Source organism: Argiope bruennichi, chromosome X1 (genome assembly GCF_947563725.1).
Source record: "Argiope bruennichi chromosome X1, qqArgBrue1.1, whole genome shotgun sequence".
Lineage (NCBI taxonomy): Eukaryota > Metazoa > Arthropoda > Arachnida > Araneae > Araneidae > Argiope > Argiope bruennichi.
Genome location: NC_079162.1, coordinates 127,491,979 through 127,564,067, shown reverse-complemented (window position 1 = coordinate 127,564,067; position 72,089 = coordinate 127,491,979). Strand labels below are relative to the sequence as shown.

Below are 72,089 nucleotides of genomic sequence, written 5' to 3'. Positions count from 1 at the left end.
TCTTATCACACCTATATTTCTCTTTCTCTTTTAAAATATATTTCTGTATTTAATTGGGTTTTTTTCCTTAAAATTTTACTTTACTTATAGAAGTTATTCACATGAAACAATTTTTTTCCCTAAAAATGTTGCTTCATTTGGGACAGTAGTCTTAGTTTCAGAATAGTACGTTGGATTCCTTTAATTCAAAATAACTAATGTCATCTAAAATATTAATTATTTTTTTAATAATTCGGAAAGTTTTTATTTGATTCTGTTTTAGTTCATCACTTTAAAGAAAGAATCAGCTAGAGGCCGAAATCGGGTAACTTTAAATTAATCTCTGAAAATGGTACAAGAATATATGAGCAATATATACTCAGATAAGTCGAATGTAGCTCATAAGGATCTTGGGTTAAAATGAAGAGAAGAATCGTTGTTAAAAAAAATGGGTTTCCGAATTTTATTTCGAACATTACTTCTCATTTAAAAATTATTTACAAAGTTAATTTATAAAAATCTATTTTCTTTTTAGGAAAAATGAGGTGAAGCATTTTAGTTTCAGATATGAGGATTTTTTGCCCTAATATACAAGAAAATATTAGTGAAAAAAAAAAAAAAACTTTACTTTGATTTTTAACACTTCACTGAAAACTGATTTTACAAAAATTATTCACAGTTAAATCTATAAAATACCAATACAGACGCATTGTGCAATCATGGATTTTTTTTTTTTTTTTTTTTTTTTTTTTTTTACTATATAAGCCTGTCATTATCACTGGAAAATGAAAAAAATTGATGGAATAACAATTTTTCACAGAAATAATAACAAAAATGAAACTGTTACTAAAAATAAGCATAGCAAGTAAAAAAAAAAAGAAAAACTAAGAATAGCAATAAAAAAAAATCTATTTTATGCAGTAATGTACAGAACGTACGAACAGGAATGAGAAACGAAATGAGAAAACAACAGATATTCACTAAACAGGAGTAGCGAATAAACAGCGATAATCTAACCATAAAGTTCACCTGTGTTTTTGGGTTTTCTATGCAGCAATGCCCACGTGACATCACTAAGACCAATGAAAATTTACTTCGATTTCGTTCGGGCAGAATGAAATAGGTAAAATCGACGCCACCTACTGGTAGCGTCAACAAAACACGAGTAGCGCAACTTAGCTTTTATTGTGCTTACTTTCGTCTTTGTCAATGGTAGATGCAGAATGTTTCGGTTCTCTTTTCGTCCAGATCTGGTAAGTCACAAAAATAAGTTTCAACTATACAGTTAGTTTCTTATATTAGGAGACATATTATGTTTTTGTTTTTTAGTTGGTTACAAAATTTCAATTATGTCTTGTAATTTTTTACTTCATACCTAGTCGAACGTCAGTGTTGAAAAATGGATTGTTTTCATGTTATATCTGATGCCTATCCTTCAAAAGATTTTCAGGTTTATTGGTTAATAATTTAATATATATGCTTGAAAACTATTTAGTGCTTACTTTGTTAGTATGGAGATTTTACATGAATAATATAATTCTAAGTTTTTATTCCATCACTTAAAAAAAAACATAGTTTTTCACAATATTACGTATTAAACCTAACAATATGCATGTCGTTTTTAATTTTCTTTCTCTCTTAGTTATGGTATGTATTGGTATAATGAATATATATATATATACTATATTCTTGTTTGCTGTGCAATTAAATTTGTGTTCTTACGCCTAAAATGTTTCTTTTATATTGTTTCGTATATTTATGTTCAGCTGCATATCCCTGTTCGAACATTATTTTGGGAATCCATATCGATTGACGTAGTTTTAGAATTACAACTGCTGAGGAAATATAATAGTTAATAGCTTTCTTTTATTTGAACTTTTATAGATTAATGTTGTGACATGTAACTAGAAAAGATATTAGATTTAGGTGGATTATTATTTTTGTTGTTAATAGGGATACTTTGTAGACTATTCCTGAGTAGTTTTGTTGTCTGCTTTTAGATTTTAGTTACTATAAGCCTACATTTTATGAATAAAAGTACAATTAACTTTATTTAAATTCTAATTATTATACAATCTAACCCCATGGCTATAAATTTTTAATAAATGGATTTAATTTGTGCGTACGACATATGTTGCATTAGTAGTCAAAGGCAGAGCCTGACTGAGGCAGGGGCAATTGACCCAGGCCCACGTATCAGAGGCCCCCCCCCCCAAATCGAATAGAAAGTTTATTTTAAATTTCTTTCTTTAATGAACTTTTTAAAACAAAATATGAGTACAGTGTAAAATCCGTCATTTTTATGTTAGCTTCTTCATTAATCTAACGTATGAACACAGAAAAATCTATATTTCATAAATCCATGGCTTTCTAGTCCAGGATTCATCCCACAATATTCATAATAGTATCACCATAATTTGAAACTTTCATAGATTTTGTGCAGTCTGTTTGAAATGAATTTGAGAAATATGAAACTGAAGCGTTAGAAATTTTGCCAGAAATTGAGGTAAAAAGAAAAAAAATTATACCTCGAAGTAGGTTGTTAGATGATGGAAATGCACCTGAAGTAAATCTTGAGCCACATGATCAATATGTTATTATCTGTTACTACATGTTATGTGATACATTAATGTTAAACTTAACCAATTGTAAAATTCCATATGTAAAATTACGAAATAAATGTTCATGTTTGATAAACACAAAATCAAACTTTCAAAAAACTGAAGCGAAGGAATTGGTAAGGCATTATCCTTCTGATTTAGATTATGAGTTCCCTGATGAACTGCAACATTTCTATTCCTTAATAGATAAGCAGGCAACTAACTGCATTAGATATGATAAAAAAGTTTATCATCTTGATTTTCTAATATTGGGACAACACTAAATTTTTTTTATCATCAATTTCAAACTGAACTGTGGAAAGACCTTTTTCTTTGCTGAAGAGATTAAAATCTCCCTTAAGATCATGTATTCTTCACAACAAGGTGTCTCAACTTTCTATGTTATGTTTAAATTCTGATATAACCAAAAAAATATTGATTATGATGATGTAATTGATAGTTTTATAGAAAGTAAAATTAGAAAGAAACCACTGAAAAAGAAATAGGAAGAAATCTATTATAATACAATTTAAGTATCAATTTATAAATAAATAGTGAGTATTATAAGCTCTATTTTTACATAATATTGATTTATCATGCAAAATTGTCTCGTAACAATATTGTATGTAATTGCAAAATTTAATTTATATTACTGTACTATTTATAATCTCTTTCTGTTGCATTGAATTTCTAATTATGTATGTTTTTCTTTATTTATTGTTATTATTTTGAGAGAATAGTAAATCTTGGTTAAAACTGAGTTAGTAATAAACATGTTTAAAATTTTGTAGATTTAAAAATAAGTATAATCATTCATTATTTAGTGTTATGATATGAAAAAATGATCAAAAGTACAAATACATATTTACACAAATGGTACTTTTTAGTCTCATTTTTCATAAAATGTTCTGTAACAGTAAAGAATACTTTAATTTGATGTATCTATGAAGTAAGATGTAGAAATGTTTTAATTGTTTGAAAAAAAATATTTTTTTTTACTTTACTGAAGACTATAATATTAATGTATTTTTTTTTTTTTGTTTAATTTTAAAAGAAAATTATTTTCTAATCCCATTACTGATTGTTTTATGCATCTTTAATGCAGTTAATAGAAAGAAAATAATAAATTAGTTAAAATAACATTGCTTTTCAAAGACAAAAAATAACAAAAGTATGGGGCATTCCCCTCCCACTTTTTAAGTTTTGCATGCAATAATTAATTGACTGTTAGAATAAATATTTGTTCATAATAAAATGAGACTGATAAAATAATTATCTTTCTTAAATAATGAAGTTTATTTTGTGTGTATGTAATAAATGCAAGAAATAATTAAATACTCCTACATATGAAAATAACTGTTGAGAAATTTGCATATTTTTCATTTAAAAATGTACTAGTATTTAGTTTGAGATTTAACAGTTTCTCTTGTAGACAGATGCTTAAGATAGTTGTAGAAAGCATTCTAATATAAATCTTGCCTTAGCATTTTGTCAGATTGCATTTTAAATTCAATGCCTAAATGTGGTACTTCAAGACTAGGAGTGTTTTTAGTTTTAAGGTTAAATAGCATTTTGAATTAATTAACGAAAAATACCATAGACAAGTTCTATGCACGGTTCTGCATTACTGAAGTAGTGAAGTAGGGGGGGGGTCAAAGAAGTTTTTGCCCCGGGTCCCAAATTAGACTAAGTGGGGCCCTAGTCAGAGGTACTTCTTCAGAAGTTACCGACCTATGTTTTATTCTAAAATGAATGGGCTTTCTCTATAATCATTCTGTAGAAGTATTTTCAGTAATGGAATTAGAGTTAAAAATAAATGTTGGTAATTCAAAATTAAAGCTATATTTTGGATTTAGAATGTTTTCTGATATTTTACATTTTCTGCAGTTCCAATTTAAAAATACTTATATCTGGCCAGTTTTTTTCCGACGTTAAAATCCCATTTCCAAAACCGATATCGTGTTCTTATATCATAAAAGCACACAAATTTAAGATATTGTGAGAAAATTTATATGTGTTGCATTAATTTTCTTTAGACAATTGCAGTTATATTCATTTTAAAAGTATTCATGCAATTGGAATTTCTTTGTAAAAAGAAGAATCTATGTAAAATATTGCATGCATAGGGGCTATTTTAGAATGTACTAAGTGTTCAAAAATTAAATGTTCAAAAGCAGTTGCAGTATTGGCAATTTGAATCTTAAGCATTTTTTTTATTATAAAAAGAAACATACTGTAGCATTTATGGGGTGTAGTTGATATATATTTTTTAAATTGCTAATTACTTATCAATAAAATGTCTAATAGGCTTTTAGTTAAGTGAATTCCTGTAGACATCAATCTAAATATTTTTATTCGATGCTTCATGTTAGGATGTTCTTGTTAGTGTTAGGATGTTATTTAAAGTAATATCCCTGTATTTTATATTAATAAATATTTATTCTATACCTCATAACTGAATATGTACAATAGCTTCCATGTTAATACAGAGTATATTAGAAGTCCTATGCTCAGCAGCCATTCAAATTGTTAGTTTCAGTATTCCGAGACTACCATTTTTTAATGATTCTATCTCGCTAAGGGATGACAGTCGGAAGGATGAGTATATTTCGGGAATTCGTCATTCTTTAACCTTGATTTCTGACCTATTTGAAACTTTTTTAAACTTTAATTAAAAAAAAAAATGTTCGCTTATTTCCTGATCCCATTCCACTTTTCTATTTAATTAATTCAACTGAAGCTTTGTAAAAAAGCTTAGGTTGACGGTTCCCACACTCCAATTGAAGGGATAAAAAAACTGTCTAGCCAAGCATATTCTTTTAAAAGGTCCCTATATTTCCCTTACATGGGTCGACACGTGTGGAGAAATTCCTATCAGAATCTCGCGGTATATAAGCACAGGGAAAAATGTTTTCCTTTTCAGCTTTTCCTCGTTACGTTCTGTGTTCGTGTGCGCGTCGCCGCTGCTTGTACACAAATTATGCCTCCCGAGAGTCAATAAAGCGAAATTAAAAATTTCAGTGTCTTCTCTCTGTCTTCGGCCACGATTCTGCTTCAACAATTATATGCTTACATATATATATTAAATAAATAAAGGGAAATTTTTATATTTTTGCATATTTATGTTATGATTAATTGGGCATAAATTTTGCGAATTCAGTATAGTTTAATTTCCAAATGAAATTTATATTCAGAAATGCACAGAAACTTTGATCGCAAGTCTAGAAAAATGATCTTTTTAGTGACCCCATTATATGCGTTAAGGAATTTTGAACCAAAACATTCAAACGAAATTACTTGTTAGAAAATCTGGTTTTGTTTACAATTTATTCACAATTTACTCAATTTAGAATGCAAATGGTTTTCACATTTAATCTCTTAAAGATATTTTTTGGATCTTTTCCTCCTTTCATCAAGTATGGTCTGTATGCTTACTCTAATTTATTGCATGCACTGCATTATTTTATATGTTTGATAAATTAATTGTTACATCGTGAAAGAACAACAGTTTGTAAACTATGTGCTTTTTTGTCATGCACTTTAATGCAGCATTAATCTAAATTGGCTGTCAGATTCTCGTAATTGATTGAAAAGATTCTTGTAATAAAATATACATTTTGTATTGCATACAAAATCCGTAACATTTTTTTTTTTTTTTTTTTTTTTACAGATTCCATTAAGACTTTGCAGAAGATTTGCTTGAAAATAATACCCCATTCCGCCTATGAATTTGTTTTAAAAAAATGGAAGTACCTATTAATAACTGGGAGTTTAAAAAACCTGGCGTGCCATCACTTTTGCACATCTGTTCGGTAAAAATAGCTATACCATTGTTCAAAAGCTTTGATATTGAAATTTGGCAAACCATCTTGAAAGAAATGAAGCATGCTGCAGTTCCTGTTAGGCCTGAAATTCTCGAGGTTAACAATGCAAAGGAAAAGTTACTTCTCATTCCTGCACATTTAAGACTCGGAATATTAGAGACAATTATGAGCATGGATTTGGAAGTTGCGGAATATTGTTTGATAAATCCTTTTGTGGAATTAAAGGATGTATTTAAAACCATTGATTTTAAAACTGATGGGACAATTAAGATAATTCAACCTGTTAATGATTTTTATATGTGTGAAGATGATATTAATTGCGAACCGATGTGTGATTTAGGTAGCTATATCGGGAACTTATGCGTATACAGTATGTTAGGAGAGAAGAAATATTCAGAGTTTATGGCCAGCTATGGAGATGGCAACTGGAATGGCAACCTACCATTTGATGAATCCGATATCCTTTGAAGAACCCGATTCCCTTTTTTTGGTTAGAAGGATGTGCTGTAAACATCTGGTTCCATGGATAGATGAGGTTTCAAAATATCTTGATCTTCCTGAACAATTTTTTGAAATTCCGATTCCAAGATTCAGTGTTTTCTTTCCTTTCTTACAGCCAAAGACAGGCAGAAGTACTTTCTCTTTAATGAAGACTACATCTGATGATTTCCTATTCTGTCTGTATAGAGTAACTAAAGAAGAAGCGCAAATATTGAAAATGGATACTGCGAAACTCCTCTATTTGGATTGGCCGCTGCAAAGTTTCTTTCTTCAAATTGTAGAAAAATTATGGAATTTTATTGATTATTTTCTTTTTAAAGCAGTACTAGAGATTATCTACTCGTACAGTGCGGCGAGGAAGGATTTTGATTACGAGGCACTTTGTATGGACGTTTGGGAAAGAAGGAAGCCCTGATAACTTGAAGGAAGAGGCAAAGACGTGCCCAGTTTTCTACTACAGAATTCAATTGTTTTTAAATTCAATTATTAGAAAGAGAAAACATGATTCCGATAAACCGATAGATCCGAAAAAGAAAATCATCCGCTTACTGACCAGAAGTGGATGCGGATGCTTCAGTAAACCACTTTTGTGCCGCCATGTTCACCTTTCTTTTAAATCTACCATAACCTACACATGATAATAAATTGTAACATTACTTTGTAAACGTATTACTGAAATCAATTATTTCTATCAACATCGGAGTTTGTATTAAATATTGGTTTGTCCAAGAGAATGTTTGTGGTACTTGCTTTTTAACAAATGAAATATATTAAACATTTGAGTACATATTTATATATTTTAATTATGGGAATTTATAAAATTACACTGTTCTTCACATCAGTTTAGTAATGCTGTGTTTTACTGTCTCATTCACTATTTTATGGTCAAAATTAATTATGTATATCGCAAAGAATTTTTTGCATGATTTTTGATATAAATTATGCTACATGATTCTCATATCCTTTGGGAAGAAATGGTCTGCTTCTTCTAACCGATAAAATATTTTCTTTATGTATTTTAATAAAAATTGTATGGATAAAGTTGGATTTAATTTAATTCAATAAAACATAATTCTATATGTATGAGTTTTATTCTAAAATAATATTTCTTCATTTTTTTATTGCTAGGGGGGTTGATATAATTATGTTGATGAATTTTAAATAGTTTTTGTACCATAGTTTTTAAAATTTTGAAGGAATTTATGAATTTTTTTTTTAATATTTCAAATGAGATATATGATTACAAGCTCAATTAATTACTGGTTTCATGTAAACATAATATTTAAAAAAATGAAATTTTAAAACATTAGAAAGATTCATATAGTATTAAGAGATTTTCACACTGGATCAGAGATAGAGGTTTCACTCTCATAAGTGCTTCAGGCAACTCATTTAAAGGGACTGCGGTGACCTGAGGTAAGATCTCAGTTTTGTGACCTGAAAGTTTCAGTTTTGAAATCCAGTTCCAAAGAATTACTTGAAAACAGGTGTAATGTTTGTAAATCCATTGGGCAAGTGACATAATATGTGACAACTTTTCTTTTTCATATACACTTAGAAGTTACTGAAAAACAAACAAAAAAAACTATTTTTATAATAATTAGAAGAAACAGACCTCCATTTCCTTTGAATTGTCCCAAACTAAAAATAAGGAAGTTTATTCGTATTCACGAATGATTCTATGCTTCTCAAATACATACCCAAAAGAAATAAATTCATACTATAAGCACATTACATTTTTTTTAAAGTTGACCTTTGGAATCTAAAAAAAACTCAAGCAATATTGATTAATATTCTACAAAAGATTCTGTGTTATACTTGCAGAATAATAACTAACATGTAGCTAGTCGGTTTTCAAATATTCATGGCATTTCAGCGGTGAATGCGTACATACTATTCCAGACAACAAATTCCTAATTGGGAACCAATTTTAGAGAGAAGTTTGCAACGTTTTGTAGAAGTTCTAGATATGACATTAATACAAAACCATATTTGTAGAAAATATGTGCTCCTACATTGAGGAATTGCAATTAAATTTGTGAAAAGTGTGCAAGGATTGTTAAAATTCTAATGCTGAATCTTGGTAAGCACAAGCAGAGAAACGGGTCACTTGTATCTGTATGTCAGACAATAAATTTAAAAATGTTTGCATGAAATATGGTAAATTCATATGTAAATTGCACCTGGATCATGTATGTACAAATTGCGCTTCTGTAGTTGTTCATTGAGAAACATTTTTCTAAATTGGAAATGGTTATGAATAGTTAACTTCGTCCTATAATAATAAAAACATATAAAATTTTTAATATATTTTGATTACTGTTACTTTTATTAATGAAGATATTTGATAAATGTAGGACTCGGGAATTGCTACTATTTTAGAACACACATTTAATTACATTTAGGACGGACAATTACATTAACATAAAAGAATTGAATATTAAATAGATTTCGTCGAATACGTCGCAGGATTAATTCACATGTTACGTCGCGTTTTTCGTTCAGACCCGTCTCGTCTCAGACGTCTTGACTTTCGTTGAGACCCGTCTCGTCTGGCTCCGTCTAACAAGCATCAACACCTGTTGGCCAGCAGATGGCGCTCGTCACTACATAAATTAAACAAAATTTATCTACTTTGAATAATTTCACAGTTTCTCAAGCAAACAAACCATTCAATAAAACTTAAGTACGGTAGACTAAACACCACCACGCTGCTTTCACAGATTAAATGTTGCTATTCCTGCCAGAAAAATGTATTCTATTCTTTCGAGCAGTTACAAAAGTCTCGCGCATTCTCAATAACTGCAATTCAGGAATGTCATGGAAAAAGAACAACTGTCTCGCAAATCGAAACTGGAATGATCTAAAAAGAAAAAAAAGAATAGAAAGGGGGTGAGTTTCCGCATTACACAATCGCGAGTGGTATTGTTTCCTATTTTGGAAGCTATGACTGATCTTTTATTTTTGCTGTATTTAGAGATTAGTTATTTCTATATGGGAGAAAATAACTGAAATTAAAACTTCTCTGCATTTTCTCGGTTTTTCTAGAAGATTTTTAAATTCCCCGTGTTTTCTCGGTTTTCCTTGTTCTCCCGGTGACGTGGAAGCCCTGTTTATGGAATTTATCGGTAAAAACTACATAATTTCTACAGACAAAATCCTTCAGTCAAACATAATTCTTTCTAATTATTTGAATATGTACGTCATTGTTCAGTATATTGTTATACAAAATGGTACTAACTAAAGAGGTTTTAAAAATGCCACAACAAACATTTATAGAAAATTGTCAATCGGGATGAATCTACAAAGAAAGGATTTTTACCTTTTCAATTTTTTTTTTTGTTTTTTTTTTGTTTAAAATTTTAGATATTGATTGTGCAATTGTCCATATAACTATTGTAACAATCCATGGACTCTGCGAATGTTGTATGGATACCAGTTATTTAAGTTGAAATATCATTTACACTCCCGGTTTTGAGCCCTGAACCGACTTTTCATATTCCAGCATGAGGGTAATTTAAATAATAAGTCAAAATGTCAATTTCTATATCGTTTATAGAATGTTTTATCTTCCCCTCTGCTCCTTTGGAAAGTAAGAATCCTGTAGTTTGCTAGGAATAAACTTTTCTATAAGTACACTTCCTAGAAAGATGCAGGGTATTTAGGAAATATGGTTTGGTTTCTTCTACAAATAGACTTGCATTCGATTACATACAGCATTTCAAATCGTCTATACTTACCGAAATATGTTAATCTTTTGGAAATCTTAATATTACGCATTTTATGTGAACAAAGAATCTTATTTTCTTGCTCGGTATTTTACTTCTTCTATATCTTAAAAGTCAATTTCTCAAATTTCCGGTTCTCTTCTTTATAAAACTGATGTTGCGACTGTCGGCTGTCAAGCTGAACATTACATATGACGAGAAAATTTCCTTGAAGTAATGATCATTGGAGGATCTACTACGTACTAGGCAATTATTTACATATGATAGTTTTTCTGTACTGAATAAATTTGCATTTCTAAAATAAATGTTTTCATCTAAATTTGCAACTGGTTTTTCTAAATTTAAATGTAACGTTATCTCTAAAAAATTTGTTGATGGAAACATGAGACTTAGTTTGTGTATAGAGGATAGACATTTTTTTTAGTACCCTGCCTTCAATTAACCTTCATCCCAGTGATTGGATCAAAGTGGATATTACGTTCGTCTCAGAACACGGCCCTTTTCCTGCCTACGTCAAAAGATCTAATCTATCCGAGAATGATCATTTGTGATGGGATTGGCACGGCATTTCTTTCTTACAAAATGCATTCTCATAGTCACAAAAAATAACCATCACCAAGCCTTGAACAAGAATGGCTGAAAAGTGTTGCCAGAAACTTCCTCTCCTGGCAAAAACTCCATAGGATAATTGAAATTATCAATGAAAATATAGATCCTTTCTTGCTTTCAACATCAAATGTCATATATACAAGGGGGGAGGGGAAAGCACCACAGTTCCTTCACATTCATAAATATTTCTCAAATAGAGATTTTCTTTGTAACCTTAAACCAAATTATTTTATATTAAATTTGTTTAACTGCATTCTCATCTACTGTGTTATGATAAAAAGTGCAATAATCACAGAATTCATGTTTTTTTAAAAAAATACATTAGATATTTCTGCATATTATTACTCCAGATAGTTTTTCTGCAATATTTCAGAGTAGAAAATCTTTGTAGACGGTTTCATATTATTATCATTTCTTATACATGTTATTAAGTTCTGTGCATATTTATTTTTGTTTTTTCTTCTTGGAATATTCCGGTATTTAATAAAATTCCTTTAAAATGCCCGTCAAACCGTTCAATGGCCAGTAATGAGAGGCGTTGTGTTTTGTGTGCAGATGAAAATATGAGAAAAATGTTATTAACTGACATTTTTGCACTAAAGGGGGCATATAATTTTTTTTTTTTTTTTACTCTCCACAAAAGCGAAAATGTTTTCATGCAATTTTCGGTGTTATTTAACAAAACTTCATATTTCAAAGTATATGCCTGGATTTCCAGTTTAGGGAAATAAAAGTTTATTCCATTTTTTAGATACCCTGCATATTTTCTATATATGTAATATTGAAAAACGTTTATTTGTTTGAACCTTATTCAATTCCATACTCCTTAAATAATTCGGATGAATTTTGGCACATATGTTCCTTAATTCTAGAAGAATTAACTGCAACAGTAAAAGGGTTTTACAGCTTACAGGGATGAAATAGACGTTGAAAGATAATCCGTTTTTCTACCATAACTTTTGAACGAATCACCACACCAAAAAAATATATTTATATTATCTTAAAATTAAAAAAAGAAAGAAAAATTAATTTAATAGTGACATCAATTAGATTGCCCTGTCAGTTTCTCTGATTTTTACAGTTTTCAAATTTAATTTAAACAAAATTTCTGTGGTAATATCAAAATATTAAAACCAATTCACTCTTTAATTACATATATCATTCTAGCATTTTTGCCAATGTTAATATGAATGCCAATGTTATTACCAATGTTTTGCCAATGTTACTTTCTAAAGAGATTTTATTTTTACTTTTAATACCTGTGTATATCCATTTTACTAAATAATTTTGAAATCTCATCGCTGCACAAAAAGCTACAAACTGCGCCAAATGATTTTTAAAAAGTAGATGTTTATTATTAATAAAATCATCAATAAAAAAATTGACAAGTATTTCCTAAACAAAATCATAAGAAATTTGAGTGGTTATATCTTATTCCATAAATTAACCACCTAACCTTCAATGTTACGGTCAATGAGGAGCAGATGTTTAAATTTTTAAAATCAAGTCATCCATAGATGTTATGATTCGATGCTAAAAGACAGAATCTATAAACAAGAAAAGTAGGTCAAGCTATTCAAGGAGAAAATTCTGCAAATTTTGATTTCAAGTAATGCGGCTACAAATGTACGAAGCAGAAGGTGTCATGTAATTAGATTTTGAAGAAAACGTAATATCCTGTACCCAAGATATTTTCATTTACCGAGTTAGTTTAATTAGATGAATATCCGATTTTGAAACTCATCCAACATGATGTCTGTTTTGATAGTCCTTTAAATGTTCAACTGTAGTCAAGGGCGACAATTGAGCCGCACTCCTCTGGAAATTTCCACACCACATCAGGAGATCATTTAACAAAATCTAATTAAAAAAACACATTCTTGATGTGTTTTCTACCATTTTTCTCAAGAGGAATGAAATATTTATTACAAAGTAGCACAAATCATAAAAAAATATCGTATAATATTGATGAAATCATGTATTAACGTTTTATGTAAAGTGATTCAAGTCTGAAAATTTTCACATATCTAAAATATTTTTTATCACGATTTTATTTTGTTTTCAGTTTTTTATTGTTGTTGTTTTAAATAATATTTTCTCCCTATCTATCCAGTTTTCTTCCTTCCGTTTTTTTGCTAAACAATTCAAAACTTTTTATTTTCTCTTATTCCACACAAAACCGTTTGCATTTTGTTGATTTGATTTAAAAATTTTCCTAATATGTTTTCATAATAAATTCTTATTCAATTTGTTACCACTTTTTTTCCCATGAAGGATGAAAATGTTTACAGGCGCTCTACGGGCCAGACCGTTTGCTCTAGATATATTTTGGAATGCGGAAACGTGCACTTCAAACCGACTTTTAAAGATTTGAATTTGAATTTTAAGCTGACACAATATAATGAATCAGGCACAAAATATAATGAATAGAACGGCGTAAGATTTCCATAATAGTATAAGTTATATGATTATCAAAATTTAAAGCGGAATGATTTACTAAATTACATAAAATATTTAATTGAAATTTTTAGCTCACATTAATCCTGGTGAATTAGCTATTCGCCAAATGCGGCTAATTATACAGAGAACCTCAAGATTCCGCTTAAGTGATTAACGACGTTTTCCTTTTTTTTTTTTTTTTTTGACAATTTATTGCGGAGGGGGTGGGTTGCTTTAAAAATAAACAAGATCTAATATTTTTAGAGTCACAATTTTGCTGCTTTTAGTTTCATGTCCATAATTTGTAACATAAAAAGGATCATGAGAATTTAGTGGAGCTTATTTAGGTTGATATCAGCTACTTTAAAAGATAGTCCTATATCTTTATTAAGTGCTCGAATTTCAAGTTTGCTATAGGTATTTGTTGTTTCATTTTGTGCTATTCTGTTTGGCATTGATTTTCTGAATAAATTTATTTATTTTCCCGTCTCAGGGAATATAATAACAGTGTCTACGTGATTATGTAATCATGATTTCTTTGAGCGGAGCCCTCTGTGAATTTGACAAACTAGCCACTCTTAAGTTATATGCTATTTTTCATGTATGAACAGATATTCATTTTCAAAAATATTGTCGCCTACATAAACCTATGTTAACTAAAGTCGAAGGTAACACTCGCTAATCTCAACTCGGGACTTTATTCTCAGAACTAAAACTTACATCTGTTTCTATCCACAAGATGAAATGACTCGAATCTTCCAGATTTAGAAAGATGCAGAAATTATAAAAACATCCTAGAACAAACAGAAAGTAAAACAATGACTAAACAATTTTTATGCAACTTGCCTGTAGTCAGATACGAACTATCTCTGTCAGTTCATAGCATTCTACCACTGAGCCATTCAGCCCGCGCCGAGTTAGAACAAGTTTCGTTACAATATTTTAACATAATAATGTTTATAGGCGGGAAATTGTGTTACCAGACCATTTGACTAGCTCTGCCAGTTGGCACGTAGTTACTTCTTAAGTAATTAGAACTAAGAAAGGACTTCTCAAAAAATAAATTGGATATTTAATGAAATAAAATTAACTAAAATTTTATAATTTTATTCATTAACTCCGGAACATATTATTTCACAAAACTATTCTATACTACTTTAAAACTAAATAATACTATAAAACCCCATAAATTTTTAATATGATGAAAAAAATTTATTAAAAAATGTAGCAAAACTCAAAATCTACAAGTAAATTTTGCGTTTTCTTAGTGTTAGAACTGCATACCAAATTTGACTCATCTTTCTGTTTCCATTTTTTGGTGATCTTATATATAGACAGAGAGACAGACATAATTTCGAAAGAGATAGATTTTTTGAGGGAAGATTTGATGAGGTATAAAATAAGAAGATTCCTTAAATTTTTAGAAAGTTTTAAAGAAACTGCAATTGTCAAAAAATTCGACTTTAGGTGAGTTAAATTTTTTGACAGATGCAATTTTTTCCAGATTTGGTATCCGAGAAAATAATAATTATATCATTTTCCTCTTTCTTTTCAGTTTCCTTCGAAAAATAAGAAATTTATAAAATAACTTTTTCTTTCTCAACGTATTCAACGAGAAGAAAAAAAAATTGTTTTTTGCCGTTAGAAACTAACTACAAATAAATTGAAAGCATTTATACATATAATAACTGCTAGTGTAGTTTTGACTTTTCTAATCAGATGTTAGGACATGTTCTCTATAAAAATGAGATTAAATTGATATTCTTTTTTCCTTTTCAGTATAAAATTATAAAAATATTAACCTTTTGATAATTTTTTGAAAGAAACTCCGACCTACTCTATCAAAACGCTAATGTATTCATTGAAATACATTAGCGAAAACACTAATGTATTCATTGAAATACATTAGCGTTTTTTATAGAAAGTGTAGTATTTCCCTCTTAATGCAAATGCCTTTTTATTAGGTTGTAGATCAGAAGAAAGTACAAAAAAATTTCTTACTAAATAAAACTTAAGTGCATGTTTAGGTAAATATGCATTCGGATTTTTTTTAGGAAACACATAGTAAAAAATTGATTGTAAGAAAAAAATCTTTTATAAAATTTTTTTTCTATATAGTGTTTACATAGCATTTAAAAATAAATTTCTGCCTCTTTTTATTAGTATTAAATGTTACAATAACATCTTTAAAATTACGGAAAAGGGATATTCTAATTCTTTTCATTTTGAAACTTCTTTATTGAAATAAAAATAACTTAATACTATAATATACATTATTTATTTAAGAGGTAAAGAGGCAATGCTTGAATATTATTATTTCGGTGTAAAGTATGCTTCCAAATACTTTATTAAAGTGAACGAATCCATCCATACTATTCTATGTGTAAAATATCTCCAATAATTACTATGGATGTGATATGAGAGAACACTTTAATTGCGAATATTTACATAAAAAAATTCGAAAGCATATTTACATCGGGAAAATGAAATCTGAATTGATGTGGAGGTGAGTTGCAACCGATATGACGCTTACGTAATCTCCCACCTTACAATTTTATGGAGTACCTGAAAATTGCAACAAAAGTTAATTGAGTAATCTATTGGGAATTTTAATATGTCTGCCAGCTTTAGTGACAACATCAAGAGCTACTTTGGTTATATAATCATCATCTTCATTGGAATCGTGACCTGAAACAACTGGAGTTGCAGGAAATTGAGCGTTTGTATCGTTATCCTTTTGCTGAGCAATTAATGGTAATTTTTTAGAACTTCTGATTTCCAAGGAATAAAGACTCTGGAATGGTCTTAATTTTTCCCCTTGTGCTGTTCTTACTCTGGCGACTCTTGGATGTCCATCTGCTCTAGAGAGGTCTTCAGTTACAATTCCTAAGGACTAGTGAATGCGCTTTCCATCAGTTTCTAGGAGAAATATGTCTCCAACATTCAAATATTCATCTCGGTTGTGACGACCTTTATGCACTAACATTGCTAAGTATTCCTTGTGAAATTTCGTTCTTAAATCATGCCGTAGTTTTTGAATAAAACGTAATCTTCTATTTAGGCTTTTACTGTCCATTTCGTCTAAATCAGTTGGAATCTACTAGGAATGCCTTGCAAGAAACAAGCAGGTTTCAATGGCCTTACACCTTCTGAATTATCTTTCAATATATGTGAGAGGCCTGGAATTTATTGTAGCTTCACAGTCACATATAAGAGTTTCCAATTCTTCATAATCAGTACTCTTTCGGTCCAAATTTTCTTTTAGCATGCGGATCATCCGCTTCCACCATCCACCCCATCATGCAGCAGTCGGCGGGTTGAAATTCCATTTAATTTTCTTGATAGTGGAAAACGACATGATCTTTTCCCAATGTAGACTTTTCAAGGCATTATCATTATAGATTATGTTAACTCGACCTCTCCTAGCAAAAAATCTTAAATCTATCATAAAGGCATATGTGGACAAGGAATTGACTAACTCAAGATAAACAGCCCTATAAATAGCACAGGTAAAAAGGACAATCTATGTCTTTTCTCCAAAACGCAAAAACAACAAATGCTGCAGAAACTTTTATTCTACTTTTAGGAAGCACTGCTAAAGGTGGCTCAGTAGGTTTGGCTTTAAATCTTTTACAAGTAATACAATAAGAGCTTATTTGTTTTGATATTTTATTGACATAAATGATCCAGTAATTTTCCCTGAAATTGGAAATGAGAGTTCGAAGTCCGGCCTGCAGCACCTCACAATGCTTCTGATGTATTAATCGACGAATAATTTCATGGTTATTAGGCACTTAAAATTCTCATCGTCTCCCAGTATGAGCTTAGTTCTAACTTTAATAATGTCAAAATCATCTTTGAAAGTTTGCATATTTTCTTATGCTTTCATTTTGCTTCATGCAAAATTTTCCTTTTGAATTAGCTTTAGCAAACATTTTCAGCTGATTGGACTTCTTCATAGGTTAGTTCGAATTCCTTACATTTTTCCTTAAGGCGACAGTTTTTAATGAAACATGGTATCCAAGCCAGCATTCTTAAAATCTTCGTATGTTTCAAGAAGTATAGTAAATTGTCAGTAAAGTTAACTGATTCATGCTCCACACTACTAACTATTGTTTTCCTTTACTCCGATTTAACTAAATTTTTATCAATAATTTTTTTCTCATTCAAAGGCCAGAATTCTTGTGACTTTGATACCCATTCTGGACCTTCCCACCACTTGCTCTTCAATAAAATCTTTGCATCACAACCTCTTGAAGGAAGGTCTGCTGGATTCATATGACCTGGCACGAAATGCCAGTTATCAGAATTGGTATATTTTCTTATTTCAGTTATCCTATTTCATACAAATGTATTCCAAGAACTATCCCGTTTAATCCAAGTTAAGACAACAGTCCAGTCAGTCAAAAAGTATACATCATAAAATTTTACCTCAAGACCATCTGTCACCTAGCAATATAATCGGGATAATATAAGAGCTCCCAACAGTTCTAATCGAGGAATTGTAATTTAATTATTGGTGACACTCGATTTACTTGCTACTAATTGAACTGAAACTTTCCCGTTATATTCAGCACGTTTAAAAATACATGAGGCATAAGAGACTTCACTGGCGTCACTGAAACAGTGAAGACTTATCTGACAATCTTTAAAAGGTTAGTTAGTGACAATAGTTAGTAGTGTGGAGCATGAATCAGTTAACTTTACTGACAATTTACTATACTTCTTAGAATTTTGCAATCTTTTAGCAGATTTACATATTTGTACCAGGCTAAAAATTGATTACATATATCTGGTGGAAGCACATCATCCCAATTAATTTTTCTTTTCCATGTTTTTTTGTAGAATGATCTTTAGAATTAGAGTAATTGGACTCGTAAATCCTATTGGGTTGTAAATTCGTTGAGCAATAGATAATAATGTTCGTTTAGTTATATTTTCTTCTGAAATTTTAATGGCACTGTTACAAGAATTTTCATCATTTTCAATATCCAAGGAAAGTCCTAGTATTGGAATATATCTCTTTTGTGTTTCTTCTACAATTTTTTCAGAAGTAACCCAACCTCGTAAATCAAATTTGGCTGCAGACATCAGTTCTTTAGCTTCAGAAATAAATTTGGCTGCCTCTTCTCCAGTTTCTAATCTAGTTATGCAGTTATCTACGTAAAAAGATTTTTGAAGTTGACGAGCTGTTTCCTTCCTAACATCTGGAAAATTCTCTAGATGATGAGCTGTCGTTGCCTCAAGTAAAAATGAGCTAGGAGAAGCACCAAATACCACTCGGCAATGTCTCAGGTTGATCAATTCTTCTCGTCTTGAAAAATCTTTCCACCATAAAAATTTAAAATAATCTCTATCCCTTGGATTCAGGCTGAATTGTGAGAAGGCCTTTTTAATATCTGATGTTATTCCAATAGCATTTTTACGACATCGTCTTAACAATTTTGGTACTAATTCTAATAAATTTGGACCCTTTTTTAAACAATTATTCAAGCAATTTCCTTTAGAGTCTTTTGCTGAAGCATTGAAAACTGGTCGAATCTTTGTAGTTGTATCTCCAGTCTTTATTACAAGATGAGGAGGTAAATAGTGTCCTTTATTCTTATATTCATCTACAATTTCGATAATTCTCTCTCGAATTCATTCATTAAACACATCATCATATTTGCTTAAATGTCCTGATTGAATAAGAATTTTTGTAATTGACATCAAGTGCTTAGTGGCTAATTCTTTGTTGCTTTCTAACTCTGGATATCCACTTTTCCACGGCAAACATACTTCATATACCTTGTCTTCATTTCTCTTAATAGTTTTACGGAAAAATTCAACTGTTTCTTCATCGGCTACCTGCCTTGATTTAATTTCTATAGGATCTCGTATCCCGATGGCATCTAGTCTCCATAATTCCGTCAAATCTAAATTGGTAGCATAAATAATATTCTCCAAAGATTTTGACTGTTTCGTTTGTTTACCTTGAAGTGTCCAATCGAGTTTTGTTTTTATTGTTACTAAATTTTTATCAATGTATTCAATTGATACCGTCAGCAATGCACCAAGATAATCTGCTCCTATTAATAAATCTATTCCAGGAGTGTCTTCCCCTGTATCACCTAATTCTATATTTTTCTCTTCAAAATGGGGAAAATTTCAGGATTACTTACACGAGGAATAACACCACATATTTCCTTTTCATCTAAAACGGAAATGTTGTGCCTGAAATTTGATCACAAGCTTTAGAATGTAATGTTAAAAAAATTATGGGACTTTTGGTTAGTTTCACTGCCCCCCAAAAGTCCATGACTTAGCATTTCTTGATCTACTGGTTCCAATTCCAGTTTATCCACAATATCCTTTTTTACGAAAGATGACAAGAGAATCTTAGCATCTAATTCAGGTGATGGATTTTGTTTTGTTTGATTTATATTTGGACACATAATACTATGATGTTTTTGCTTGCATATAATACACTTCAAATAGGTCCTACAAATCTTCGAATTATGACCTGGTTTCAAACAAATAAAGCACGCACCTTTCTTCTTTAATATTTTTCTTTTCTGTTCCAGTGACATATCAAGAGCTTTTAAGCATTTTGTTGTATTATGAAAGGACTTGTTACAAAATATGCATTGCTTGTCATTTTTATCAGCTCTTTTCTTTTCACTAGATACAATGCAAGCTGCCGTAGGAATTTTATCATTCGGTTTAATTCTTTGGACACTTGATCCTTCGCAAAACCGGATTGAGCAAGATGTAATCTCTCATCACTTTCGACTTCCGATCGAAGAAATTCTAACAAGTTTCCCAAAATATTCGGCTTGACTTCATTTTCAAATCTGCTACGTGTTTCTTCCCACTCTTTTATAAGAACTTCTGGAAGAGCTGACTCTACTAATGGATACAGCATTGCTTCGTACTTTTCAGATGTCACTCCTATTGTCTCCAGTGCTCGTAACTGGGTTTCTAATTTATCATAAAGAGCACATAAAGTGAAATTTTCTCAATTTCTTGCTTGAATTAAAACAAGATTCAAAAGTTCTCGAACATAAATTTGGATCAACAACTCATCTTTAGCAAAACGCGATTTCAATTGTTCAATAACTTTATTATGATTCGTGTTCGACGGCGGAAAAGTTTCTACTAAATCTCTTGCCGATGAACCAATTTCCGTCGCTTGCAAAAGATACTGAAATTTATTATCCGACCATCATCGTGAATTTGTTTTAATTGTCTCCAGAATCGGAGCCATTTCTTTATATCACCGTCAAAACGTTTTAATTCGAAATTGGGAAGGTGAAAAGTTCGTTTTGTTTCATTTAATACACCGGAAGTATCGCTATTTTCTTCTTTCGTAGCCAGTAACAAAATCAACTTTCGTTTTCATAGCAATCCACTGATCGCGATAATTTTTCGTTATGTCAAAGTCATTAAAAAATTCTTCAATATTTTCCACTTCGAGCCATATTAGTAGTATATAAATGTATAACTCTGCATCACTTTGCAAAGTGATACAGACTTATACATAATTTTTGACGAGAGAGCTCTTATGAATCGCAAGACGAGAGAAGAAAGGCATCGTTGAGCTGTCAAAGAGAGAAAGTGAAAGTAAATCCGGTTAGGCGAAGAACTCAAGTGTTGCGTAGGAGGGAAAAAAAAATCGTTCCTTCGCTGAGAGTTAACGAAAACCACTTACTCGATTCAACTTATAAGTATAACGGATGGATGAAAAAGAGTTTTTGCATACTTCAAACCAAGGCTAACTAGTCTGAAAATAACGTCATTGTCACTATGTCAATTGCGTTAAAGTGATTCAAGGCGAAGAAAAACCAAAAACATATCTTTGAAGGCGTTATAAAAGTGCGTTGAAATGTAACTCAAGATTAAATTTAAATAATTCGTAAATATGTAATGAGGGGAAAGTTCAACAGTGCATTAGGTAGAAAATCGTTCCCGTTGGTTAAAAAGTGTTTCACAATTTAACTGCGTTAGCTAGAGGTTCGATAGTCTAGGAGGTAAGGAACGCGCAAAATATTCCTAGACTATCGAATCTTTTTTTTTGGAAATTGGGGATACGAGTTCGAATCTAGTTAGTAAAAATATAAGCGCTGATATAGGGGGAGAGGAGGGGTTTTTGTGTTTATAAAAGTAAGCGCTCGACTTCTCTGCGATTAAAATGGAAGAGATTGATCGATTCTGCGGAACGCATTTAACGCACCTCGCTGCTATAGCTCCGATTAACGAAGAATTGTTTTTAGAAATATCTCAATCTTTATTCTGCGATGAAATGACTAATATAAAAATAGGATTTCTACTCTCATTCTCGCAACGGCTAATAAATAGAGATCCGAGCAGGAAAACATTTATTCACGAGCAAGTCTTTAACGTGTTATGTAAAAAATTCTCTTTATGAAGATGTCTACTTATGAAAAATACAAATCTTTGCAAGTAGTTATCTTGTTGCTCGTTATCGTAATAGAATTCATTTTACTTATAAGTTATATATGCGTGCACTCACCAGCAGATACGAGTGAAAAAGTTAACATCACAAACACCTCTTGCTTTCTGTCCGAGCATCTCGGTCGAAAAATATTTCTCCACGTCTGCTATAAAAATGATAAGAAGGTGTTCGACATAAGATATTTCCGATCGGAAGCGATTCACCTGAGCGAATCAAGATATCTCAGGCCTCAGATTATAGGAGTTCAATTAACAGAGTTAGAATTTAAGAAAGTATGTGAAGCATGCTGAAGTTAAGACATCCTTCAACATGCTGCATCGTCGGTCCCAGCCAATCGGGAAAATCCTCTTTGGTTCGTCAGATGTTACACAACAATGTGTACGATTACCAACCACAAAAAATTAAGTGGTGTTACTACTACAGCCCTCCGTCATTCATAAATGAAGCTTCTGAGAACGTCGAGTTCGTAAATGGTCTACCTGAGAATTATGAGGATGTGGATTTGCTCGTTATTGATGATTTAATGCTATTTTTGGATGAAAAAGTCGCGCAGCTCTTTACAGTCATTTCGCATCATTGCAGAGTGAGTTGTATACTCATTCTTCAGAATCTTTATTTTCAAAACAAATACCTAAGGACCATAAGTTTGAACACGCACTACATGATTCTGTTTAAAAATGCTAGAGATATGAATCAAATAAATTGTTTAGGTCGACAGTTGTATCCATCAAAATCCAAATTTTTTCTCGAGGCTTATAAAAGCGCGACTGCCGATCCTTTTTCTTACTTGTTGGTTGACATACATCCTCTTACGAGCGAGGAATATAGACTACGCGATAGTTTGTTTCCAGATAGTAGTGGTATTTACTGGATTTACAGACCAAAATGAAAAATAAACTGAGCGGTCATTATTCATTTGTGGATTTGCTTTCAAAAGCATCTCCGAAACAAAGACAATCACTGCTAAAGACGGCCTCAGCTTCACAAATTCTAGCATTATGCGAAATTTGCTTGAACGTATTAATGGGTAACGTCCCCGTGAACAAGAAAAAATTGTGCAAGTATAAAACCTGTTTACGAAAGCTTGCAAATAAAAATACAAAAATAAATCAAAAGAAAAAAATCCTCATTAATCAAGGTGGTGGATTTTTACCTCTCATTTTACATGCGATTGCGTCTGCAGTCGCTGGAATGGTCGGTCGTGCAATTGGTAACAGGATTTGAAAAATCAATTATTTGAATTCAAGAATTGGCACCCCGAAGCGGCGGAGAGGAAGATGAAAACCTTTATAAACAGAAACTCTCAATCGCTCTCGTCACAAATAAAGTTATCATGGCTAAAAAAATGGCATTGGTTCCTCCTGACTTATTAGCTGCCTATCGTCGCCCCAAAGCACTCGAATTGGATTTGGAACAAAACATATATAACCGAATTTTATAACAAATCAGTGTCCGGGTTGTTTAAAAAACGAGGTATAAACCATTACAGCTCTTACAGCGAATACAAAGCAAGCGTTGTTGAAAGATTTAATCGAACTCTGAAAAATAAATTATTTCGCATTTTTACTCACAGAGGCTCTTATAAATACACCGACGTTCTAGATGCCGTATTAAACGCTTACAATAACAGTGTACATCGCAGTACTGGGTTTGCTCCCGCTCAAGTGAGAGAAGAGCACGAATCGTTAATTTTCCACAAATTATACGGTTTACAAAAAAAAGGTCAATTCAAATTTAATGTTGGTGATCAAGTTAGAATTTCCAAAGCTGCCAAAACATTCCGTAGAGGATTTTTGCCTAATTGGTCTGAAGAGATCTTTACAGTAAGGAAAAGATTTCCCTCAAACCCAACAACTTACATTTTAGAAGACCTGAAACAGGAAATTCTGCGGGGGCGGTTTTATGAGCAGGAATTGCAGAAAATAACAAAGACCTCTAACGACTTTTGGAGAATCGAAAAAATTTTGAAAAGCAGAGGCGTTGGGAAAAAGAAGGAGCATTTCGTTAAATGGAAAGGATTTGACAATCGTTTTAATTCTTGGATAAAAGCAGAATGGATGACGTAAAAGAGTTCTACATCACTTTACCAAGTGATTCGAGCATGAATTATTTTCCCTCGAATAAGCAATCCTCATATAGAACCAAATTATCGGCTCCCCTAGTCTTACTAGGCGATTGGGAAGTGGCATTATCGGAGGTATGCATTCCTCGCAATTGGTTTAATATCGGTGACCACAACAATTTCTATACTGTTATGTACGAAAAAGAAGATGTTGTAGTTACAGACAAGTTTGAACAGCAAATAAAAGTCATATATAAATCAGAGAACGTTGATGGATTTTGGTTAGCTTTGAATAGAAAAATCGTAGACGTTGTAGGTGAATCCAAAATAAATTTTGAATACGATTCGCGTGCTGCGACAGTCACAGCCCACATTCGCGAAGGTGTGGAACTGCAGATCTTGAAAGAATCTAAATTGTTGTATATGCTACATATGCCTAACGAAGACACCATTCTGAGCTCTTCGTCGAATTATCGATTCCGTCTCTCTCAGCAATCTCCTGTAGATATAGAGCTGAAAATTATCGATTCTACACCTAGAAGCATCCTCGAAGTAGATATTGAAATGTCTGCAATGTTTGGAAAGATGACAATAAACAAGCCTAGAGTTTTGTTTGAAATCTTAAATAGACATCTAGCAGCGAGAAATCTGGACGAACTCATAAAGTTTGAATACGATAGCCACGCATTTGAGGTTTCTATAATTTTATCGAAATATGTCGAAGTGCATATAGAAAAATCTACAGGGTCTTCGCTGCTACGTAAATTGAATCTCCAAGAGAATAATACTGTCATCGATCAGACTCAGAAATTGAAAGTCGATTATTTAGCTCATGTGAACGCCCGCGATTCTTTTAAAGTGGTAATCAAAGAATACCCATCGTTTGTGAATTCTGTCAAGCATTCGAAAGATCTGGTTATTAATCCAGGGATATACAAAGCACCTTCGGATTTATTTAGCTCGTTTAAATATGTGAAACTATCGCTTTCAGAAAACTCGAAAACTAAGCTTCACGTGCCTGAGTATTACGAAGTAAAATTTGCGAAACCTTTAGCGGAAATGTTAGGTTTTAATGAGACTTTGTTTAAAAGCGGGAACTATGAATCCAAGTATTCGCTTGATTTAAGCGCAGGAATAACGGAAATATTTATTTATAGTGATCTAGTGCAATCGCATCATGTTGGAGACTCCTTCGCTCCGCTGCTACGAATCATCCCTTGCATGAACGAGAAAGAAGACCAAATAGTTAAATATTACGATCGACCTCTGTACTTTCCTGTGCGAAAAACGTACATAGAAACAGTGCTTATTGAACTGAAAACGAGCTTTGCTACCGACATAACATTGAGCGGGGATAAAACGTATGTTATACTTTCGTTCAGACGCAAACCTATAAATTAGCAGATTTTTCCCCCAGAGTTTTCATATGCTCGCAAGACTAGAGAAAATGCAGTTGGACAGTAGAAGCTGTGAGGCTTATTACCGCCTCCAACAAACAGGGGGAAATGTTTATTTCACGGGAGTTCCCTATCAGCGCGGTTATGGGTTTTTTGGTGATTTGAGGCGTTTCATTACCCCACTCGCAATGAGAGCGGGAAAATATCTAGGCAGTCAGTTATTAAGAACGGGAAAGAATGTTCTGAGTGACGTGTCAGAGGGCGCCTCGTTCAGAGATTCTGCTCAACGTCGATTAAGAGAAACCTCAGGACGAATTAAAGATGATATCTTTCAAAAACTTCAACATGGAAGGGGTATAAAAAGAAAACGCTCGCCGAGAAAAACACACTCGGAGAAGAAAAAGCGACCTAGGAAAAAACGGAACGAAGCGAAAGACATTTTCTCATGATGGCTATTTGTCTGAAAACTGAGTTAGATTTGTTCAGCGAAAATGCTGTTCAGCTTGCAATCGATGGAAGTGCCTTCGTAGAAATTCAACCAGTCGCATCACTAACGGACAATTCACCTCTAGAATTTTTCATCAGCGGAAATGGAGATCAATATCTCGACTTAGCACATAGTATCTTGCATTTAAAAATTAAAGTTGTTAAGAAGAATGGCACAAATCTTCAGAATACGGATCACATAGCTCCCATAAATTATATCTTAAACACTCTCTTTTCAGAGTTAAGCGTTTTTTTAAATGATCGCCAAGTCATGAATCAGGTCAACTATGCATATCGGGCTTATATAGACAGTTTGTTATTTTCGTCAAAAACTGCTCAGGAGACTATGTTAACTTCTGCGTTATTTTACAAGGATACGGCAGGTCACTTCGATACGATGGGAGCAAATTCGGCTAATTTAGGATTTAGAGAGCGACAGAAATTATCAACAGAATCGAAAGTACTAGATCTAATTGGGCCTCTCCACATGGATATAGCTAGCCAGGCGCGTTTACTACTGAATGGCGTGGATGTGAGAATTCGATTACTCAGACACAAATCAGAATTTGCTTTGATGTCTTCTAGTGCCGATTGTAAAATTATCATTCAGTCTGCGAGTCTTTTTATTCGAAAAGTAAATGTCGCACCCTCTATAATCATAGCTCAAGAAAAAGCGCTCGAGCATGGTTCGATGAAACTGCCAATAAGGCGAGCAGATGTACGAACATTTTCCTTAGCGAAAGGGCTGCAAAGTTTAACGATTCCGAATGCGTTTATCGGACCGCTTCCATCACGAGTCATTTTGGGATTCGTGGCGAATGATGCTTTAAACGGAAATCTAGCTAAAAATCCTTTCAAATTTTCGCATTATGATTTGAGTTATTTAAGTATTTCGGATGGAAACAAAATGTACCCCGCAAAACCTTATACTCCAGATTTTGATTCCGACTCTTACGCTCGCAGCTATTTGAGCCTTTTCACCGATTTAAATCGCTATCATAATTTTCAAAACATTAACATAAACTATGAAGAATTTAAATATGGTTATGCCTTACACGCAATCGATTTAACGCCTGATTTCGCATCTAACGAATCTCATACGAGCGTTATTAAAAACGGAAATATATCGATTGAAATCAAATTCGGCACGGCGCTCACAGAGACAGTGAGTTTGGTGGTTTATTCAGAATTTCGAAACACCATAGAAATTGATCGATCACGCAGCGTATTTATTGACTATTAGAAATGGATACGATAACGATTTGCCGTCTCGCCTGTAGCGATTCTATGATAAAACGAAAATTCGGAGGTGTTTACGCATGCGATTCGCTACCACTCGTAAAAGGCGATTTTGTTTCGTTTGTTATTAACTTAGACGATAGAGCTCGACCAGGAAGTCATTGGGTTTGCGCATATTTCCGAGATGGAATAGTTTATTATTTCGATAGTTATGGCCTTCCACCTATTAAAAAAGATATTGTTGAATTCTTAAAACAAAACGCAAGCACTATACTTTTCAACAGAATATGTTTCCAAGATGTTGATACGTTTACTTGCGGACATTTCTGTTTATATTTTTTGTATAAATTTGCTAGACAGCTATCGCTGTATCCTCTAAGTCTTCAAGATAAACAGAGAAACGAAATCATCGTGAAACGTTTCGTACAACAAAAACTAAAGCTACATCCTTGTTGTCATTTATCGCATTATTCGCAAGCATGCAAGCCTATGAGCTTCATGTTGCAACATGAATAAGAAAGAATAAAATGTTTCAAAAAAATCTATTGAAAGCCTTTGCTTGAAATTCAATGACGTCGAAACATACTGAAAAAAAAATAGAATGTTGCTCTATAAAAGAAACTTGAAACGAGTGCTCTTTTAGTGTGTTAATAGACACAAAAGTATTAAGAAGTCTATCAGTATGGGGAGCAAAGATTTCGATTGGGTTGAGTTTTCAAAAAATACTCCTCTCACAGAGGAGATTATGAGATCGCTGCAAGATCGTTTGGATTTTTCTGTTATTTCTCAATATCAAACGCTTTCTGAAGACTTCATGGAAGAGTTCAGAGGCAGACTTGACTTTGACAAGCTATGCAGATACCAGAAATTATCAGAATCTTTTATCAGACGATGTTTAGAAAGAGGAGACCCAATAAATCTAGCACTAATTTCAGAATTTCAGTCTCTGTCTCCAAGCTTTATGCTGGAATTTCAGAGAGATTTGGATTGGAAGCGAATTTCTCAGTTTCAAGTTTTGAGCGAAGGATTTCTCATTGATCATAATCAGCTTTTGGATATGAGTTTAGTATCTAGATACCAAAATCTCAGCGAAAACACTATTCAACTCCTAAGCGATATATTGGATTGGGATGTGCTCTTGAAATACAAATCCATTCCTGGTTCATTGCTTTCCCAGCACATTGACAAAATTACGCAATGCGATTCTTTGGATCTGTCGCAATTACACGAAGGAGTGATTAACCATGTCTTTAAGAGAATGGTTCTAATGTATCTGAAGAAAATATGTTCCAAAGTTTAAAAAAAAAAAAAGAAAAAAAGAAAAGAAATGGAGGGGGTGATGGGAGGGGAATATTAGACCCATGAAGTACATATCGCGACATGATTAAAGACATATATATACAGACTCAAATTGCCCCGTATGTTCAGAAGAGCTGCAACCATGGAGAAATACGGATATGTAATTTGCGACGCTTGCTCTATGCAGGAATATTTGTATATTCATCCTGCTTTATTCAATTCGTTTATTGATGCTGTGCAACATGTTGTTTTACGCCAGTCTCTAGATCATTCGAAGAAAGTTGTCTATTTCAAAGTATTGAATAATTCTGAGATTGTTCAATACATTCACGGAGACAATGCCTCGGATCGATTTGGATTTTGTTTGTTACATAGAACAGATCCAGATGAAAAATTCAAAATACATTCTACATGCAAAAATCTTTATGATTCGATCTTCGATTGTTTATTGACTGCAAGAGAGAGTGAATTTGACGAAATTGGCGGCTGTTCAAGATTTCAATTTGGATATTTTAAACTGCTGAGTGACGATGAAGTTATTCACCTGTTGCATATATTGTAAAAATACATCGCTGTGTTAACGTTTTCTACTTTGTGAAAAAAATTGTATAGATAAATATTTCTGTGAATGTGTATTGAAAGATAATGACTTGCTCATCCTCCTACAATGTGAAAAAAGAGTTGATTTTGTATATGTATTTCTTCCATAACAGTAGAAAATGTATGAAAAATGAATGAAATGTTATATGAAAATGAAAAGATTCTGTATATGTAACTAACTACATTTGTAAAACGCTTTTTATGAAACAATAAAGGCTAATGTGAAATTTTCAAAAACTGTTTTCATATCTTTTTTTTTTTTCCTATCTCAACATTAGAAAAGATTTTTGTTACAAATAACATTCGATAAAGAAACCTTTAATAAGATGGTTTTCTGTTTATAACGAAATAAAAAGGATTTTACAAAGAAAAGGTTTGGATCTCGTCAAACGTGTTATTTCTAAGTTTATATATTTACCCTCACTTCAACTTATTTTGTGTGGGAAAATAAAAAAAACCCGAATCCTATATTTTCTTGCTAAGAGTGTTTTCTTGTTGACCATCCTTTAAATTTATGTAAAAAAATTAATTAAAATACTATACGCGTGGGAGGAACGCGTGGGAGAAATTCTTTTTAGCACATGCTAACAGCATGTCCTTTCGTTAACGCAGCTATGTTTAGACTAGTCAAGGCTGTTAAAAAAGAATTTTACGTAAGTAGTTGTAATAGATACATCGTATTTAATATTATTCTTGGAACTTCAGGGTTGTACAAAGTTTTAAACAGTATATAAGCGCAGCTCTTACCACTCAGTTTTATACGTATTTTTCCAATCACAGATTGAGCTTCACAACATGGAAAGTGGTAAGTGCTTGCATTTCATATTTTGTAGTTAAGATTTTCCCCTCTAGTCTCAAACAAAATATAAAATCCCCAAGTTAGTAATAAAATGTAGTGTGTCCTTTTTAGATCGAGCCTCCAAGTTCTCAGCCTTCAGAGATGAAGACGAGGAAGAACGTAAATCCCCTAAAAAGAGAAAGTTTGATCTTAACCTCTCAGATGAAATTGAAAACCCTAAAAGCATAATCCCACCATATTCAATCTACTTAGGCAAAGGACTCGGCATCGAGATAAAGGAATTTAGAAAAGCTTACTACATAACATATGTAAAATATAATGATAAGGGGGATATCAAAAATAGATTCAACATAGCAGTTGACCAAATTCAAACTTTTATTTTAGGATTGCAAAAAATGGCGGAATATGTTAAGCAGCATTAATAATTTAGAGGAGGAGAAAGGATTGACTAAAAATGATAACTTTTTCTGAAATAAATACTGGGTTTCGGGGTTTTAACCGTACTTTAAGAGCTGAAATAAATTATAGAAGTATAGATTCTCTGTATACTGACATTAAATTACCTATATTTCGAATTTTAAATACCTCACCAGTTTTACGCTTACGTTTGGTGCTATGTGTTCATATTGTCTTCGCAAAAATTTTGCAAGACCACTTAGAAGCAGAAGAGCTAACTCAAAATTTCTACTTTTGCAGTAATGCATTGCGCATACTATCATATACGCAAATTTATCCTGCTATTGATAAAGGGTTTCGTAAAATAATCAATTCTGTTGAAAATTTTGTTAGAAATGGTAGCGGATGGTCAATCAAAAAAATTAATTACATTGATTTACATATTGGCAATTATTTAGAACTGAGAGGGGGTTGCAAGAATGCCTCATTACCAGCATCGCTGTTCAATAAAAAATGCCTCCTAAAAATCAATTGCGATGACGATAAATGTTTTTTATATTCTATTTTAGCAAGTTTGTATCCTCAGAAAACTAATGCAAACAGAGCAATCAAGTATAAAAGATATTTTAAGTACTTAAATTGTAAAAATTTAAAATTTCCCGTTAAATTATCTGCTATAGAAGGTTTTGAGAAAATTAATAAATTGCGAATTAATGTTTACTCTTATGATGAAAGTTTAATTTATCCTTTATATATCAGCTTAAATAATTATCGAGAAATAGATTTATTTTTATTTGAAAATCATTACTATTTAATTAAAAACTTCAACAGATTGCTTAAACTCAAACATAATATCAAACATTTTTGTAAGTTGTGCTTATCGGGATTTGTTCGAGCTGAAACTTTAGCTAGACATCAAGAGCTTTGTGTCAATAATAAACCGCAACGTGTATCTATTCCAAAAGATTTAACTCTAAAATTTAAAAATTTAAGGAGAAGCGTGAAGCATCGTTTTGCTATTTTTGCCGATTTTGAATGTTTATTGAAAAAAGTTTCAACAGCAGCTCCAAATCCTTCATCATCACATTCCTATGCTGTTGAAACTCATGAGCCAATTTCTTACGCTATGATAGTAATAAATGAAAGAGATGAGATTATTTTTCACGAATACTATGCAGGCCCGGGGCCGGTAGAACATTTTTTGTTGAAAGCAAAAGAAATTAGTTTCGATTTAATTAAAGAATTAAAGCGAGTGAGCAAAATAGAAATTAACGATGAAAGTTAATACGATCCTTCTCGCTGCGTAATTTGCAAAAAACATTTTCAGCGGGGGGATATCAAAGTAAGGCACCATGAACATCATCAGAATTTTACAACAGGACTAGCACATCAAGTGTGCAACATTCTTTATAGAAAAACGTATTTTATTCCGATAATTATTCATAATTCTAAGAACTATGATTCTCATCTTTTATTAAAAAACTTACCTTTTAAATTTGCAGAAGATATAAATATCATTCCGGTAAATCTCGAAAAAATCACTATGTTCACTCTTGACGATCTCAAATTTTTGGATAGTTATCAATTTTTAGATGCGTCTCTTGATACGTTAATAAACAATCTGATTGTATCCGAGCATAGTTTTGAAATTTTTAACAGTTTCTTTAAGAATGAAAAAAACCGATATCTGTTAAAACGTAAAGGCGTTTTTCCCTATTCGTATATGGATTCTATTGAAAAATTGGCCGTTAAAGGATTACCACCTCGGGAAGCATTTTTCAATGTTTTGACTCAAAGTCACATTACAGAAGCGGATTATTCTCACGCAAAGCTCGTATACCGAGCATTTAACTGCCAAACATTCGGTGACTACTTAAAGCTTTACCAAAATTCTGATGTTATAATGCTTGCAGAAGTATTCTGCTCATTTCGAAATACATCACTGAAATGGTATGGATTGGATCCGGTTCATTATATTTCAGTGAGCGAATTAACATTCGATGCGGGTCTAAAACTTTGCAAAATAGAGTTGAAACTATTAGGAAACATCAACGATTACATTTGGTTCGAAAGCCAAATGCGCGGCGGCATATGTCTAGTAGGGAAACGATTTGCAAAAGCAAACAATCCTTTATTACCAAACAGTTTCGATAGTTCAAAACCGATAAGCTATATCCTTGCATTAGATGCTGTTAATTTATACGGCTATGCAATGAGTAAACCATTGCCTTATGGAGAATTTTATTGGTTAACTGCAGATGAAGTACAGAGTTTTAATTTAGATGACATCTCTCCCGATTCTGATATAGGCTATGTATTAGAAGTAGATTTGGAAATACCTTCATCACAGCATGAGAGACAAAATGATTGGCCTATGGCTCCCGAACATCTTACGATCACTTATGAGATGTTATCTCCATATTCCAAGCAATTGTGCTCTAAATTTAATTTGAAAAATACTTTGCCAAGTAAAAAATTAACTCCGAATTTTTTCCCCAAAAGGAATTACATAACTTATCATTTAAATCTAAAATTTTATCTCGAACAGGGATTGGTATTGAAAAAGATTCACAGAATTTTGGCTTTTGCCCAGAAACCATGGTTGAGAGAATATATCGATTTTAATAATTCAAAAAGAATAGAATGTAAAACAGAAAGTGAAAAATTGTTTTTTAAAAAATTGAATAATTCTTTCTATGGGAAATGCTTACAAAATGTAAGAAAAAGAATAAATTTAAAGGGTGCGCTTACTCCTGAATCGAATCAAAAATATCTATCAAGCTCAGCTTTAGAATATTTTGAACCAATAAACGAAAATTTAACTTTGTTTAAAATGCGCAAACTTAATTTAATATTAGACAAACCAATTTATATAGGGTTTGTAATTTTAGAGATTTCCAAACTCAAAATGTATGAGCTGTATTATTCAAATTTTAAAAAATTTTATGATAAAAACTGTGAATTATTATATACAGACACAGATTCGCTCTATTTACACATACACACAAACAATGTATATGAAGATATAAAAAATCATTTCTCTCATATATCAGACACTAGCAATTTTCCTCAGAATCACCTGTTATATAGCGGTATTAATAGGGGAAAACTAGGAACGCTAAAACACGAAACATGCGAACCTATTAGTGAATTTATTGGATTAAAGCCTAAGATGTATAGCTTTCTGTTTGGTGATAACGAATGCAAAAAAAACAGCTAAAGGAGTTCGCAAAAGTTCGCTAGCCCTTTTAACTCACGAAACTTACAAAAATGTATTGAAAGATGAGTTAGTTATTCGAAAAAATCAATATTCCATAATTTCTAAAAAACATTCGCTTACAACAATGGCCCAAAACAAAACAGCTCTCTCGTCTTACTACGATAAAATGTACGTTTGCGATGATGGAATAACTACGCGAGCTTATGGGCATATAGAAACGTTAAATATCCCTTCTCCTCCCTAGATTATATTCTTTTTTTGGTTTTCCATTTTCTTTGGTCAGCTGCTTTTTAAATCGCAATTTTTACTGAGAAAAGCTCTAGCTTTTTGTGATTGCTTTAATCAAAATGCTTTTTTCATTAAAAAAATTGATAAAAAAAAAAAACCAAAAAAAAAAAAAAAACCAAAAAAAAAAAACCAAAAAAAAACTGCAAGTATTAAAATGCTTATCATTAGTGGAATTATTAATGCTTCTCATCATCATCATTAGCAAAATTTTACGAATGAAAAAAGAATCGAATCAACAGAGAACTGAATCCAAAACAACAGATGAGGCGAACTTTGAAACTGCATTGTCATGATGAGCTGTATTGAACAAGAGCTGTGCTACCACATTATCGAATAGAGAAGAATTCAAAACGCAAAACATCCAATTATGCGAATTATTAGTGAGAAAATTGAAATTGCTATCATTTTCATCATCGTCATGCTTTCGAAGTATATTTGCTTAGGTGGTGTTTTCCATTTATATGCTGCTTTCTATCGTATTCCGCCATTTTTTTCCCAGGTAGCAGCAAACCTGAGGAAGCCACGTTTCATTTCTACATTTTGGGAATTGTTGCGTTCAACTTCCTAAAACACTGCCGTGTAGAATAATGGAAGCTGCTACACGTTAATTTAACTGAGCTTCCAAGTCCTCACGTCGCGAATACTTACTAATTACTAACATCTAACACTGTTTCAGTTGTCCTCTCAGCAGCTAAAACAGTTCAAAATTTAATTTTTAGATTTTCATTAGGAATGGGTGAGGTGCTGCTTCAGTTGATTTCACATCAGCTGAACGCAGTTCAAAATTTTAAACTTTTAATATCTATATTATTCGGCAAATGTGAGAACGGGGAATAGGACTTAAGCAATCTATGATTGTTTGGGTGAAAACCTCGTGAAAAAATACGAGTGGGGATATCTGGCTGCGGCCTCTTGGGTTCCCACATGGAAAGCCAGATCCCAAATAACGCATCGCTATTAACGCTTTAACCCCGCTTTACAGATCGTTGATATTTTTTCTCCTTGGGAGTCAATGCGAACAACATTCGATTGAAATGTAACTTTACCTGTCATCAACTATCGATAGCGGCAGTCGCTTCGCTTTGCATTCCCCCCACTATGTATACACTGGTCTTGCGATTCATAAGAGCTCTCTCGTCAAAAATTATGTATAAGTCTGTATCACTTTGCAAAGTGATGCAGAGTTATACATTTATATACTACTCATATTTCTCTACATTTTTTCATCTAATTCAAATAACATTTCAGCTTTATCACTTAAAATATTAAATACCGGTATCAATTCAATTTTACTTACCCATTCCATTTTCACAGCATTTTCAACAATTTCGTTAATAATCACCTGAGTTGTGTTCTCTCCCGTTTTAGATAATCCTAAGTCCTGTCGCGGACGCCAATTTGTAAAATATCTTCACTAATTACTATGGGTGTGATATGAGAGAACACTTTTAATTGCGAATATTTACATTAAAAAAGTTTCAAAAGCTTATTTACATCGAGAAAATGAAATCTGAATTAATGTGGAGTTGAATTGCAACTGGTACGACACTTACACTATGTTCGCAGAAAAAGTGATATAACTGTTTTTATTTGCCAACTAAATAATATATTCCAGTAACAATGCTTTTAACTGAAGGAAAAAAATCAATCGTCATATTTTCTAAAAATATCTTATCTTTAAAGTCAAACATCTAAAACTAAAGAACACAAAATTTAACTTTGTATATTTAATTATCAAATATTCCAACAGCGAATAATTTTTATTAAAAAAATAGATTTACAAGTTCTTTTAAATAACTTTTTTTATAATTTGGCATTTTCTGCAAACATTATTTTTAACAACTATATTCTGAAAATGGATTTTTATCAATCTGTATCTTAGTGAACGTATCTCCGCTCCGGTTTCAACAAAACGCTTTTCAGTCAAAACACTCTGAAATTCTTTACTTAGAAACGATAATTTGAAAGAGAAAATGCTTTAATCCCAATGGAATCGAACACACGCTATGCAATCCTCATCAATTTCAATTATGACGGGTCCGCTGCCGTTCTCTTACCGAGTTATATTGCAACCATAGAGCTGAGCTCTATGATTGCAACTCTCCAATTCTCCTGTGCAAGCTCCAATTCTGGGTGGTTTGAATCGAGAATAGAAAGTTCCACACACTCGTTCGCGAACGAGAATAGCTTTATCCACAGAGAAGTTCGCGAACGAGAATAGCTTTATCCACAGAGTAGTTCGCGAACGAGAATAGCTTTATCCACAGAGTAGTTCGCGAACGAGAATAGCTTTATACAAACAGTAGTTCGCGAACAAGAATACCTGAATCCAGACAGAAATTCTTGAAGGAAAATTACTGGATCCACAGAGTTGTTCGAGAACGAATGATATATTCAGAAATTGGTTCAGTTCGTAAATTATGATGATCTGTTCGTATGGATCCGTTCTTTCGCGAACGACTAATCTCTAATCTGTAGTAAACTTTTCTATAGTATTCGTGTTTGCAGGCATGATGCAATTTTGTAAATAAAGTAACAGTCAGAAATTATCAAATTACCGCATGTGTGATTACAAGCAGAGTTTAATAAATAAAGCAAGTTACATTTATCTATTTTAATTTATTTTTCAATTCTTAAAATAGTAATTTGAATTTTATAACTTTCGGTAAGTAATTCATCTTAGCACGTGCAGAAGCCTTCCTGAAATTTTAAATAAATCCCAAATATTGTACTGAATTTTTTTTATGGTATTGTAAATTTTGTTTAAATCCTTATATTTATGCCTTTTTTTTATAGAATGAATGAATAAGATTATTATGTTTCTAATAGCTTATATATTTACTGAAAGTACTCAGAATTTTGCTTACTTATTTATAATAAATTTAAGAAAAGGTATTCATTGATTAATTTTAATTTATAAAAAAATGCTCGAGTTTTTTTTTTTTTTTTTTGCTTTGTGAAAAACGTATACAAAATTTTATTGATTTTTTTCCCCCCAAAGGTGAAATACAGAAAATTTTTTTTTTTTTTTTTGTAAAAAAATTAGTACTCATTTTAAAAAGTCTTGTAAAATTTTCCCTTTCTTCTATTTGTGAATAGATTGTTTAACATCAAAATCAGCTTCCCGTTCATTTTTGAACCATAGTTTTCAATCTGAACTAGAAAGACATAAATTCACATTTTAAGAGATTGTTTTTTAAAATTCACTTGTTTCAGAGAAATGTATTTTTGCAAAATTTTAAATGCTACTGCTTTTTAAAAATAATTCTGCTTAATGTGAAATTTATGCCCATTTCTTTTTCATGAATAAGATTAAACAGGCTTATAGAAAATCTGCTGTTTGTTTATCTAACTGCTTTCTTGTACCATTTAATTCCCTCTTGATATTACATAATAAATAACTAATGTCTAATTATTATTTAAATTTATTTTAATCCTTAGATTTGCAAGAAATTTATGGTCAACAATTAGTCTATAAAGAAATTTGATTTTATATTCCTCTTTTAAAAATTTTATTTTGAGTTAATAGATAAGCATTAAAACTTTTTTTATAGCATTTATCTTATGAATGAAGCGTATTTTATATATTAAAAATAAATATTTTGTATAAATTTCTTTACCAGAAACAAATAAATGAGAATAAATTAAGTAGTGCTGATTTACATGGTGTATGCTCTAATTGTGTCTCAATGTTCAATATCCAAACTATTCAATTTAGGTGTATAGTTCCAGTTTAAAAAATCCTTGAAATGATGCAAAGGATTATATTTTATGTTTTATTTATTAATTTTTTTTTAGCAGAGTTATAAAGTTTAAATCTGTTGGTATGACCTAAAATTTTCTAAAACAACAGAATTTGAAACCTTATCACAACCCATTTTAGTAGCAAATGAATGGAATTTCTCTTGGAATGTTAGTATCAAGATCATTTTACTAAATATGACTAATAGGACCAGGAGGGTTGTATGAATTTAATGGCCTAGAATTTAGTCCATAATTTTTTCAGCATTATATTTATTAACTGAAATTACATAAAATGTAATTGTTTCCATCATTTAAATCATTTTGAATTTAACATTTTTCATAAAATAGTTGTAGTTCATGTGCAACTCAACCACTGTAAAAAGTAGTAAACAGGACAGTATTGGGTTGCTGTAAGATGGTTTCGTTGGCTTACCATATTGGGGACAAACTCAGGGGCACACTAAACTACACTTCAACCTATATAACTCAACCTTTGCTTTGTAATTATTGTTTAGTTGCTTTTAAATAATTAAACAATAATTGTTGCTTAATTGCCTTTTAAATGCAATGTAATATACAATTTTATTCATTTTGATGAAAAATTTTGATTTGTAAAAGTATTTCAGTTATCTCGTCAGGTGTATGTTAAAAAGCTTTAACTGCAAACATTTTTTTAACTACCCTAGGTTGGATAGATAGAAGAGCTCTCCATTATTTGTTTATCCAACTAAATTTTTCAGTTTGATACCTTCTGCTTTCTTTCTCCTTTTTTTATTGTATAAAACCTTTCATTTTTTTACTTTTAAGTTACTGGTACAAGAATTTTCTTAGCTGATTCTTTCTGCATTCTTTCCTAAAATGTAATTTCCATTTCTCATATTAACCATTTTGTTGGTTTTGTAAAGTTTATATTGATATATATTTGCTTTAATGACTGTTTTCAGTATAGTAAATATACGGTAATCTTTATGGATGGATCAGAGATAGCCAGTCATGTTGCTTTAGGAATTATTATGAATAATATCTCTTGTAACGTACTCACCAAATATTTTATTCTGTGTGGACAGCTGAAGCGACTATTGTTTTATACATATTTAAGTGTATTTCTGCATTTTACCGTCGTTTGTTCACTGACAACATAAGTGTTTTTCAACAATTACAGGTTTTGTTTGTTCCTACTACTAACTGATTATACAAACCTCTGGAACAATTATCATCACTATCTATCTATCTTCTAGATAATATTCTGGTAGTTTTAAAGTCCTGTTGGATTCCAAGGATATAATCTTGCAGACTGGGCTACAAAATTGGCCTCTCTTTTGGTTTTTCAGGCCATATTAAATGATATATCAATTCAAAATAGCCAGAGATCTTAGAGATGCAAATCAACAAAAAGCTACATTCTATTAAATCATTTGTAAATATGTGGCCAATTTTATCGAATCAATGCATGGATCTAAAATTAACTTATCTCCTCGTTATCTACACTAGATACACAGACATTTGTTGTTTGGATAGTGGTTTCCCACTTTTATTAATTTTGGTGTGGTCAGATGTACTGTCCATATTTTTACCCACTGCCCTGAATTTTACTTCTAATTGTTTTGACTTACTTTCACTTACCTATTTTAAATCTATAGAATTTTTGAATGGAAAAACTTCATTCTAAACTTTTTCAATTTCTGAAATACATTAGCCTTTTCATTTTTCCTCTAAATCCTTTTTAATTACCTAACTTACTGAATTTTTGACTCTTTAATTATATAATCAAAAATATAATACTTCAGCTACAAAGAACTGATCTATTAAAAATTAGTAAAACTTATTCAACAGTTTCAAATGAAACAGTACAAGTTCTTTGTGGGTGACTTCCTTTAAATATTAATATACAGGCTAAATACGGTATATCTAAACAACTCAGAAAACAAAAACAAATGTAGAAATGTAAAACAAATACAATTTTGAATACATAAAAAAATAATTGGCCAATAATTAATCCAATAATCCAAATAATTGGCTGGTACTTTCATGAGGATATCAATCAACTGATAGGAAGTCTACTCTTCTCAGATGGTTCTAAAATTAGTGAGGCAGTTGGGAGTGCTTTTATTCATTACTTAAGCAAAATTTACTCAAAAATCTTCTGAGAAATCCACAATATTCACAGCTAAACTAGTTGTAATAAAAGAAGCAATTTTTTTATGTAACTGTAAACAAGATGCCAAAATTATCGATTCCAGATTTTCTTTAACAGCAATAGCATCTACACGAGAAAGAGGCCTATTATTTATGAATTAAAAATGCATATAACCTATTACAATAATTAAATCACATTCTTCTGGATTGGAGCACATTATGAGTATATAGGAAAAGAAGGGGCGATTATTCACCAAAATAGCATTAATGAAAGAACAAATTGATTACATAAAAATCCAAATTAAAAAATAGCAACAATAAAACAATAATTGTGGCAATACAAACAAAATAAGATGTTAAAACAAATGGCCACTGGATGGTTTTTTAATGAAGTTAAAACAGCAGGATTTTTATATCATTCACATCTATGCCAACCATGGAATTTTTCGAAAACATCTGGCACAATTTTTCAGTAAACCAGTAACATATACCTGTGAACACATAGAAAATACAATTATGATATACTTTTTTGTAATGTCCCATCTGGCAAAGTAAGATAATCTTGTGGCCAGAAACCTGGTTAATTTAAATATAAAAATATCTTTATGCTCATTCCTCTCTTTTGGAAACTCGCTAAAGAAATCTTTTACCTAGCCATGACAATTGAACTCAACTAAGTGTATCAACCTCACTAATTCCTCCTCTGACTTATTTTTTTTACTTCTTTTTAATTTTTATCTAATTTTTTTATTTAATGTAAAATTATTATTGTTTTTACTAGCTTTATTAATTTTTAAAATTATTTTTTTTCTTCTGTTTCATATGTATTTCTATTTCTTAACTTTGTTTACGTACTTTATATCTTATTCTTATTTGTTTTTACCTTCTTATTTTTATTTTTTTTAAACTTTACTTATTATTTTTATTTCTTTTTCATTTTTATTTCTTACTCTGTTGATATTTATGTACATGGTTTCTTATTTCATGTTTCTTGTACTGCATAATTTTTTTACTATACACATTGTGTTTTTATACCTTTATGCTGAAAGATTTGTATCGAGTTATCTTCCCTCTCTATGGCTCAGGTCAAGTCAGAGTTTCTTGATTGCATTTATTTCTTTATTTATACTATAGATTTAAAACTGTTTTTATACTTGAACTTTTAATATGTCTTGTGAAAGGTGCAGCTTATTCTAAATTGGATCTTGTGCCAAGAAATCATATAAATACCCATTTAATACAAAAAATTTATTCTGAAAAGGTTACCTGTATTTATTTTTGCTAAGTATATCTTTGGAGCTTTGCCTCCAAAGAAAAAAGAAAAAGGGATGTAAAAACACCATCTGTACTTCAGTTTTCTATAAAGAAAGTCATCAACAGTTTTCACTTTAAATTGTTTTCATGCTTATTTAATCATATTTGCACTAGATATTAGGCTTTGTCCCAGTTAGTAGAGTAATGTATGCTTTCAAATGTAATACTGAATAGCATCTATTAAAAAAGAACTTATATTTTGTATCAAGATCATAGTAAAAAAAATGTTTTTGATTTTAATTAATTTAAAATTATTGGTTTTGTTTATGCTTCTAGTTGCCTTATTACCTTATAAGAAATCTTGTGTGTGTATATATATATATATATATATATATATAATGTAAATTCTTAGCAATTCCCAGACTGATATATTTTAGGGGGTCCATAATTATGTCAGTAATAAATGACCTATATCAAACTCTAAATAAACAAAAGATATTTTTATATGTTTTTATTAGAAAATTTTCTGCATGATATTAATGAATTTTTAGATGATATATTATTCAAAAGATATGAAGTAAAATTATATACGGAAATACTGCAGAAAGTATTTTGCATGTTACTTAAAATAATACTGGGGTTTTAAAGTTGCTTTATATAAATATATCTTTTACTTACAATAATTTAGTCACATAAAATAGAGTAGTAACACTGAGTTTTTTTCTTTCAAAATTTCAACATGAATGCTTTTTATTATTCATCATAACTGGTGTAATTAAGGCAACAGTTACTTCATCACTACAGTGTAAATTGAATAAGGTAATGGATAAGGCAATACTTGATCCTTCTAATAAGCAACTTCTTAGAACAAAGCTGGAAAAAATTCATGGCACATTCAGTATTCTCTTTGAATATTCTTGGATATCATTTTCTCTTTTTGTTGTATAGTTATCTAATGTTTTTAAATTGGTTATATTATAGATAATGTATTATTGTTACTGAGCAGACAGTTTAGTAAATGGTTGTGAACTGTTAGTATAGTTTGACAATTCTAAAATTAAATTCAGATGGTTCTGTATTTAGGTGTCCCTAGTTTTGTTTGTAGCACTGTTGAATTGAAAGACTAAAATAATCTGCTTACATGCATACATATTTATAAAGTTATATTTTCTTTTTCATTGCAATTCTGAGAAAAATGTGTACACCTCATCTAAGAACAGTCATAACAAACTGTAACCCTGACATTTCAGTGATTTATATTTATTTTTAAGTATATTTAAAATATACCTGTATAATATATTTTAAAGCTATGATTGTTTTTCCTTTTTTAATGGCTTTATTTTTCAGAATAAATAATAGACTTCTTACAATGGAAACTCCACAATCATCTTTTGAATGTGACTGTCAGGAAGATTCAATTTCAGTTGCAAGTGCCAGTGATAAATTTGACAAGTGCTGTAGTCTACAACAAAATCTGTCATCTGAAATTTGCAAGCAAGCTTCTGTGATTCCTAATAGTGAGTTTTTTCCTTGGAACATTTATTAACTTATTATTATTAAAATTTGCCACTAAATTTGTGAAATTATACATTTCAGATTCTGAAGGTGAAACTAGTTAATCCGTATTTTAATCGATTTTTAAAAATTCTTGTTGGTAATGTCAGAATGTTTTATGTCTTTCCTTGTTTGTAGATTTTGAAGCAGGCGTAAATTAAATGGATTAATGATTTTCATTGCCTATACCAAGTAATAAGATACTGAATTTTTAAGGGGAGTTTAAATACAAATGCAGATACTGTTTGTTTTCAGATAGGGAAATTTCCTGTACTTATATACCAGCCAGCTTTAATTTCACCAAAATAGGGATGAGATGAAAGATAGTAGATAATGTTTATTCTTTGCTAAGTAATATACAAAAAAAGCATTACACAAGTTTGAAACTAAAACATATTAGCATGACTAATACAGAAACTAAAAATCAAAATTGGAAAAGAATATTTAAAATGGAGATGCACCTAAAAAAGAACTCTAAAAAAGCACCTTTCTTATACACTGCTGACTTTCTTTTTGCTGAGTAAAATCATCCAAAAGAGGACAAAACAAACAGAAGTATGAATATTACTGATAATGGGAAGAATAATCTAATTCTGATATCTAAAATTCCCAAAATGCTTTTTTATACATTGAATTAAAGTATAAAGAAAAGGTGGATTCAAAAAGCTGAATTATGCGTTTTTTATATACCTGTTTCTCGTTGAATTTATTAATGTAGCTTAATAAATTATTTATAAATTAAATAGCTAAATTGCAGCTCTTGTGGTAAATCCATATACAGTAGACTCCCGATTATCCGCGGTGTGGATTATCCGCGCCTGCCGCACAAAGTTTTTTTTTTTTTTGACTGATTTTTTCAAAAAGCTGCAGTTTTACAGTTATACTTTTGTAATTACATAATACATTACAGTATTAAAACAGTACATATATATTAATTTTTCTGTGTATCCTTGACGCCTCTCGTAAGTACAAAGCACTTTTCTGTTTTCATTAACAAAATGCAATTTAGGTTAGTTTTGAGTGATATACTAAAATATTAAGCGTTAGTTAAACATCCTGCTGTTTATTTTACGTTTTATTGTACATAAAACGATTTTTTTCAAAGTTGGAATGACTGTTTTCTTTTTTTGCTATACCCGTCTTTAGTTTTTTTCGGATTATCCGCGGCGGCCGCGCCACCCAATTCCGCGGATAATCGGGAGTGTACTGTACGTATATCCACCTGATTACCCATATTAAAAATTCAAGTAAATGACCCCTACTTGTTACTGCAACCACAATTTGAGTTTAAAAATCTAGTGCTACTTAAAATTTAGTTGTACATTTAAATGCATAGCTTTGCATTATAAATATTGCAATGTAAAATGTTCCTTTTATTCATCATGAATGCATTAAAAAAATGAAGACCATTTATATAATGAATGAACATGTATATAAATGAAGACCAAATGTATATTGTTAAATTATGCTGTGAAAGGTTTACCGAGACTGTTGAAGGAGATTTATGTAAAAGTCACATGTGGCACTAAATGTTTGAAATAAATTATAGCTGATGAATGACTGAAATCAAAATCTGTAATATAACTAAATTTTAAGGATTCATTGACTAACTGGATTATAATTCATTAATTTTAAGGATTCATTGGACCTTGTTCTAATGAATGTAGAATTCTTCTCTTCGACATTAGAACATTTTCTTAATTAAGGCTGGTTCTACGAATTTTCTCACCTTCAGCAAACGTCTGTTTTTAGGCTCTTACCTGCTCTGTAGCAATGGCTTACCACAATTTTGTCTTTCCATAGAAAGAAATTATCAGTTAAATTAAAAGAATTGGAATTAAAGTAATATTAAATATGTTCTTAATAAATAATCATAAATCATTTAGTATTTATTTTTTATATCAAAGTTTATAAAATCATTAGGAAAAATATAAAAGAAAATTTTTGTTAAATTAATTATTGTTGCAAAACTTGATACAATAGAATTGTTATATAGTGTAGAACAATGAGAACTAATAGTTGTTGTCATTGTCGACAATATTTATAAAAAATTATCAAGAAAACTTTTAATTTCAAAACGATTTTATTAAATACGTATATTTTTGAAGAATATAAAATTAAATGGTGATACAAATGGGACTCAATATGTTGCAGAAATTTTTTGAAAAAATCTAGTAATATGATTCATGAATGTGAGTTTTTTCCCATTACTTACAAAAGCTATTGAGTGCTTAGAAAGTGCTTAAATTTGAAAACCATTTTTTAGCACCTTAAAAGTGCTTAATTTTCAGAAAAAAATTCTTAAAAAGTACTTACTTTTCTCGTGAAGACGAAGAAAGCTTTTCTTTTGTTTTGTTCCTCCATAAGTTGAATATGATAATCCGAAATCATGGTCGTAAAGGCTTGTTTATCGGATGTTTCAAAAAAGAAAACCAACAAAAGGGAAGAATACGAAGTATTTCAGGGGTTCCAGCACGTTTTAAGATAACGCTTAATGATTTTTTTTCAACAATATGCATTGCCATTTATAAAAATACTGGAATAGTTATCTGGAAGGGGCAGTACAAAATGCGTACTATGCGAATCGAAAAACATTCCAATTTCATTTTTTTAAGAATTTAAATTATGCTTGGTAAGTTTATATTTAAACTTTTATATGTTGTTAAAACAGAATATGCGATAATGTCCGATAGAGGAAAATATGAAAATAGCAGGATGAATTTGATGCGATATATCGAACTTGGGAAAAGCTACTTTAAAAACACTAACATATTCGATCATCATTCTCATTAATATGCCGTTTTTGAGCGATTACTTGAATGACCTACTACAAATATTCAACTGTACTATATTGAGTTGAAATTAATTGTGTAAGTAAATCGCGTAAAATCTAGTATGTTGAAATTTTAACTTGAAGCCTTACATTTTCAATGATCGTGATATCTTTCTCGCTATTTTTTGGATGTCCCCATCCATTTGAAATTTGTATTTGTTAGACTAATCTTGCCAAATTTTTTCTAATTAGGAAAAAAAAAAAAAAAAAATGCTGGGTCTAATATTAAAATATTTTTAAAGGAATAATAAAAAAATTTTTTTACAATTTTTTTCAGGATTTAGATTTTATCATTTTATAACTTATTTTTTTCTTTTTATAACTTTTACAGAAATTTTTTCCTCAATAAAATCTCTTTTTATATATAAAGTCGTGTCCTGAGCAACACCCAGCATAAAGCCATTGAAGTTAGGAGCATGAAATTCGGAAAGTTATTTTTTTGCTTTAGAGGCATGCTAAGAACGGATGTCTCAAACTTTTAATTCGAAGTTTAGTTAAAAAATCGAATTTCAATGTGTTTTCATCATAAGAGCAAAGCATATTATCGTCTAAAAATTATTTTAACACTGTTTTCAAAGTTAAAAAAGAATAGCTTTTAAATATTAATTTTGTTTAATTGAATGTAATTTTTTTTTTAAAAAAAATAATTTCTGAGAAATTAATTTTGGACACAGTTTGTAACAACGGTTTTTATTATGAAATTCAAAATGATATTGCTTTTTCGAATCGTTGAATCCCATTATTCTGCAGCTGTTAAAATTATTGTAAAGAAAAAAAAAATTCTTTGCTTTTCTTGAAATTTAAAAACTTTTAAGCATATTCATTGAATAACATATTTCATGTGATAAGTTTTGTTAAATTTTGAATCAATGCGATATATTGTCTCACGCTGGCTTCAAGAAAGACTTTTTTAAAAAGGGTTTCAATTGGCCTTTTTACTTTCTCGTATACAAAATTTAGAGAAAATATTGCAATCGTCAAAAAAGTCGTACTCGAGATTTTAATGAATCTCCGCGTTTCATATCTCTTTGCAATTCTAAAACATATTTTCGGAAAATGTTTACTGTGACAAAGATAACACAAAAACACTTTGAGCTAAATGGATGAAATTTGGTATATGATCTTCACACCACCAAACTTGTAGGTTTCGGTCAACTTTTTAGCAACACCCTTTTAGAGGAAACCTGTTTGTCTGTCCGACTGTTCGAATATAAATTAGCATGATAACTACAAAAAGCGCTAAATTGATAAAATTTGGTACACAGATTTAATATTTATTGTATAAACATCTGTCAAAATTTGAACCAAATCCAACAAGGGGTTCACCGCTTATCGATCTGTACTTTCAGAAATATGTAAATGCGATAATGTTGCGGCTTAAATATATCAAATTTAGGATGTGATTTTGTGAATAGAAGTGTAGTTTTGAGTCAATTTTTTGTTTTAATCGATTGGGAAGAATGCAGCTAAAACCCAAATTCGCTTTTTGGATACTTTCGACCGCATACCAGGGATGCTTATTTAGAACATGATATTGCTCTGTTATCAATTTCACAGCAATTTTGCTAGTCGTATGATGAGAGCCATAGGAATGCTTTATAAGATTGCAAATAAAATTACTTAATATAATGAGTCAACGCAGGGAGAAATTTACTTTTTCCATTCCGCCATGTTGGATCTTAATTGGATCATACTCATACAAAGGCGCTTAATTTTGGTGGCTAAGGTGCTTAAAAAGTGCTTAAATGTACTTAATTTTTCAGTAGTTTCTTACTACGCACCCTGTGTAAATCCAATTAAACATTCTTCTGATTATTCTCAAAATTTTGAATTAATTTTATTCTGAAAAATCTTTTGTTGCTTAGTTCCTCCACAAATTCCTTAAAGTCAACGGGTACGCTCTAGTGGATGTATGGTGACAAAATCGACAGGCCTCAATAAAAAAAAATAAAGACGGCTATTAGCACGAAGGTGCGGTTACACACCAAACGACAAGACGACCAAACATACTCGAGACGTACACAAGAAATACATAGCAGCACTTGCAACAAACAGCAGCCCACAAGTAGTAAACATCCACAACAGCACACAAAACGGCTTGGCAGAACTCAGCAGGAAGAGAGAATTCACGCAGCTAGTCAATAAACACCCTTCCGCCTCGAAATGCCTACTATTTTCCACTGTCTTCTCGGTTTAGCTGTACTCAACTGCCGACTCGCTACAATACGACTGGCTACTGAACACACGATTGATGCTGCTTCAATATTCGTCTCCAAGACTCGGCTCAAGTCTCAATTCACTAACATTTGCGCTTCACTCAACGCTTGCGCCTTCTTTGGATTATCCAACTAATTCCTCGCTGATTTAATTCTGACTAACTATGCGACTCTCACTATACGATAGACTTCGGCTCGGATAGGCGGCCATTTATAGTTCCCGGAGCAGAGCACAGAAGGTTCTCGAACAGTCAACATAATTCACCTTCTATTGGTCATATTGCCGAAATTCCTGAAGATTTCTGTATCATCCATTTTGTCTCCAAGCCGCCAAATGATCGCAAAACCGGGGATCATTGATCCGGCATCCGATCAGCATCCAATACAGCTGACTTTAAAACTTGTCTTTTCCTGTGTTGGAAAGCCACATTACAGATTTGTAACACTTTTTTCTCTACTTGCCACTGAAACGAATGGTGATAGTAAATTCTCAAGGTTATTGTAAAATTTCTAAAAATTTGTTTTAGCTTATTTTTGTAAATTTTGGCAAAGTATTTCTTCTGGAGAGTTTCAGATTTAAGTATTTAAAATCTTTGATTTATTTTATTCCTTTATGAGGTTCGTCCCGTCTTAAATCTTGTTTTTCTTTATACATTTTTTTTTAAAAATTTCTTTTGTAATTTTGTTTTGATTCCTCTTTAGATTGTGCTTCGTTCATTTGCAATCATATTAATACAGAAATTTTATTTGTAAATGTAAGATTAAATTTAAGACACATTTCCCACCCTTTATAAGAAAAATTTAGAAAGAAAAAAAAACTTTTTTGAACAATATTGAAAAAGATTGTATGATATTAATATAAGCTGTGTTGTTGATAGGACTTAAATGAAAAGTGCAAGTTAAATAAAATGCTCTAGGGTTTAAATACAAAATACATTTGAATTCTACTTTCAACATCTTTTTCATTAGAACTATTATCACAATCTTGATTGCAGAGATCATCAAAATTCAAAATTAATTTTAGTAAATTTGCTAATAATATATGATTTAATCATTTCCTATTAGAGTGAGGATAACGCCCCACCCGCACAAAAAATTATTTACCTTAACAGGAGCATCATCAACAATAACATAATAAATACAGATAATTATTCATAAAGGCTTACATCAGTGGTAAGTCTTAGATTGTAGATGGACTTTTTAATGCTCTTATAGTATTTTGAAAATTCTAATTTTTAAATCTTTCAATATGGAATTGGAATAATTAAGTCAAATTTAGCAAACTGTTCGAATTTCAATTACTGGGTTGAAATAATTTTTCACTAGCCCTGAAAAGATAAACATTGAATAGCTAGGTATTTTATTATTTCATTAATATGGAAAATAATATGCAGTGCAATTTATTTTTTTTTTGGAATAAAGTTTTACCTTGTCAATTTTATTTTCTTAATGCCACATTCAAATTTAAATTGCACTATTTTTTAAAAAGTTTAAATATGAATGTTCACATTTAATAGATTGGAGAAATTTTCTGATGCTATAATTTGGAATTATTAATAATGTTTCATTTAGGGTTTCAAGTTTTCTATAAAAATTTTACAAAAAAAAAAAAAAGCGATGCATGACAATAAAATGATTTAGAGTAGGTCTATATAATTGATATACTAATATATACAACTATATAATTGGTTTTTGTCATTGACTAATTGGTTAAATAAAATGAGTATAATTTATTGAAACAATAAAAAAAAAATTTTAAATAAAAATTTGTAAAACAGTTTCTTTTAAGGAAATAAAAATCAATAATTTATACAGATTTTTTCTTTCTAATATCAATTTACATTATTTATGTATTAAATGAATACACCTCAATTCAAAGATCAGAAGCATTAAGCTACTTTAACTGTGTCAATTTTTTTTCTTTCTAATGTCAGTTTTCATTATTTATATATTATAAGAGTCAACCTCAATGAGAGATCAAAAGCATCAAACCATTTTAATTATGTTTCATTGGTTACTTGTAATTTACCTACAATTTGATTTTATTACAAACGGAAAAACCGAGGTGTTTCTCATAGTGGTGTTAAAATTGGAGCTTTTTGTTTCGATGTAAAAATGGTCTGCCCTTCCTCTTTGATTTTGACCTGAAAGTTATTTTGCTTCACATCTGTTCTCACCCTGATTATAAGTTTTCTTGATTGGTCATTTGGTGGTCACTGACATCAACTGATCTTGATGATTTCACTGAGAGCACTGAACTCAGCCATTGGGTCTGCTGTCACAATATCCATATAAACGAAATGGAAAGTACCCCACTAGTCCCAAGACTATTCTATTCTGCACTTCTCAGCTTTCTTAATAGTTTTTTTAGTGGTCTGTTGGTGTCCTCTACGATCTCAATCCCCAGGACCTCACTGTTATCTTCTATCTGGTAAGAAATTGTCCAGATCATTTTGTAGTCACTGATATCAGCCAAATTTAATCGGATGCGAGTTATTGGGTTGGGGCGTCACAGCATCTACATCGGCTATAGAAAATTTGGGCCCTCTAAAGTGTCTTATTTCTGAAAATTAGAAGGATCATCCTATCTGTCTTATATTTAACTTTTTTTCCCTTAGAGTTTTATTTACTTCCTTCAGTGTATTTGGTATACTTTCAAATTTAATTCTATTCGATTCCCCTCTAAAATGGTGGTGCCTGAAACATACATGTATGCTGCCTTAGGCTTCCCTGTTCTCATTGAATACTTATGTGAATGTGAGAAACTTTCTGTAAGGCTAAGATGTTCTAGTTTCTTAAAAATTTCCAGCTGTTGAGAAATCATAAATTTTAATTTCATTTATAAAAAATTCGCAAATTTTCATTTTTTAAAAAAATTTTTGCAAAGAATTTTTGTAGAATTCTGGAATAAAAAGTTTTTTTCATTTCGATTTTTGAATTAAAATTTTTAAAAAAATCATAAATTGAGGAAAAAATTGTTAGCTTCTAGCTTATGAAGGTCATCTTGTATACCTTTCAGGGGAAAAAGAATCTTTAAACATAGGCTAGCTCATTTTATCAACCAGGTTTCTTTGTTTAAATAAACGAATCGATCAACTGTTATTTGTAAATTCGAATTTCTTAGTTTGAGAAGTACTTTTCTTATAAGACCAACAAGTTAAAAAAGCTTTTCAGTTTTACTCTTAAAATTTTAGAAGTTGAGTAGAAAAATACTGCAGTGCTGTTGAACAGATTGCTTCAAATAGATTTCTTTCTTGATTTTTTTTCTCTTTTTTTTGATAAATGCAAGATTTTTGGGATGAGTTTTGATGGCATTTGAAGTATTTAGATACAGCATTTAAGGTTTTTTAAATAATACGAATATAAAAGACACACCTTAAGCTTCTATTTGATTTTTGAGAAATCTTTCTGTGATATATTTTTTTCTGTGTATTTTGGTTAATTATTTACAAAATAATCATATATAGTTTTTTTCAATTTGCTTAGTTTTGTTAATTTAGATTTGTTTGAATAAATTTCTATGAAAGTTAGTTATAGAAGATTGGTTTTGTTTGTTTTTCTGTAATTTGTGAATTAAAATGTTATAGGATTATAGTTCTTGTTTTAGTGCTATTTATAGATTTTTTAAAAATTTGTTTCCATTGATAATTGACAAGTGCCTCACTGAAAAAAAAAAAAAAACCCTAGATTTGGATCTTAGCCTAAATATAGCCCTTAATAAAATCTTTAACTTGGATTTATTTTATTAATTTTTTTCATTTTTATTCCTATATTTACTATTTTTATACAGGCTTTTTCTGCAGTGAATAACTCATGTGTAATCTTTTGTTTTTTAGACAGTACCATGTTTTTCCTATCACATTGTTTTACTTTAATTTGGGTTATTTTAATGTTTTCATTTCTTTTTTTAAAACTTTTTCTTTAATTATTTATTGCTTTTCTTATAAAAATTTAAAAGTAAGCACATTATGAATATAGCAATGTTCACTATATTTGTCACCTTCAACTAAAAAGTGTTTGAGTGCTGCTGGTTATTCAGGAACTGATTACTGCACATTTAAACCAAAATTTTGTGTAATCTTAAAATAATTGTTTCTAACTGATTATTGATTTTCTTTTTATTATTCATAAAGGAGGGAACTAATTAATCACACATTTAAACCAAAAATTTGTGTAAAAAATGTTTCTAAATGTTTATGTATTTTTTTACTATGCAAGCAGCTATTTTTAAATTAAAATTCACTCTGACTTAAGTTTTTTTGTGGCAGTATCCAGCTTAGTATGCTGATTAAAATTCTCTAAAATAAATCTAATTCAAATACATATGAATTTTCACCATTTCAACAAAATTATTGAAGAATTGTGAGCTATTGATATTTGAGCTTTCTAATTTTAAATGAATATTGTCATGTTTTCAAATATCTAGCTATATTAATCAAGTACAATAATTCATGCTTTGCCGTACGTATTTAACAAATTTAAACACTATGCAAACAAAAACTGTCCTTTTTTTTAAAAAAAATTAAGATAAGATTATATAATTCAATTACTATTACAGCTTGGTAGTTCTGAAATTATGCCACAAAATTCAGTAGTATTCAGAAAACTATGACTTCTACTACTTTTTGGGTTTGGCTTGACAAATAAATGAGCCATTAAGAAAATATTGGAAAAGAAAATAAAGTAGGGTTTACTACTTTACTTTCTTTAATACTTTTATTTTAATTTTTCATTTTACCTTAAAATATAGTTAATCTTTATAAAAAAATTTTAGTATTAAAAGTAGCAAAGAGGTAGAATTTCAGGAAAGAAATTTGAGATAGTTTACATTTGAATAAAATTATTTTTATGTAAAGCATATAAGAGAAAAAAAAAATAAAAAAAAACTGAGATTGTAGAAAGTTTTGTAAATTTTTGATTTATAAAAATAAAATAATTTTTAAATGATGAAAAAACAAAGGATTTTTAAAGCTTCTTCAATCAAATAGAAATGAATGTGGTTTTACAAGTATATTTAAATAACATGTGAATGAAATAACATAATAAATCTATGAATGAATTTAATACTGGCTTTAGATTTTGAGATTCTGTCGCCTTTAAAAATTAAAGAGGAAGTTGAAAATATTTTTTTTAAATTTTAGTTACAATTATTTCTAATAAAAAAAGGTAATTAAAATAAACATCATATTCATAGTTTTTGTAACTTACTTTAATATTCATTAAATAAAAAATTCGTTGATAAAGGAGTTTTTAAAAACATCTACTTAATTACCATTTTTCAACTACCTAAAAATTTTCTGATGAAGCATTTTTTATTTAATATTAACTATATAAATTTTTCAGGTTACAGTAGACTCCCGAGTATCCAGCCTAATGTGGCCCAAAGGCAGGCCGTATAACAGAAATGCCGATTATTCCGAAGTTCTATGAACTCTTTGCCCACCAATTCTAGAAGACAAAGATTTTATACCAAATCACGCTGTTATAATGCGCATTTTCTCCTTATTGAGTACTAAACCTTCCATTTATTTCAAGTCACATATAATGTGAACACGGCCGCGGCCCTGTAACGTGTCGGGTTAAAATAGAAGGCTCTGTACTGGTAATTTATATATATTTATATACTGCACTGCACACTTCCAGAATTTATTTGAGAAAACTAAAAGTGTTCACATTTTAACATAAATTCTGTAATGCCTTGTCTAACTTAAATGCTGGAAATATAAAGAATGTTACCAATGCAATGCAACGCCTTGGCTTCCTCATTTAATTATGATGAAAGAAAACTAGGCCGGATAGTCGTGAACCAGATACTCGGGAGTGTTCTGTATTTAACTGTTAACTAACCATAAAATTTAACTGTTAAGAGTTAAGAGTTTTAAAAAAATCTAAATGCAAAAAGAATCATATCATGAATTCTAAAATAATTTTTATTTGTAAATTTGATTTTACATATTAATATTTAAATCCCTAACTTCTGATTATATGCATAGTTTTTTTTATGGAGAAGAAAACAAATATGAAGATTTTTTTTTTAATTTTTTCTTAAACTTCTTTATATAATTTCTTGAATACTTCTATTTTACTTTGAAATATACCCATGTAACACTGTATACATACAGAAGGACAAATATTTATGGAATTTGGAGAAGTTTATTGAGTCAATCAGAATAGCAGCTGTGGATTCATTTGTTTATTGACCGCACATCTTCTACTCATAAACATTTTCTATGCTCATAAAAGTTTGATCTTTGAAGAATATGGTCCCATGCGATTTATTATTTCATTTACACATATTTTAACTTATTATTTCAATTTTATTTCTCATATTTTGTATTCTTTTCATACGTCTCTTCTGGTACGGAAAAAACTTGGTCGGAGAGAATCTCTGTGTTTCCACTTATTAGAGCCATAAAATTTGTTCATTGTATTTAAATCATTTGATTGTTTTTGAATTTAATTTTAGTTTGTCTGTACACAATTTTCTGTGCTTTTACAAATGGTTTATATTTTATATTATGAATTTTTCATTCCTTAAAAAGTAAGCAATGACCAATGTGTTGGCACAGTTTCTTCTACATTGAACCTTGTGCCATGAGATGATTTTCTTTTTATTTTTCTATGGAATTACGCTTGACAATAAAATAATAATTTAAAAAAATTTGTATCAGATTTTCTTGGCCCTCTGCTATCAAATGGAAATTTTTTTGGCAGCAGATGGTGGAGTAAAGACAAAGACCTCTTAAAACTACTCTATAGCACTTCAAGATCATTCTTGAATTTTTTCACACATTTGTGAAAAAAAAGCAGTATTGTCTGTATTAATTTACTGTTTAAGAATTCTTAACTAATGAAATATAAGGAATTGATTGTTTATACTTTTTTTTTTATGCTCCCAAGTTGTCATTCCTCTTCTGATACAAAATTTAATGAATGTTTTATATTCATAAAGTTACTTTTTGGTACTTTTCAAAATATGTTTCTTTGTATTGCAAGATGTATAGATGTATATTAATTTTAGCTCTTATTTCCAGAATCTTACTTGCCCTGGCATGATTATTTCATGAGTCTGTGTTATTTGACTGCTGCTCGTAGTAAAGATCCCAATACAAAAGTATGCTTTAGAATATGAAAAAAATTCTTTTTACTTTCTGTTAAAGGTCTTAATATATAATATCTCTGTATTTACATGTAATAATGTTATAAATTTTTAATTCTAAGTACACAGATATATGAATGAATTATTTCTTGTTTTCCTGTTGTTGTTTTTTTCCACTTTCAATTTGGTACAATCTATTTTATTCTAAAAATGAATTTTTTTAATTTAATTTAATTCATTAGAATATATATAGATTTCAATTTTAATTGAGGCCATCCAAATTTCATTTAAGAGCATAAATGATTCATAATTGAAGCATTATTTAATAAATAATTGTTACATTTTTAAGCAAATACTAAAATTTCAATGCCATTTTAGGTTGGTGCTTGTATAGTTGATAAAGAAAATAGAGTTGTTAGTTTAGGATACAATGGCATGCCAAGAGGTATAAAAGACGATGATTTGCCATGGGGCAAAGTAGCTGCTCATAGTTATGAAACTAAGTATCCTTATGGTGAGTTTTATGATATTTTTTTTATAAATTCATAATAAGGTTTGACTATCCCCTTCTAAGGTCTTGCTTAATATCTTTGTAAAATATTTAGCCTATATTTAGTTTTGTTATTACTTGAGTGGCTAGTTAACAGAAAGGAAAATCTCAAACTTCTGAATTATCTTTTAGCATTTTTGAGACATTCTTCACTAAATCATAAAATAAATGAAAATCTTTTTTATCTTTTTCATACATGGACAAAATTTATTTGAATCTTGTTACAAGTATTTATATAATTAATGTCTCCTGTGGAAATATTTATGCTTCAATACTTATTTCAATTTAGGGAGGAAGAGCATGTAGCTACTGAGTGCATTTTAATTCATTTTTATATGGTTTATTACATACTAGCTATTCAGAATTCTTTAATTACAACCCCCTTTCCCCCCCTTTCTAGTTTGTCAATTTATATTTGAAAAAAAAAAAAAAAGAAAAAAAAAGAAACGTCAATATATATGTTTGAATTCTATATATAAGAAAAAATAGTATTGTACTTGCTGCTGTAGGAGTAGAATTTTTTAAAAATTTTTACAATTTCATTTATTATTACTTTTCTTCAATGCTTTCTAACAGATTAGAATTTGAAATGGTGAATGATTTTTGATAATTCATTCATTATTTAAGCAGCTTCATTTGAAAATTATGAAATTAAATTATCACCATAAAATAAGAAATGAAGTAATTTCTGACAAGATTACATTGTACTGGAAATTTTTATTCCAAATTATTAGAATATTTTTGCTGATAATTGGAAAGAAAATGTTGCATTATAATAGCATATCAAATAAAGAAAGAATTGAAAATAGCTGTTTATTTTAAATCATAGCATGTCTTTTATTTTATGGATACAAAAGGATTGAATTATGAATTCATAAAATTGATGTAAATGATCCGTTAAATCTCCATTTTAGTGTCATATCTTGTCATATAATAGCTAAATTCCTAATCCACATCCCCACAATGTTTCTAATTTTTTTTTTAAATCAAAGAAGAGGGAGAGAAAAAAAAAGTGGAGATTGTAAAGTGGTTGCACAGCACTCACTTGTGCAGAATATTTATAGTTTTTGTGAAACGCTAAAACACCCTAGAATGAATTCTTCTGCTTTTTTTTAGAAACTACAATCTAGGAACTCCATTTTTCTCTTTTCTGTGTTTCAAACTTATGTGTAATCATAAAGGCATAATTGTTGTCATTGAATTTCAGAGAATTGTGTGTAGGTTTATAAAAATAAAACTTTCTGAACAAACTTTTTGAGTGAGAGTCTATAATTAGTTTTAAGAATTCGTTCAGATCAAATTTGTTCTTGCAATATATTGTTTAATTCATTTGATTCATAAGTTATACAATTTAATTTACTTTTATTTCAGATAATTAGTGAATAGTTATTATATTATTTACTAATCATCTGAAAACCTGTTATAAACTGGCAAATATTAAGAAATGTTAAAAATTAGGATTGTTTGTTTCATCTCGGAGCCAAACCTTTCGATTTTTTATTAATCAGAAATAGGGTTCTTATGGTCCTTGAAAATCCTTGGTGACTCTTTGGGGCCTTGGAAAGGTGCTTAATTTTTTTTTTTTTTTTTTTTTTTTACTTTTGTTAGGCTCCTGAAAAAATTAGTAAAATATACATTCTTTATTTTTGGGGAGAGAAAAGAATGTCAGTTTGTAACTTGATTTTGCTTTGAGAATTCCATCAATAAAAACTAGGAGTGGTATCACTGAAATTTTCTTACGTGCTCCCTAATTAAGGTGTATCCTTCCTCCCCTACATAAAAATTACGGCCGAGTGCTCAATTTTTTTTCTCATAATTCTGTCAGTAAGCGTTTTGCGTTTCATAGTACAATGAAGAAAACCGAGTATGTATTTTGGATATCTTTTCTTCAACTCATTGACATCAAAATTTCACAACTACAATTTTAATAGCATGGTCGCATGCCTAGTTTCATTTATCTTAGTTAACTTTTTTCGATTTATGCTTGCTAAAGTACAGATTGACAGACCGACAACCTGTTGACCGATTTGGTTCAAAATATGATAGGAATTTACATTCAAAATATGAAGCCTGCTAGCCAGACATACTTCCTGTGAATGGATTTCGCTCAAAATTTTATAAAAATCTAGAAAATGGGTGTAAAGTCAACATTCTAACTTTCATCTGTCTAATTTGTAGCAATTTTGAGTTTTCGTGCTCTTAGACATGCATAATTCTAAACATATGCTTTTCGGATTAAGAGTTGTATGAAGAGTCGTCAAAATCTCGAGGTCGAATATTTTAACGATAACAGTATTTTCTCTTTTTATTCTCATACATGTAAAAGTAGAAACGGTCTGGAAATTTGGAATAAGAAATTATCTCTAAAGATGCTAATATTTCAAAATTCAAAGATGAAGGTAATGGATTTCTAACTTTGTATTAATCATGTTTTTAAAAATTTACCTTTTTCCTATGATTGTTTTTTTCAGTGGTCCAATATGGGATGTATAGTTGTAGCCTGTATGTTGTCAATAATTCATTTACACATGGTGAAATAATATCCACTTAGATATTGAACCTAATTTTATCGTGTGTATTATTTTTTCAAAGAATTGCTAGTGACAGGGGTGTTTGTGCTCCGGGGAAACCCCGGAATTCCGGGGATTTTGAACTTCGATACCCGGAAATTCCGGGGATCGTCGTTCAAAAGGAAGTAGGAATAATAATGAATTATTTATTTTGATCTGGGTAATTTTGTTTGCTTTGAAAGCAGAAAACGCAAGGTCAGCGTGTGTGGTGAAAACTTTTCCTTTCTTTCTCCAAAGGCAGTGATAATGCGTGAAAAGGGGGAAAAAAACTTCTTTTTTGTTCTTTCCTTATTGCGAGTTATGACTCATTCCCCCGGTTCTCGGACATTCTCTTCTGGATTCTTTTCGGCAAGTAGGCGCGGCAGAAAAAAAAAAGGGAGAGACTTCGTTCGACCAGATGTGCGATCACGTGACCTGGGTTCAAAGGTCTTAATTTTGCAAAATTAATGGTTATTAATTTTGCAAAAAAAGTAATTCATTGAACTTTTATAATTAGGTCATTCAATACTTCATAATCGTAATTTTTCATTTCTCCTCCCCCCCCTTCTCGAAACTCCAAAATGTCGGTAGTAAGTCCGTAAAAGTTTCCGGGGATTTTTTGGGGTCCCACAAACACCCCTGTAGTGAGAAAGGTAAACTACCTAAAATTTTCAGACATTTGGAAACTTGCCAAATTTTTTTGCCGAACTTGATGCCTAGAAAATGTAGCTACTGCTGAAAGAGTGATCGAAATGTGAGACGACTTGGTATTGCGTGTTGAGAACATCGAGAAGGGCGAGTTTTCTAAACACAAATCTAAATCATGTCAATTTGTTGCAAAGTATTGTAAAGGTTTTTATTGTATTTGGTTTTTCTCTTCAACCAAAATTATCCAACCATATAACATTCTATTTCATCAGACAGGCAATCCACTTTTGACACATGTTATGAAAAAGATGGCCATTGCCTGTTTGAAAATTTTCAAAAAATGATATTTTTGAAGACATAATTGTAAATATCATTTTCAAGCTTTATTTTTCTATATACATACCGATACGAATTGTTTTATACGAATTGTTTTGAGGATAGAATGTTAAAAAAGTCCTATTATTCATAGAAATCCTTCGGAATAACAGCTTAGAGATTTGAAATATAGATGTCAGAATTTTGTATATGTCTTCATTTGGCGCAGTTTTGAAGGAGTCCCCTTTGAACTATGTACTAGCCAAAAATATGAATTCTTGAGAACCGAGACGAATGACCAAACCGCCGAAAATATTATAAAATGAACGCTAGTTTCTCTGTTCTTGTGAATTGTAAGCGACTGCTAGAGAAAATAATCGGATTACATTGTAATAGAATTTAACAAGTTTTTGAATGTGAGGGAAATTCTGTTGATTTTGAGGAGTTTAAATTATTCACAATTATTCAAGAATTTAAATTATACGAATTGATAATTTTTTTATCGGATATTTAGATGGTCAAAACCTTATCAGAAGGTGAGGAAGGTAATTAAGATTTTGATGGCACTATCGTGCATACAGGCCATAGTTGAAAGTGGATTTCTCTTAAATAAAAATTTTGAGTCTGAAAACCTGAAAGAAGAAAGATAGCTGTTGATTTTAAATAATTAAAAAAATGGATTGGACTAGATAACTTTCAAATCTTAAAAGAACTTAGAGTCAGCATTTTTCTTGTGTAATCCAAATATATCACAAACATAAACATTCAAAATAAGGTAAAGAAAAGAAACGCTTTACAGATGGATTAAGTGATTTAAAATAAACAAATGTTAAAAACTGAAGCTACATTTTCTGTGACAGAAAAGTCTATGAACAAATTAGTTGATAAGGCAGAGGAGAATAGAGATTTTCAGTGCATTTTAGAATCGCATTGTTTTAAAGATTGAGATTTTAAATAATTTATAATGTTATTTTAAAATATTTTAATGACATACTGTTTCCAGTTCCTTTGTTTAAATGCAAACACATATTTGTTGATGTCTTATCTTCTGTAATTTTATTATCATTTTGTGAAACATTGATCCGAAGTCAGACGAAAAAATTCTTGTTTCATCAACATTTTTTAATACATTTTGTTTAAGCTAAAATGAATAAGCTTTTGAAGTGAGCGGTCCTTTAGTTTTTTTAGAAAGTAGCTTCTAGCCGTATCCGTAGCCGTACGATGGCTAATATTAAGGATGCTTGCATTGTGATTTGGAAATTTGCTTTGAAGTTTTGAATTATTACTTACAGGAACATAAAAGTTGTCCTTAATGCTCTCCATTAAACATTTGGAAATAATAAGCGAAAAAATAATGACTCATTCAAATATTAATAGTGAAAGTATTTTATTTTAAATTCATTGGCATTTTTATATTTAAAATATGCAATTTTATAATCCTTTAATTTTTAAAAAAAATACTTGAAAGTCCTTGATTTTTTTTTAACTTCAATAAGGGTGGGAGCCCTCAGAGAAATATTCAAAAGATATTTGCTGTGAAGAGCAGAGAGTGGTTATTTTTTGTAGTTCTTTAAAAATAGCTCTTGTAAAGGCAAGATGATTGAAGTTTATTCTAAATTAGCGTTCAGAGAAATTTAACTTTTCTTATACAGAGTTTCCCGCAAGGTCGTTTACAAACTTTAAGAGTAGGGTTTGGCGTGTAGAAATGAGCAATGTTTGCAAAGCGATTCGGCATCAATACTGAGAGCAGTGCTATAAGGGATGTTTTCTCATTGAATTAAGTAAAAGAGAAAAAAAATGTTGGATAATATGTACAGCACAGTTTTAATAGAATACAGCAATCAGTTGCACGAATAACACGAATTACAATATTATTTTATGGTCGTTCACAAACGATAGATTTCGATGCCAACAACAAACCTTTCAACTGCTTAAAGCAAGTTCAAAAGACTTGCTGTCTGAAGCTATATGTTATTATTGATGCTTCTGGGTTATTATGTTTATTGTTAATTTAGATTCTATTTTACCCATGTTGTGCATTTTATCTGGTTTATCCTTTTCATTTACTAGCACTGACAAAGAGCTGTCTGTAGTGTCCCCTTTTATATTTTTTATCCTATGGTTTATTACAAATGTGACTTGTTTCGGTTTGCTTCACCTGCTCTTAATGTTTGTGAATGGCTATTTGGAGCACCACATACACACACTGTATAATTTAATTTTTTTTTCTTTTGTAAGAAATTTGCCTAGCTATAAGTTATACCAGTGCTTATAAAATCTCCATCTCCTCTCTTATAAGCGCCATAATGACAGAATGAAAAGATGCAAATGAATTTACTTATTACATCATTTTCACTTGCTGGAAGACTAATTACAAAATGATAAAAAATTGTTGTTTCGAATTATGTTAGAAAGAATGCTTTGTTTGAAACTACACGACGAATCCATCTTTCAACAAAAGTAGCAAGGTAACAAATATTGGAAGTATCAAAGTTAAACACTATATTATTGTATCTAGATATTAATTTTTTTTACTTATGTATAAATGTAAGTTTTACTAATATGCTTAATAAATTTTCCCTGATATTTCTTTGATAAATGTTTATATAAAATAAAATTTTTTAATTACATTAATTGTGAAACAAATCAGCGAGTATAGAAGTTTTATCAATAATTATATGGTTTATATGCTATCTCAGTTATAGAATAATTGTTACTGCATTTCTAATTATTTTTGCTTCACATGAAAATATTGCTGTGTTTATTTACTGATAATCTGTTACATGCTAAAGCTATATTTCTTAACTTTCATCACATATGCAAATTTTGTTAACTGATCAGTGTACTGATCTTCAAGAGTACAAAGACTTCCGTCATAAATATACATAGTAGTGGTATTTTTAACATAAGGATGTACCTTTGCAATAATCTTTTTGCTTTAGCCTGATTGACTATTTATATTTCGATCAATATATAAGTTTTTTTAACAGTTGTCTCTTTTGACGATTCTCAAAAATATTTAACACAAAGTTAATCATGATCAATTTGGATAATAAATGCATGCATCTAATAAAGAAATCACATTTTCTTCCTTACATCATTCATTATTAAAATGAAAGAGAAAAAGCTTCTAGAATTATTTTATTCAAGTTTTATCTTTTCTACCTAAAATTTTTATTTTAAAAGATGCAGAAATTATACGCTGATAGGATGATAGAATGGGATATGGGTAAAAATTTAAAATCAAATGTGCCAATTTAAAATTAATTCTGTACGAAATCAATGTATTAAATGACTTTCATGAATGAAAACCAAAATCCAGCCCTTGTTTAATCCTGTTATTTATTCACTATGCTGACAATCTGTAATATTTATTTTTCATACCTTATGAGGATTTCATTATATTTCTTCCAGTGTGTCACGCTGAAATGAATGCAATTCTTAATGAAAGGCATGCAGCTCTTGATGACTGTTCAATATATGTATCAAAGTTTCCTTGCTGTGAATGTGCCAAGTTAATAATTCAAGCTGGGATAAAGAAAGTAGTATTTTCTGAGCTGAAACCTGAGCCATGGGAAGAACAAGTTCCTACAAGAAAAATGTTTTCTCTTGCTGGAGTCACTTGCAGGTTTGTATTATTACAGATATAATAAATGTAGAGCAGGAGGGAGAAAACACAGATTTTTTTTTTTTTTTTTTTTTTTTTTTTTTTTTTTTACGATTCATGTTGTAAAAATCGTGTAAATTAAAATAAATTTTAAAAACTGTTTTCAGGTCAATTATTTGATTTTACTCTAGATAGTTTGTTTTGAACTACAATAAAAACTAAATGGATAGCTACTCTGTTAACTCGATCTAACAGTTTATATTCGTCATCTCAAAAAAAAGATGAGCTGGAGACTGCTCTTCCTTTTTTATATCTACAGCTGAATTGCATATAATTTTAAAGCAAGTCAGTTTCGCTGTGTTTTTGAATACTACTTTTATTGCATAAATAACTTGGCAGTTTGCTGTATCTACTGATTAATACCAGCTTATTTTTGAAATTAAGGAACCGTTGGCATTTGGTACGGCATTCCACCCCAACACCGTGCACGAAGCACATCGTTGGCGGAGGAACCGTCCAGTTGTAACATTCATTTTTCGTTTTGATAAATTTTGCATTGCCATTAGCTAGATCATTCTAGTAAGGACAATATCTTAAACGATTTCTCGAAATCGAAACTCAAAAATCAATATTCTCAAAGATTAAATGAAAAAATTTATTTATAAGTATTACGTAGGGAAAGAATAAAATATTACAACACACATTTGATATTCTAGGAGTATTACTAGGAATTCTGTATTTTGAAAATGAAAAACTGTTATGTTTCGATAAATTTATTTCTGAATTTCGTTTATTGATGTAATTTTTGTTAAATGTAAGTTTTAATAAATTTATTGTATAAAAGGATAAAAAATTAATCGACGGGAACATTTTTCGTATTTCATATTTCCCTTGATTCAGACATATACATTTTAATCATTTCTTGCTAATATTTCAATTTAATGAATTTCAAAACATCCATTTTCTTGAAACTTTAGGAAATTCATACCATCACTCCACCAGTTGAATTTGAATGTCACTGACGGTATTGGAAGCGTATCCATTACAAAGTGAAGTTTTGGAATGAATCAAAGTATTTTTTAAATTTACATATCCTCTCATTTTACTTATACAAGCTGTAAGCAACAATTTTTTTGTACATATTTGTATTTTTTATTTGTTACAATGAAATAAAAAAAAAAATATTTACTTATGTGTATTCGTTCAGTTGTTTTTTTAAAACATATGTTATTAAATTATCAATACTATATCATTCATTATGTGCCAGATTTTGCCTCTTTAAATCTGGAATTCTTGAATTTTTCAGATTGACTTTCTTTTTAAAATATTGCTTCAGAATAAGTATCATTAAGAAATTGTAAAAATTGAAAATTTTCTTTTCATTAAAATATATATAAATGCAGATGTATCACAAAAGCATTCTGAATTATTTAAAATTATGTCGGGATTTTTACTTTTCACAAGTTATTAGCATTTTGAAAATGGATTCACAAAACCCCTTAAATTAAGTATTATTTTTAAATTTCTAGAATATTGTTGACCATTTGTGGTATATTAAAAAAAAAGAAAGAATGAAAGAAAAACTGATCTCTAAAAAATCCAGATTATCACTGTTGCACTTCTTCTATTTTTTTATACAATTGCCGAATTATGTGTTAGTTGAATCAAAATTAGTACAAATTCTTGAAATATATGTGTAGTTATAATATAAATATAGTGAAGCCTAGTTGTAGTTTTTAAAAACACTTTAGAGGCGACAACAGTGCTCAAATGTTTGATATATTCTTGTTAATTTATTAGATTTCATGTCTTAAATTGGATTGCTAAATGGTAAAGAATTTTTTAAAATTTTTTTATTATTTCTTTTTTGTTTAAAATTATATCATTTTTTTATGTAACCGTACCCATTGAGGAAAAGTAACTTTTGACTAATATTAAACTGTATTTTTTTTCTTTTATGTAGTTTAAAATGATTTTTAAATTAAATTTTATTAATATCTGTTTGATTCAACTATTTCTTTTGTCATGAATATAATAGTATTTTTGCAAAATTTTGTTGATTACTTTTTTAATGAAAAGGTTCTTAACACTTTCAGTTGCTTGATTTGATTACAAGTATAAGAATTGGTTGAATCTTAACTTTTTATGTTTAACCGAAGTAGGTGATAGTTTTTACAACTATTTGAACATCCAAATCCACCACATTTTTTTTTTCCATGACATTATAGCAATCTATGAATGTCAGAACACAATTTGTGAGCATATTAAATTCCATATTTTATATTCTATAAGAATATGAATAGTTTTAGCATTATCTTAAGTGTCTCAACATTCTAAATGTTATCGTTATTTTCCTCCAGTTTCTCTGCTTTCTTTTAATTTATTATACTTGTGAGCTAAATGGTTCGCAAAACGCCTATGGTAGCAATTTGCAAGCATGAGCACTATTTTCTGTTTTGCTACGTAAGATGCGCGAAACAAATTTTATCGGCGGATATAAAGAACTGGTTTTCGACGTGTTCATGTGTAGTTTGTTCTCCCCGAGAATCTCCAACTTTAATCTTATGTATTATTTTGTGTCTGTTTTCTTCCTAGGTTTATTTAATTATTAGCTTCATACAATTAATTTGCTACTGTAATTCATCTCTATTTTATACATACAACTGGCCCCTTCTGGTTGCCAAATTGTTCGCACGAAATATGTACTTTCCTGGTCGTTTAATTAATTATTCTGGATGTACAAAATTTTTTAAATTTTGCCTTTGTTATTTGACAAGGTTGAAAAATATGAATAATGATTGCTTCTAACTATACTTGTTTTGAGATACGATAATTTAATATCAAGTGTGTTATACTAAATATCAATGTATAGACAAATTTGAGAAAATCAGTTGAGAGAAGTTGTAAAACATCTATATTATTAAATATAATGAATTGAAGAATAATATGATGATTAGAAAAACAAAACAGATGAAAGGAAACTGAAAGAAAATTTCCATAAATAGTATCAAGAAAATTATTAAAAGTAACATTTAAACTAACTCTTGTAATTTTCTAAATAATAAGTTTTGTGAGGAATTGAAATTTCTTTTCAATTTTTCTTAGTCAAAATGTCTGTTAGAAAAGCAACCCGAATTATAATAATTATGTAATTAAAAAAATTAAGACAAATATCCTTTATCACATTTAAAAAAACACGAATTTGGAATTGGTACGGAGAAATATTTCATTATATAAAACTTATCAAATGAATTTAAAATCACTTAATTCAATGGGGATGAAGTGTGAAATGTATTTTAAAAAGTGTATAACATTAAACTGAGGATTAGTGAAAAGCTACTGTAGGATTAATGTATCAAAGAAAGCAAAGGTTATTAATTATAATGTGTAATGTGACTAAACGATTTGATTAAGCTATGAAATTAGTGTAATTTACATTGCAACGATAAAAAGATTTGAGGCAAATCTTAATAAAAAATATTTTAAGAGTTCTTTCAATTGTAACATTTTGTGTATTCGAATCCAGTTTTTCCTAGGATTACTGCCGTGTCTTATTTATTCTTTCTATTTTTATACCATGTAATGGCTTAGCAACCTGAAGGAAAAGGGGCATAAATGCCTGAGCATCAAACCTAAGGGTGTTGTGGGTACAAAACGGATTGACATAAACGGATTATCGTTTATGTCAATTTTTGAAGAGCAATATTATGAGGGAGCGATAAAATGTACCAGGAGTCGCTTAGCAATAGCTAAACAGATAAATCTCACACATAAGAACAGTTAATGAATTGAACTAAACTGATAATCCGTTTAAAACCTTTCAATAGGTCTTCCTAACTGTAATTTTTTAACACAATATATATACCAGCAACAGCCTAAAATATGAAACTGCGCATTACAAAAAAACGTCATTTTCAGATTTTTGAGAACGTCCAAAGATTAAAAATAATAATAATAATAGAGACGCAATGCAATTGCATTAAATAAAAGAAATCTGATTCAAAATTCAGCATTGATTGAAATTATACATTTTCCACTGTAGATAATAAAGCTATCCATTTGTATTTCAAAATACATATAGATAAAATATATGGATTTAGGATAAGTATATAGACCAAAGAATTTAGTTAGTTCTAAATTTTATTGGTTTTCTTTATGTAGATTCACATTTTATTTTGTTTACTTTTATGTAGTTCCTATAGAGATGGAGAATTATGATTAATTAGCAGGTTTTGACGACCATCTTGTTCACCCAGATTGACTTTTTTAGATTGCAAAGCAATTAATATGCATTAAACATTTGTTAAAGATTTTAACTATAATTTGATATGATTGAAAAATATGAATTTATTTGAATCAGTCTTCTACAAATTACTATGGGGTCAAATTAAAAAAATATATCTAAAATGAAATAAAAGAGGAAGTGAAAATCGTATTTCAAAGGTTTTTTTTTTAAATCTTAATTTTAATAATGGCAAAAATACGCGATTGAATGTTTTGACAGATGAGTTTGAATTTCATCATAGTATTAAAAACATTATAGCAAATAATGTATTAAATTAACGCATTGACTGCCGCAAACGCGTCTGTGCGTTACAGATAATATGCAATTGTACCAAACTATATATGTTATTAGATGACACATTCTCTACTACAGTTAAAAGATAGCAAAGAAGGGGTCATCTAATTAGATAGATGGCCCGGATATCAGGAGTGAGTAATGACAGCGAAAGTGTTAAATAAAAAAATTATTAGAAATAAAGAAAAGACCGTATAGAAATAAAATTGATAATCAAAGATAATTTTTTGAATTTTAAAATAATGCAAAAACATTTTTTTTTTTTTTTTTTTTTTTTTTTTTTAAGATTAGTTTTGGAAGACACGGTCATCAATTTCCAAAGTCAAGGTTCAACAATTACCCAACTGGCGGTAGTTAAACCTATTTTCTCGCTAGATTAATCTTTTTGTTAGACACCTATTTCTTGATTTCTTTTACATCTTGTTTCCTCTGACTGAATGGAGTTTTAGAAATGGCAAGTCTTCTCTAGAACTTTTCTAATAATAATTTGAAGCTCCATTAATTAGCGAAGTGCTGAAATAAGTACAACTGTAAAAACGTTAGGTAAAGCAATCTGAAACGCTCGTATAACAATTTGTTTAATTTTTACTATTGCCAATCGATAATAAGTAATAAGAGCGATTTCTGTGCCACGTTTATTAACATTCTATGTATAGATATTTTTGAATACCAAAAACATTTCGATTTCTTTTTATTCTCCTTCATTGATATACAGGGTGGTTATAATTAAACTTCCCCTATAAACAGCATCCTAAAACGCAAACAGGTGAACGGATTGCAACAAAATTTGGTATATAGACTACACACAAAATGCGTTCACAGAATTTCGAAAAAAAAAAAAAAAATAGTTCCAAAATATTCACCAATGGACGCTTTTTTCGGGAAAACATTAATTTTAACACAAATAAAGACCAAAACAGAATACTGAAACAATATTAACATTTATTGACTAGTTTCTGATCACCTTGTTATCGAACCACATTAAATAAAGGTAAAGGAAAAAATAACACTACGCTGTTTAAGGGGGATGGGAGAGTTCAGTTTGCAGAAACAAGAACAGATTAGGACGAAATTGCACAAGAGGAGCAATTGCTAACCGTTTCCAGGATAATGTAGGGAAAGGTGCTCCATGTCACCCTCATTCACCTACAAATGGACAGTAACTGATCAGTTGTGATGCTTCGCACATGAAGCGTTATGCAGTTCTTTAAGTCATTCAACGTCACAACAAGATACCGTCATCATTACAGCCGGAAACATCGACATAAAACATAACAACAACTGCAAATGTTTCGTACCCTAACCTGTTTTGCATAAAGCTTCCTCTTCTTCGCAAGCATGCGAATTTCGACATTTTTTCCTAGAACTGACAGCTTTTCCCTGTTTTACATTTTATTACTCATAATTCTTGTTCTGGATTGTTAATAACATTTCTGTATTCAGTTTTGGTCGTTTGTTGTGTTAAATTTAAAGTTTTTCCGGAAAAATCCTCCTCTGGTTGACATTTCAGAACTAAAAAAAAATTTTCGAAATTCCTTGAACGCATCTCGTGTATAGTCTATATACCAAATTTCGTTGCAATCCGTTCACCCGTTTGAGTTGTATGATGCTGTTTATAGGGGAAGTTTAATTATAACCACCTTGTATATATATAGCATTCGAAGGTTTTTAATGTGTTAATAATAAATTAAAGTGAAATGTTTTGAACATAGATATAGATGCCACTGCACATATGTGTACATATATATGAATGATATCCTTTCTTCACGCACATAATTCTTGGGATCGCGAAAATATTGATACCTTTTTTATTCTCATATATATATATATATATATATATATATATATATATATATATATATATATATACTGCATTTTAATTAGGGTTTGACGGTTTTCAAATCCGGTTTTAAAAAACCGGTTTCTTAAAGTAAATTTGTCATATTCGAAAACCGGTTTTTAAATTAAGAAAACCGGTTTTAAGAATTCATATTATTATGTTAAAATTAATTTTGAACTTATTTGATTTGCTATTCGTTCTATGCAACGGACAGCAAACACAGTTTTTCTACGTTGCAAGTTGCATTGGTCAGTGCTTATGCACTGCACAGTTGCTCCTCGAATTCGTCAATTTATGTTTTTCATGAACATCCCTTTTCACTTTTTTTTCTAGGTGAAACAAAAGTTTGATAAAGTTCATCTTTTGCTTCTCGTCGGATGTTTTGTTTATCGGTATGAAGTCAGTGCTAATAGAAATGTCAGCAATTTGACTGGCTCGTTTCGAAGAACGTGTGAAAGGAATAAATAATTCCCCGTTTTCTGCTTCTTGATCACAGTATTTAATGATATCGTATAAAATTTTCTTCGTACCACCCCTGAAAGCTTTTTTACACCACTTGAACTAGCCATATCAATACGAAATATTCAGTTAAAATAAAATGCTGTCAGAAATGACATAACACTCAAATACAAGTGAAAAAAAAAATAGAACTAAAAAAGTATCTAATGCGAGAAATCCAAGGTCAGATGTGCTCATCGTACCGCGTCTCACCAATTAATGAAATGGAATTGTCGAAATGTGGTCTCAGAATCCGATCCGTCTCGAGTCACGACAGGTTTGCTTAATATTGTGAAGGTGAAAGCAGGAAACAAAAATATAAAGTTGTTATATTTGGTAAAAATAACGTAAGTATTAAGTATGTTTAATTTTTATGTTTATATTTTCTATTTTACATTTTAAAATTTAAATTTTATTATATAAATTTCTTCTATCAAAAATTAGTGTAAAATAGGAAGTTCTGGCTTCTGCTTAATGGAATTTTAAATAAAACACAGGGTGTTAAAATATTCCATATTTTCTTTCGCTACGTCTTAACATAAATTATGTCTTAAGCAAGCATCGGAATTAGATTAAGAAGTGTTTTTTTTTTTTTCCCCAAAATTCCTTGAAAATGTGTAGATTAGATTATTTTAAATTGCATTAATATTAATAATTAAAATAATAAAATTGTAAAATAAGCGTCAAAAATATTTATTCAATAACTTTAATTTCATTTTTAGATAAAAATGAGTAAGTCGGAAGTTTGGGATAGTTTCAAAAAGTTCGGGATAGACAAGGTAATTTAAAATCATTGTAATAAAATGTTGAGCTGCAAAGGATCATCTGCGAGCAATCCACATAATCATTTGAAAGCAGTTCATAAAATAATTGTCGGAAATAATATAATTGTTTAGTTTCTTGAAGACCCTGAAGAAAAACTTACAAATCCAAAGACACTGAAAGCTGAATTTTCATTATTTAAACAAACGAATAAAAAAACAAAAAACTTAGATTTGTAATTTGATGCCAAACTCAGTAACTAGTAAACGAGTATTTTCGATTTCAGGCAATATTGTGTCCAAAATAAGAACGAGACTTAGACACTGTTCAGTGGATATTTTGTTTTTTAAAATCCTATTTTTTTAAGAGAAATTGAAATTAGTGAAAATAATATAAATATTTGAAATTTTTGTTTGAGTTTTCGTTATTTTGTATAAGTAATATGTATATGTAATCTTTAATTTTGTTTTTTATATTTTGATTTTGATATTGATTTCGTTTTTTGTTATTTTATATAAATTAAAATAAAATTAAAAAAATAGAATATATTGAAAAATATTTTATTTTTCCCTTTTCATTTTTTTTTTTTGACAAAAATTCGATTCATCACTTTTTGTAGATATTCACGTTTATTTCATCACTTTTCGTAGATATATCGAGAGAGAAAAATTAGGTAAAATTAAGAAATTATTATTAAAAGGCGTCGTGAGCATAAAGTGCCCGAAAAAATTATAAGGACACGCGAAAACTCGCCAAATCTAGAAGCCTTGTTTACAGAATCGTATGCAAATTTTTGCAGAAAAAATAGAAGTAAAACTAAAATATTTTATGCTTAAAGTAATTAAAATTTTCAATTTTAAATCTGCTAAAATTTAAATTTTGATTTTTAAACCTAAATGAAAACGGAAAAAAGTATAAGGACATTGCTTTTTCTCCAGTAATTATTTAAAAATTTGCATATTTGAAAGCATAAAATGACAATGCCGAGTTAAAAGATTCATTTGCGAAAAGAATTTCCCACTCGGCGACTTTCAGTGTGAATTTTTAAATGACGTCCAAAGGAACTCAACTTCCTGACTCTGAAAAATGAAAAATTGTTGCTTTTCGAGAATGTGGATTAAGTGGATGGGAAATTTCAAAAATAATCAAGAGATCTAAAATGGTGGTTTATAATTTTCTAAAAAATCCTGGAATGTATGGTATGAAAAAGCGAACTGGGAGACCAGAAATTCTCACTCGTCGACAAAAAAGAATGATTGTAAGGAGAGCTTGCGAGAAAAGAGAAACCGCAAATGAAGTTAGACAAAATTTGAGTTTACCATGCTCAACAAGGACTGTTCAAAATGTTTTGAGTAAACATCCTCAAGTTTCTTATGGGAAATTAGTGTCACGCCCCCCTCTTACAAATCATCATAAGAAAAGAAGAGTTTACTTTGCCAAAAAATACATTTCTCTTGGTCAAAAGTGGGCTGATGCAATTTTTTCGGACGAAAAAAAGTTCAATCTTGATGGACCGGATGGGTTTCGTTATTTTTGGTATGATCTGCGAAAGACCAAGGAAGTGTTTTCCAGACGTCAATATGGTGGTGGCTCGGTTATGGTATGGGGCGCTTTTGCGGCAAATGGAACCACTCCAATTGTATTTATCAACCGTAAAATGAATTCGGACAGGTATGTTGATATGTTAGGAGAAAGTTTGTTACCTGTAGTGCCACTAATTACTTCTTGGGACTATATTTTTCAGCAGGATCATGCTTCGATACACGTTTCTACGAGTGCAAAACTCTGGTTTGGAGCTTATTCTGTAAATTTACTTGATTGGCCGGCGAGAAGTCCCGATCTTAACCTAATCGAAAACTTATGGGGACTTCTAGCCCGAGAAGTTTATAAAAACGGCACACAGTATCAATGTACACAAGATCTTGTCGTCGCTATCAAAGAAGCTTGGGAAAAAATATATCTGGACATTTTAAAAGATCTTTCA

General features: G+C 30.2%; 2 protein-coding genes and 1 long non-coding RNA gene across 6 annotated transcripts; all 3 read left to right on the top strand.

The window, feature by feature from the left end:
* Positions 1-1,093: 1,093 nt before the first annotated feature.
* Positions 1,094-7,638, top strand: LOC129959433 (uncharacterized). The gene is made up of 2 exons (XR_008783426.1): positions 1,094-1,232; positions 6,250-7,638. It is a non-coding gene; the product is annotated as an uncharacterized LOC129959433 (long non-coding RNA).
* A 22,362-nt stretch (positions 7,639-30,000) lies between these two features.
* On the top strand, positions 30,001-63,582 carry LOC129959039 (deoxycytidylate deaminase-like). 4 transcript variants are annotated; one of them, XM_056071816.1, is made up of 6 exons: positions 30,001-30,023; positions 42,403-42,572; positions 54,693-54,772; positions 55,136-55,271; positions 62,234-62,447; positions 63,404-63,582. In XM_056071816.1, exons 2-6 carry the CDS (start codon positions 42,425-42,427, stop codon positions 63,477-63,479), a joined length of 654 nt encoding a protein of 217 aa, XP_055927791.1. In that variant the 5' UTR covers positions 30,001-30,023; positions 42,403-42,424; the 3' UTR covers positions 63,480-63,582. The 4 variants fall into 4 exon arrangements, with proteins under 4 accessions (XP_055927791.1, XP_055927790.1, XP_055927789.1 ...); XM_056071815.1 differs by lacking the exon at positions 30,001-30,023 and adding an exon at positions 36,380-36,515 and having other exon boundaries at positions 63,404-63,581; XM_056071814.1 differs by lacking the exon at positions 30,001-30,023 and adding an exon at positions 36,398-36,586.
* On the top strand, positions 31,952-33,895 carry LOC129959038 (uncharacterized). The gene has a single exon (XM_056071813.1). The coding sequence runs from the start codon at positions 31,957-31,959 to the stop codon at positions 33,631-33,633; it is 1,677 nt and encodes a 558-aa protein (XP_055927788.1). The 5' UTR covers positions 31,952-31,956; the 3' UTR covers positions 33,634-33,895.
* Positions 63,583-72,089: the final 8,507 nt, after the last annotated feature.

Excerpts from the sequence above, each read along its gene's own strand:
- LOC129959039 (XM_056071816.1), top strand. The coding sequence starts at position 42,425 with ATGGAAACTCCACAATCATCTTTTGAATGTGACTGTCAGGAAGATTCA. Across the intron at positions 42,573-54,692 it reads AGCTTCTGTGATTCCTAATA|AATCTTACTTGCCCTGGCAT; the intron begins GTGAGTTTTTTC and ends TCTTATTTCCAG. Across the intron at positions 62,448-63,403 it reads CTTGCTGGAGTCACTTGCAG|GAAATTCATACCATCACTCC; the intron begins GTTTGTATTATT and ends TTGAAACTTTAG.
- LOC129959038 (XM_056071813.1), top strand. The coding sequence starts at position 31,957 with ATGTTCACTCTTGACGATCTCAAATTTTTGGATAGTTATCAATTTTTA.